This window comes from Micromys minutus (assembly GCF_963924665.1).
Source record: "Micromys minutus genome assembly, chromosome: 2".
Classification (NCBI taxonomy): domain Eukaryota; kingdom Metazoa; phylum Chordata; class Mammalia; order Rodentia; family Muridae; genus Micromys; species Micromys minutus.
In genome coordinates this window covers 56803214-56874361 of record NC_137971.1, presented here as the reverse complement: position 1 = coordinate 56874361, position 71148 = coordinate 56803214, and the positions used below count along the sequence as shown (strand labels likewise).

The 71148-nt window shown below is 41.7% G+C and overlaps 7 protein-coding genes across 7 annotated transcripts in view; all 7 read right to left on the bottom strand.

Annotated features, from left to right (window-relative positions):
• Positions 1–3228: 3228 nt before the first annotated feature.
• Positions 3229–4005, bottom strand: LOC308417891 (THO complex subunit 4-like; the record flags this gene model as incomplete). The annotated part of the gene is made up of 1 exon (XM_080913197.1): positions 3229–4005. One exon carries the CDS (start codon positions 4003–4005, stop codon positions 3229–3231), a length of 777 nt encoding a protein of 258 aa, XP_080769323.1.
• A 6538-nt stretch (positions 4006–10543) lies between these two features.
• On the bottom strand, positions 10544–11320 carry LOC308416513 (THO complex subunit 4-like; the record flags this gene model as incomplete). Its single annotated transcript, XM_080911531.1, has 1 exon — positions 10544–11320. One exon carries the CDS (start codon positions 11318–11320, stop codon positions 10544–10546), a length of 777 nt encoding a protein of 258 aa, XP_080767657.1.
• Positions 11321–22550: 11230 nt separating this feature from the next.
• Positions 22551–23327, bottom strand: LOC308416798 (THO complex subunit 4-like; the record flags this gene model as incomplete). The annotated part of the gene is made up of 1 exon (XM_080911878.1): positions 22551–23327. One exon carries the CDS (start codon positions 23325–23327, stop codon positions 22551–22553), a length of 777 nt encoding a protein of 258 aa, XP_080768004.1.
• An 11188-nt stretch (positions 23328–34515) lies between these two features.
• Positions 34516–35292, bottom strand: LOC308417982 (THO complex subunit 4-like; the record flags this gene model as incomplete). The annotated part of the gene is made up of 1 exon (XM_080913323.1): positions 34516–35292. One exon carries the CDS (start codon positions 35290–35292, stop codon positions 34516–34518), a length of 777 nt encoding a protein of 258 aa, XP_080769449.1.
• Positions 35293–46511: 11219 nt separating this feature from the next.
• On the bottom strand, positions 46512–47288 carry LOC308417088 (THO complex subunit 4-like; the record flags this gene model as incomplete). The annotated part of the gene is made up of 1 exon (XM_080912196.1): positions 46512–47288. One exon carries the CDS (start codon positions 47286–47288, stop codon positions 46512–46514), a length of 777 nt encoding a protein of 258 aa, XP_080768322.1.
• Positions 47289–58474: 11186 nt separating this feature from the next.
• LOC308416620 (THO complex subunit 4-like) lies at positions 58475–59251 on the bottom strand (the record flags this gene model as incomplete). Its single annotated transcript, XM_080911665.1, has 1 exon — positions 58475–59251. One exon carries the CDS (start codon positions 59249–59251, stop codon positions 58475–58477), a length of 777 nt encoding a protein of 258 aa, XP_080767791.1.
• An 11228-nt stretch (positions 59252–70479) lies between these two features.
• The window catches only part of LOC308417301 (THO complex subunit 4-like), a gene marked incomplete at both ends in the record, with an annotated part of 777 nt that continues 108 nt past the window's right edge, over positions 70480–71148 (bottom strand). The window contains one exon of the mRNA XM_080912506.1: positions 70480–71148. This exon is cut by the window's right edge and continues 108 nt beyond it. Within this exon, the coding sequence (XP_080768632.1) occupies positions 70480–71148 (669 nt within the window).

The following is a 71148-nucleotide window of genomic DNA, read 5'->3' as shown; positions in this document are numbered from 1 at the left end:
CATTTTCATTAAGTTCTGGAAGATCCTTAATTTTTTTTTATTATTTCTTCTTTGACCATGCTATGGATGAGTAGAGCACTGTTCAGCTTCCATGTGTCTATGGGCTTACTGTTGTCTTTGTTGTTATTAAAGTCCACTCTTAGTCCATGGTGATCTGATAGGATGTATGGGAGTAATTCCGTCTTCTTATATCTATTGAGGCTTGTTTTGTGACCGACTGTATGGTCAGTTTTTGAGAAGGTTCCGTGAGTTGCTGAGAAGGTGTATTCTTTTGTATTAGGGAGAGATGTTCTGTAGATGTCTATTAATTCCAATTGGTTCATAACCTCTGCTAGTTTTACTGTGTCCTTGTTCAGTTTCTGCCTCCAAGATCGGCCCATTGATGAGAGTGAGGTGTTGAAGTGTCCCACTATTGTTGTGTGTGGTGCCATTTATGTTTTGAGCTTTAGTAGGGCTTCTTTCAGAATATGGGTGCTCTTGTATTTGGAACGTATATGTGAAGCATTGAGAATTCATCCTGATAAATTTTCCCAGTAATGAGTTAAAAGTGGTTTTCCTTCTCTTTTTGATAACTTTTGGTTGAAAATCTACTTTATTCAATGTTTGAATGGCTACCCCAGCTTGTTTTTTGGGGCCATTTGTTTGGATGTTGATTTTCCCAGGCTTTTACTCTGAGATGAGTTTCCTGTATCCAGCAAAATTCTGGATTCTGTTTCTCTATCCAGTCTGATAGGAGTCTATGTCTCTTTATTGGGCAATTGAGTCCATGTATGTTAACAGATATTACAGAATAGTGGTTGCTGTTTCCTGCTTTAAGGGGTAGAATTATGTCTGTGTCTCTTTCTTCTTTTGGTTTTCTTGCTTAGTTCTTTTCTCACTTGTTCTAGGATGTAGATTCTGTCCTTGTGTAGGGCTTTCCATCTATTCTTCTTTGTAGGGTTGGATTTGTGGTCAGATATGGTGCAAATTTAGATTTTTCCTGGAATATCTTTGTCTCTCCATCTATGATCATGGAGAGTTTGACGGGGTATAGTAGCCTGCACTGACATTTGTGTTCTCACAGGGTCTGTAGGATGCCTGTCCAGGATCTTCTAGCTTTCATAGTCTCTGTTGAGAAGTCAGATGTAATTCTGATTGGTCTGCCTTTACATGTTACATGATATTTCTCCCTCACTGCTTTTAGTATTCCTTATTTGTATTGAACACTTGGCATTTTGACTATTATGTGTCGGTAAGAATTTCATTTCTGGTCCAATCTATTTGGAGTTCTATAGGCTTCTTTTATGCTCATGGTCATCTCATACTTAAGGGTAGGGAAGCTTTCTTCTAGGATTTTGTTGAAGATATTTACTGTGCTTCTTAGATTACATTCTTCACCCTCTTTTATTCGTATTATTCTTAAGTTTGGTCTTCTCATTGTGTCCTGGATCTCCTGGATCTCCCAGATCTTGAGGACATTATGGGTTAGGAATTTTTGCATGTCCTCTGAATGTTTTGTCTATAATTTCAATGTTGTCTTCAGCCCCTGAGATTCTGTCTTCCATCCCTTGTAGTCTGTTGGGGATTCTGATTTCTTTTATAGGTTTTCTAACTCCAGAGTTGTCTCTTTTTGAGATCTCCTTATGGTTTCTATTTCCACTTTCAATTCCTTCGTCTCTTTGGTTTTGTTTTCTTGTAGTTCTTTGATTGATTTTCATGTTTCCTCTTTAAAATCTTCTATTTGTTTATGTGTGTCCTCCTGTGCTTGTTTAAGGGAGTTATTCACGAACTTCTGGAAGATCTCCATCATCATCTTGAGGTATGTTTTCAAGTCAGAGTATTTTTTTTTTCCGGGGTGTTTGGCAATCCACTGTTTGCTGTAGTGGGAGAGCTGGGTTCTGATAGGCCAGGTTGTTTTTGTTCCATTGCTTTTGTTATCCTCTTGCCATCTTGTTTCTGTGATTATACCTGGTATTATTGTCAGTGACTGGCTCCTGTCTCTCCTGTGGATCGGGGGGGGCCCATAGGCTCAGGAAGAAAAATTACTTCTGGGTGTTCAGCTTTTAGTGGGCAAGCAGTGAGTTCTGTTTGCAGTGATTCACCTCTGTCATTGTGGGATCAGGTATGGGAGCTCTTGTGAGACTGTTCTGGGAGCTCAGCCCTGTACCCACAGGTCCTGAGTACTACTGGCAGGGACCTAGCTTTTTCCCTAGACCAAAGAGCACACTTTTGCAGATGGCACAGTACTTTCTGCTCTCAGAGATCCTAGTGTGCTCTCCCTGGACCTATGAGCCAGGTTACCATCTGGTCCAGGTGGAAGAGGATCTGTAGAATTGAACATTAAGCACTGCCTTTCAATGGCAGACCTGGGTTCCCACTGACTAGGGCCTGTGCCAAACTGTGGGCCTGTGAGTTTAGTCAGGAGCCCAAGCTTTCAAGGCAGATTCCCAGTCCCTCTACCAGAGTCTGGCCCTACTGTCGGTAGCACATTTTCCCCAGTGCTCCAACTACCCCTCTCTGTGCTTTGGTTACTCACAGCACAATCTCACCTGACCTGTGCTCCCGGATCTCTGCTGTTGCAGGTGGCAAAGCCCCTGAGCATTGGATCAAACACATGGGCTTTCCGGGCGGATCCCCCAAAGCTAGTTTAAAATGATGCAGTGCAAAGCCTAAGGTAAGGTATTTGAGTAACACACAAATATGCTTTTATTTATTGTGGCTAAAGGGGATCAAACATACATGGTCTACAGCTCTAAAGCCTGAGCCAGGATCTCACAGAAACAAACACAGGCAAGTTTTTCTGAGAATGAAAATAGGAGGGAACATGCTATTGTTAATCTTAGCCCTGAAAGGGCTGCTGGGTCAGCGGAATCTTGATTTCCATACTACCTAGAGAAACGCAGCCGTTTCTAGAAGAGGTATACAACATAGGAAGACCTTTCTATTTTTTTAACACACATTTTTATGTTATTATGGCAAAGTTGAAAGTACCACTTTCTTTACAACAGCGACCAGTAAAATGTATCTCCAATACAATTCAGTACAAAACAATCTGTTTCAGAATTTAAGGGTAAAAGAAAAGAAACCCTTTACATGAGTCCTTAGATCCTATTTTAAAACAGGAAAAAAGTAAAAGAAAAGAAAAACAAATCCACCACTGTCTGCACTGTCCGGGTTCAAGCCTCCCTCCTCTGGACCTCAGACAGGAGGCTCCTGGGTCCTGTTGCTCCTGCGGATATGCTCGGTTGTTTAGCTGGTGTCCATCATTTCATTATAAGCATCAAGCTGGGCATCCAACTCCTCTGCAGAAAGCTGCTGCTTTGAGTCTCTGCCTGTGCCTCTACCTCTTCCCCTGGTGCCTCCACGAGTCCCTCTCCTGGTGCCTCCACCACCAAAACCCCCGGAGCCACCATTTCTTGTCATGCCACCTCTGTTTATGCTTTGTGCAGGTCTTCGCCTTGTATCGATCTGTGATGTGACCAGTTGGATGTTCATAGGGCGGCCATCCAAAGGGACACCATTGTACTGCTTCATAGCCTTCAGGGCATTGGCTTTCCATTCAAAGTGCACAAGTGCTGTCCCAACACTTTGTCCAGAGCGATCATAGCACACAGCGGCTTTGTTCAAGGTTCCAAATTCGGCAAAGAGTTCCTGTATATCAGCGTCTGACACTCCGAAGTCCAGGTTTGACACCAGCAGCTTCCCACAGGTCTCCACACCGGCTCCACCCCGGAAGCCGCGGTCCAATAGGTCATGCTGCCTCCACTTGTCCTGAAGGCGTTTAGGTCTGCTGTATGCTGCTGGCCGGTTCCTGCTGGCTCTGCCACCTGCGAAGCCTCGGAAGATGGCGGGCCGGTTCCACCTAGGCCTGCTGCCTCCATTCATCTGCACAGGTGCCTGCTCTGCACTACCTTGGTCAACCTTGGACCCAGTCCTGCCGCGACCCCGGTCAACACCGCGGCCTCCTGGCTGGCTTCGGTTCAGCTGAATGATGTCCTCCAAAGACATGTCCATTTTGTCTTCCATGGTGGGCACAGATTCGGGCCTCGTATCCATAGAACGACCTTTTAACAAAATCAAGCATAAAAATGATATCAAAAGGCTAACATTGATGTGAAGCTAAAATCTCACTTGGAATTACATCTAAGGTCTTCAATCGGTTCCTCTAAGGAGGCAGAAATGACAATTTTGGTCCTATTCTGGAGTCTAAATTTGTCTATGTCAAACTACCTGACCCAAGGAAATCCAATTACTTACCAGTTCTGAGCACTGCAGATAGGTCTCTGAGTCCCAACAAAACCAGGCAGCTGTCAAGGCTCCACGTCTGAGTGTGATCTCTGGCTCCAATGAAGGTTTTATATACCTCTCTGCTCGCCCCGCCCTATTGTAGCCACACCCTCAACCTCAACCTGGAAGTGGATTGGTTGGTTACATTCAACATTACTTTAATCTCTATGTAACATTCATCCACTTCATTCATTGAATCAGAGTTCTCTGTGAGAATATCTCCACACCACACCATCTCTCAAGTATTTCCCTTGTTAATTAAAAAAAAAAAATCACTGAAACTGAGGATTATTTTTCTTCCATTGCTTAATTGTTAAGTGCTTTTGAGTGTGGTATAGGAAGTGTTCTTGCTGTGAAGCAAGGGTAGTTTCAGAAATCTAAGTTCTAGCAATCCTCTTGCAAGATCCTACCCACCTAAGTTTAGATCCGGGCATGGTGATATGCACTTTAATCCCAGGAGATAAAGTCAAGCAGATTTCTGAGTTAAAGATCAGCCTGAGACAGGAAACCTCTGGGTGAAGAGAAGCTTAAATCCAGGATGGTGGTACACACCTTTAATCCTTAGAGATAAGCCTGCAGGTTTCTGAGTTCAAGGTCATTTGACAGAGCAAGATCCAGTACAGCTGAGCTTAATCAATGAAGGACCTGGAAAAGAGGAAGCAAGGGATAATATAACAGAACTAGAGGGCCATTTTCCAGCTTCTGCAAGCAGAAGGACTTGACAACTTTGGCTATGTGTTTGTGGCTTTATAGTAAAGGGTAGATAGAGGCTATTAGATAATTGATGAGGGCGATCTTGAACTGAAACTTTAGAGGGGATGAAGAACAGACTGAGGTTGTATCTTCTGGGAAGTGTTTCCTGAGAGCAGGTAGAAGTGTGTTTCAGAGAAAGCCAGGGTTGTACCTCATGCTGCAGCTGTACTTGGTGATATTTAAGAGTCACCCATGTGCCACTGGTCTTGAAGGTGTCATGAAAGACAGCTGAGGCTTGGCACTGTGAGAGTCCATGGAAGGCCACTGATGAAAGGATAAGGTTGATAGGAGCCAGCCCCAGCATGGGGGCTCATTGTTCTTGTGACAGCCAAGGAAGAGCTTAGCTGGAGGGTGAGATTTGGTCTTATGAGATTCAAGAAAAAGGTCAAGTCTTTCGAGATATTGAGGGTTGCTGTATAATAAATTTTACTATCTAAGTCTAAGTTACTCTGCTATTGTGCTTGACCTGCCTTCTTGGTCTCTTGAAACCAGAGACTGCAGTCTCTGTCACTTAGCACCTCTTCCTAAAACAGCAAGGGATTAAGTAAATAGACTTTGTACTAGCTCAGCTGAAACTGCAGACCTATAACTTTTAGTCAGCTAGTGGGTAGTCACAGGAAGAAAAAGGGACACTTAGAAAAGTGATTGTAATTTTAATTACTAAGTAGTAAATAAGTCCTATGAAAACACTCCAAAGGGAAAGGGTGGGGGTGGGGAGATAGAATGAATAACTTCTCCTTGTCCTCCATACCCATACATCTTTCAGAATACATGATCACATGTTACAAAGTTCATCACAAGTTCACACCAAAAGTCAAATCATGAATTGAAAATAAAGTCTACAACAGAGAATTTCACAAGCATATCTATTAGGATATGCTAAACTTGCATCACGTGTCTTAGCTCCACAGGTTCACTGAAGGCTTAAAACCAGAACTAAGCTTTCAGTGAAGCTTTGTATAGATAGATAAATACCGTCAATATTTTATTCTCTGTACTAGCACCTATAATAAATCATGGGTTCCCTTTTTATGACCTTTGGTTAATTGTTTTACAACCTCTTAGAATATGCTCTGAGTAGGAGAAGTCTGGTGAAAATCTAAGAGTAATTAACAGGTGTCAACTTAGGAGACTGGCAAAGTTCTCATTGCAGTTTTGGCTCTCAGATCTGACCTAATGGCAGTCTCACTATAAAAGAGCTTAATAATCAGTTATAGTTTAGGGATCTTATGGCTCATCCTTATGACTTAAGTCATTTTAAGTCTATTTATCATCACTACACGAAAGTACATCTTCAGAGATTTGCCGAGATCTGCTCTAAAGGGTTGTGCTAGAACTTAATGATTGTTATATATGTTTAATAATAATGGGAAAAGCATATTAATAGCCGAGATTTTTCCTAAATTGAATCCCTTACACATTTCCTCAAAGAGGGTGAGCCAGTACCAGACTATATAATAACCTAAGGCTGGCCATCTCAGGATGATCACCTGCTAGTTATTAGCTTGTCCTGTATGGCTAAGGACAAGTTATAGTGGAAAATCCAGGAAGGAAGAAGACATGCAAAAGATTTGAGTCTTGGCACCTTGAAGGAAACCCGGGAGAGGCTATTGGTGAGGCTACTTGCAGTGGAAGACCCCAGGGTATTGGAGATGCCAGTACTATCTATGGATGATCACCAAAACCAACAAAAAAAGTATAGTGGATCAACCTGATCTTAATGTACTACAGAGGGCAGAGCTTGAAAAATGATGTCAGCCCTTTGAAGCAATCCAAAGATCATGTGTGGTTCCCAGATATTGAAACCAGAAGCTGCATCACTGAAGCTGCCTTAGAGACTGAAAGATGTTGAAGACCTGTCTCAGGATATCAGCCAAGGAAAGCTGTGAAGGAGAAGTGGAACCAGCTCAGGAGAAAGAAATTTGTTGCAGTCAACAAAGATGAAAAAGGAGTTGGAGATCTGAAGACTGCTTTGATATCAGACATGGAGATGGCAGGGTTTGAAGTTTCCCCAGCTGCTTTCCTGTCTTGCTCTGAATTCAAGTTAAATGATTGGATGGATCTTAGAAGAGACTTTGAACTTTGCATTTCTAACATTGTTGATACTGCTTGAGATTATGGGGACTTTGGAAGGTGAGCTAAATGTACTTTTTCATTCTGGTATGTTTAGGTGTGGCCCCCCATAGGCTCATGTGTTTGAACAAGCCTATGTGGACCAGGGAGTGGAATGTGGTGGTTGGCATATACTTGGCCCAGAGGGTGGAATTATTACAAACTGTGGCCTTGCTGGAGCAAGTGTGTCACAGTGGGGGTGGGCTAGCAGACCCTCTTCCAAGCTGCCTGAGGTTATCCAGTCTGTACCTGGCTTTCTTTGGATAAGAATGTAGAACTCTCATCTCCTCCTGCACAATGCCTGCCTGATTGCTGCCATGCTCCTACTTGGATAATAATGGACTGAACCTCTGAATGTTAAAGCTGGCCACAATTAAATAGTGTTATTGATGAGACTTGCCTTGGTCATGGTTTCTGTTCATAGCAGTAAACCCTACAAAGACATCATCTAATCCTACAGCTTTGCTCTATGTCCAGTAACCACTGAGAATCTCTACATGCCCAGTGATCCTATCTTTCTGAAATGCCCTCCAACATTCTAAAACCCAGGGTTTCCATGTCCCTCTATAACATACTTTTTAAATTGTTTTGAGAACATCTTAATTCAGTGCTAGCTTGCCTCACACCTTCTATAAAGCCAAAATGTCATTGGATTTCTCAGCCTTTACACAGACTTAAATGTTCTAGGAATACAGGTGTTCCTCCATTTGTCTCGATTATGCAGTGATAAGCAAATTTTTGTTTTGTGGATGCCAAACAAGGAGTAAACTGCATGAGTTACAGGGTTTTTTCAGTGAAATGTCAATGATCACCGCCCCCCAAAACACACACACATACAAAAACCAACGTGTTGTGGATCAATATTGAATTCCCACTATGTAGAATGATGAAATTGGGTTCCTACAGTTTTCAACCTTTTCCCAGCCCCAAAACAGACCCTATCCAAAACCAAAGCTATTTTTTATACAACTTTATTTTAAAAAGAGAGATCCATGTACAAATTTTTTAAAAGCGTTTTATCATAAAACTATGTGAATATATTTTTGTCAGCACTTAATTCTTTTAGAGGTTTCACAGTATGCATTGAAATCTTACTAGTTACCATAAAGATAAAGTATATGTAGAACAACACATACCTTGTAAACAGTCAGAGTTTTCTTGCTGACTTAGTCAGGGTTTCTATCCCTGCACAAACATCATGACCAAGGAGCAAGTTGCGGAGAAAGAGGTTTATTCAGCTTATGCTTCCATATTGCTGTTCATCATTAGAGGAAGTCAGAACAGGAACTGAAGCAGGTCAGGAAGCAGGAGCTGATGAAGCGGCCATGGAGAGATGGCACTTACAGGCTTGCTTCCTCTGGCTTGCTCAGCTTGCTTTCTTAGATAACCAGGTCTACCAGCACAGGGATGGCACCACACACAATGGCTCGGCCCTCTCCCCTTGATCACTAGTTGAGAAAATGCCTTACAGCTTGATCTCATGGAGGCATTTCCTCAACTGAGGCTCCTTTCTCTGTGATAACTCCAGCATGTGTCAAGTTGACGAAAATCTAGCCAGTACAATTTGTGTGTATAGATTAAACATGATAATTTTTGAATACCAAAACTTGAAAGAAGACTATATTCTTAGCTCTTGAATTATTAATGATTTGAGGTCCAGGTATACCATACTCTGAGAGGGTACTTTACACTTATTTTTTCTCCGAAGAAGGACTGACTCTTTCCCTTTTGGCCTTTAGATTTTCTTCTTGTTTTTGTTGTTGTTGTTGTTTGGAGCTTCATATGGCCTGTGAGTAGTTTCTGGGGTAATCAGAGCTTTCTGTGGCAAGTATCCAATTATCAGTGACTGCATATTATGTCTGTTCTTTTGTGGCTGGGTTACCTCACTCAGGATTATATTCTCTAGATGCATCCATTTTCCTAGGAATTTCATAAAGTCATTGTTTCTAATAGCTGAATACTAGTCCACTCTAAATATACCACAATTTTTGTATCCATTCATCTGAATGTGGGTTCTTTCCAGCTTCTGGCTATTATAAATAGGGCTGGTATGAACACGGTGGTGGATGTGTCCTTATTATGTGTTGGAGCATCTCTTGGGTATATGACCAGAAGTGGAATTACTTGGTCTTCAGTTAGGACTATGTCCAATGTTCTCAGGAACCGCCAGACCGATTTCCAGAGTTGTTGTACCCGCTGACAACCCCAACAACACTGGAGGAGTATTCATTCAAGAAGTGAGTTCTGTTTCCGCTGATTCAGCTCTGTCATTGTGGGCTCAAGTGTGGGAGCTCTTGTGAGACTGTTCTTGGAGCTCAGCCCTGTACCCACAGGTCCTGAGTACTACTGGCAGGGACCTGGCTTTTTCTCTAGGCCAAAGAGCACACTTTTGCAGATAGCACAGTACTTTCTGCTCTCTGAGAGCTCCCAGTGTGCTCTCCCTGGACCTATGAGCCAGGTTACCATCTGGTCTAGGTGGAAGAGGATCTGTAGAGTTGAACATTAAGCACTGCCTTTCCACGCAGACCTGGGTTCCCACTGACTAGGGCCTGTGCCTAACTGTGGGCCGGTGAGTTTAGTCAGCGAGCCCAAGCTTTCAAGGAAGATTCCCAGTCCCTCTGCCAGTATCTGGCCCTACTGTGGCAGGCACCTTTTCCCGAGTGCTCCAACTACCCCTCTCTGTGCTTTGGTTACTCACAGCACAATCTCACCTGACCTGTGCTCTTGGATCTCTGCTGTTCCAGATGGCAAAGCCCCTGAGCATTGGACCAAGCACATGGGCTTTCCGGGCGGATCCCCCAAAGCTATTTTAAAATGATGCAGTGCAAAGCCTAAGGTAAGGTATTTGAGTAACACACAAATATGCTTTTATTTATTGTAGCTAAAGAGGATCAAACATACATGGTCTACAGCTCTACAGCCTGAGCCAGGATCTCACAGAAACAAACACAGGCAAGTTTTTCTGAGAATGAAAATAGGAGGGAACATGCTATTGTTAATCTTAGCCCTGAAGAGGCTGCTGCGTCAGCGGAATCTTGATTTCCAGCCTACCTAGAGAAACGCAGCCGTTTCTAGAAGAGATATTCAACATAGGAAGACCTTTCTATTTTTTTAACACACATTTTTATTTTATTATGGCAATGTTGAAAGTACCACCTTCTTTACAACAGCGACCAGTAAAATGTATCTCTAATACAATTCACTACAAAACAATCTGTTTCAGAATTAAAGGGAAAAAGAAAAGAAACCCTTTACATGAGTCCTTAGGTCCCATTTCAAAACAGGAAAACAGGAAAAAAAAAAGAAAAACAAATCCACCATTGTCCGCACAGTCCGGGTTCAAGCCTCCCTCATCTACACGTCAGAAACGAGGCTCCTGGGTCCTGTTGCTCGTGCGGATTTGCTTGGTTGTTTAGCTGGTGTCCATCATTTCATTATAAGCATCAAGCTGGGCATCCAACTCCTCTGCAGAAAGCTGCTGCTTTGAGTCTCTGCCTGTGCCTCTACCTCTTCCCCTGGTGCCTCCACGAGTCCCTCTCCTGGTGCCACCAACACCAAAACCCCCGGAGCCACCATTTCTTGTCATGCCACCTCTGTTTATGCTTTGTGCGGGTCTTCGCCTTGTATCGATCTGTGATGTGACGAGCTGGATGTTCATAGGGCGGCCATCCAAAGGGACACCATTGTACTGCTTCATAGCCTTCAGGGCATCGGCTTTCCATTCAAAGTACACAAGTGCTGTCCCTACACTTCGTCCAGAGCGATCATAGCACACAGCGGCTTTGTTCAAGGTTCCAAATTCGGCAAAGAGTTTCTGTATATCAGCGTCTGACACTCCGAAGTCCAGGTTTGACACCAGCAGCTTCCCACAGGTCTCCACACCGGCTCCACCCCGGAAGCCGCGGTCCAATAGGTCATGCTGCCTCCACTTGTCCTGAAGGCGTTTAGGTCTGCTGTATGCTGCTGGCCGGTTCCTGCCACCTCTGCCACCTGCGAAGCCTCGGAAGATGGCGGGCCGGTTCCACCTAGGCCTGCTGCCTCCTTTCACCTGCACAGGTGCCTGCTCTGCGCTGCCTTGGTCGCCCTTGGACCCGAACCTGCCGCGACCCCGGCCCCCACCGCGGCCTCCTGGCTGGCTCCTGTTCAGCTGAATGATGTCTTCCAAAGACATATCCATTTTGTCTTCCATGGTGGGCACAGATTCGGGCCTCGTATCCATAGAACGACCTTTTAACAAAATCAAGCATAATAATGATATCAACAGGCTAACATTGATGTGAAGCTAAAATCTCACTTGGAATTACATCTAAGGTCTTCAATGGGTTCCTCTAAGGAGGCAGAAATGACCATTTTGGTCCTATTCTGGAGTCTGAATTTGTCTATGTCAAACTACCTGACCCAAGGAAATCCAATAACTTACCAGTTCTGAGCACTGCAGATAGGTCTCTGAGTCCCAACCAAACTAGGCAGCTGTCAAGGCTCCACGTCTGAGTGTGATCTCTGGCTCCTTGAAGGTTTTATATACATCTCTGCTCGCCCCGCCCTGTTGTAGCCACACCCTAAACCTCAACTTGGAAGTGGATTAGTTGGTTACATTCCACATTACTTTAATCTCTATGTAACATTCATCCACTTCATTCATTGAATCAGAGTTCACTGTGAGAATATCTCCACACCACACCATCTCTCAAGTATTTCTCTTGTTAATTAAAAAAAAATCACTGAAACTGAGGATTATTTTTCTTCCCTTGCTTAATTGTTATGTGCTTTTGAGTGTGGTACAGGACGTGTTCTTGCTGTGAAGCAAGGGTTGTTTCAGAACTCTAAGTTCTAGAATCCTCTTGCAAGAACCTACCCACCTAAGTTTAGATCCAGGCATGGTGATACACACTTTAATCCCAGGAGATAAAGTCAAGCAGATTTCTGAGTTAAAGGCCAGCCTGATACAGGGAAAGGTCTAGGTGAGGAGGAGCTTAAATCCAGGATGGTGGTACACACCTTTAATCCTTAGAGATAAGCCTGCAGGTTTCTGAGTTCAAGGTCAATCGACAGAGCAAGATGCACTACAGCTGAGCTTAATCAATGAAGGACCTGGAAAAGAGGAAGCAAGGGACAATGTAACAAAACAAGAGGGCCATTTTCCAGCTTTTGCAATAGAAGGACTTGACAACTTTGGCTATGTGTTTCTGGCTTTATAGTTAAGAGTAGAAGAGCCCTTTAGATAATTGAAGCCTGCCATCTGGAACTGATCGATTAGAGGGGATGAAGAACAGACTGTGGTCGAATCTTCTGGGAAGTGTTTTCTGACAGCACAAATAAGTTTGGTTTCAAGATAGCCAGGGTTGTACTTCATACTGCAAATGTACTTGGTAATATTTAAGAGTCACCCATGTGCCACTGGTTTTGATGGTGTCAGGAAAGACAACTGAGGCTTGGCTCTGTGAGAGACCATGGAATCCCACTGATGAAAGTACATTGTTGCTAGGATCCAGCCCCAACATGGGGGCTCTTTTTCTTCTTGAGACCAGAGAGGAGGAAGAGCTTGGGTGGTGGTTAAAATTTGGATGAGGTATTGAGGGTTGCTGTAAAATAAATTTTACTATCTAAGTCTAAGTTACTATGCTTTTGTGCCTGACCTACCTTCTGTGGTCTCTTGAGGCCAGAGAGTGCAGTCTCTGTCACTTAGCACCTCTTCTTAAAACAGCAAGGGATTAAGTAAATAGACTTTGTACTAGCTCAGCTGAAACTGCTGACCTCTAACTTTTAGTCTGCTAGAAGGTAGTCACAGGAAAAAAAGGGACACTTAGAAAAGTGATTATAATGTTAATTGCTAAGTAGTAAAAGTGTCCTATGAAAATCCTCCAAAGGGAAAGGGTGGGGGTGGTGGGGGGATAGAATGAATAACTTCTCCTTGTCCTCCATACCCATACATCTTTCAGAATACATGATCACATGTTACAAAGCTTATCACAAGTTCACACCAAAAGTCAAATCATAAATTGAAATAGAAGTCTACAACAGAGAATTTTACAAGCATATCCATTAGGAGCGATTATCTGGCTAAACTTGCATCACGTGTCTCAGCTCCACACGTTCACTGAAGGCTTAAAACTAGAACTAAGTTATCACTGAAGCTTTGTATAGATAGATAAACAGTCAATATTTTATACTCTGCACTAGCACCTATAATAAATTGTAGGTTCCCTTTTTATGACCTTTGGTTAATAATAATACATTCTCTTGGAATGTGCTCTGAGTAGGAGAAAGTCTGGTGACAATCTAAGAGTAATTAACAGGTGTCACTTAGGAGACTGGCAAAGTTCTCATTGCAGTTTTGGCTCTCAGATCTGACCTAATGGCAGTCTCACTATAAAAGAGCTTAATAATCAGTTATAAGTTTAGGAATCTTATGGCTCATCCTTATGACTTAAGTCATTTTAAGTCTATTTATCATCACTACAAGAAAGTACATCTTCAGAGATCTGCAGAGATCTGCTCTAAAGGGGTGTGCTAGAACTTAATGATTGTTATGTATGTTTAATAATAATGGGGAAAGCAGATTAATACCCGGGATCTTTCCTAAATTGAATTTCTTACACATTTCCTCAAAGAGGGTGAGCCAGTACCAGACTATATAATAACCTAAGGCTGGCCATCTCAGGATGATCACCTGCTAGTTATTAGCTTGTCCTGTATGGCTAAGGACAAGTTATAGTGGAAAATCCAGGAAGGAATAAGACATGCAAAAGATTTGAATCTTGGCACCTTGAAGGGAACCCGGGAGAGGCTATTGGTGAGGCTACTTGCAGTGGAAGACCCCAGGGTATTGGAGATGCCAGTACTATCTGTGAATGATCACCAAAACAAAAACAAAAAAAAAAAAAAAAAAAAAAAAAAAAAAAAAAAAAAAAATTGTGGATCAACCTGACCTTAAAGTGCTACAGAGGGCAGAGCTTGAGAAATGATGCCAGCCCTTTGAAAAATCCAGAAGATCATGTGTGGTTCCCCCATATTGAAACCAGAAGCTGCATCATTGAAGCTGCCTTGGAGACTGAAAGATGTTGAAGACCTGTCTCAGGATAGCAGCCAAGGAAAGCTGTGAAGGAGAAGTGGAACCAGCTCAGGAGAAAGAAATTTGTTGCAGTCAACAAAGATGAAAAAGGAGTTGGAGATCTGAAGACTGCTTTGATATCAGACATGGAGATGGCAGGGTTTGGAGTTTCCCCAGCTGCTTTCCTGTCTTGCTCTGAATTCAAGTTAAATGATTGGATGGATCTTAGAAGAGACTGAACTTTGCACTTCTAACATTGTTGAGACTGCTGCAGATTATGGGGACTTTGGAAGATGAGCTAAATGTACTTTTTCATTCTGCTATGTTTAGGTGTGGCACCCCATAGGCTCATGTGTTTGAACAAGCCTATGTGGGCCAGGGAGTGGAATGTGGTGGTTGGCATATGCTTGGCCCAGAGGGTGGAATTATTACAAACTGGGGCCTTGCTGGAGCAAGTGTGTCACAGTGGGGGTGGGCTAGCAGAACCTCCTCCAAGCTGCCTGAGGTTATCCAGTCTGTACCTGGCTTCCTTTGGATGAAAATATAGACCTCTCCTCTCCTCCTGCACAATGCCTGCCTGTTTCTGCCATGCTCCTACTTGGATAATAATGGATTGAAACTCTGAACATTCAAGCTGGCCACAATTAAACATTGTTATTGATGAGACTTGCCTTGGTCATGGTGTCTGTTCAGAACAGTAAATCCTAACAAAGACATGATCTACTCCTACAGCTTTGCTCTATGCCCAGTAACCACTGAGAATCTCTACATGCCCAGTGATCCTATTTTTCTGAAATGCCCTCGAACATTCTAAAACCCAGGGTTTCCATGTCCCTCCATAACATACTTTTTAAATTGTTTGATAACATCTTAATTCAGTGCTAGCTTGCCTCACACCTTCTATTAAAGCAAAAAATGACATTGGATTTCTGAGCCTTCACACAGACTTACATTTCTAGGAATACATGCATGCCTCCATCTGTCTCAATTATGCAATGATATGTAAATTTTGGTTTTGTGAATACCAAGCAAAAAGTTCACAGCAAGTGTTACAGGGTTTATCCAGGGAAATGTCAGTGAACACCCCCTAAACACTCACACATACAAAAACCCACGATTTGTGGATCAATATTGAATTCCCACTATGTAGAATGATGAAAGTGGGTTCCTACAGTTTTCAAACTTTTCCCAGCCCCAACACAGACCCTATCCAAAACCAAAGCTATTTTTTCTACAACTTCATTTTAAAAAGAGAGATCCATGTACAGATTTTTAAAAAGCATTTTGTCATAAAACTATATGAATATATTTTGTCAGTACTTAATTCTTTTAGAGGTTTCATAGTATGCATTGAAATCTTACTAGTTACCATAAAGATAAAGTATATGTAGAACCACACATAACTTGTGAACAGTCAGAGTTTTCTTGGTGAATTAGTCAGGGTTTCTATCCCTGCACAAGCATCATGACCAAGGAGCAAGTTGGGGAGGAAGAAGTTTATTTAGCTTATGCTTCCACATTGCTGTTCATCATTAGAGGAAGTCAGAACAGGAACTGAAGCAGGTCAATAAGCAGGAGGTAATGCAGAGGCTATGGAGGGATGTTACTTACTATCTTGCTTTCTCTAGCTTGCTCAGTCTGCTTTCTTATAGAACCCAGGTCTATCAGCCCAGGGATGGAACCACCCACAATGGCAGGGCCCTCCCCCACTTGATCACTAGTTGAGAAAATGCCTTACAGCTGGATCTCATGGAGGCATTTCCTCAACTGAGGCTCCTTTCTCTATGATAACCCTAGCATATGTCAAGTTGATGAAAAACTAGCCAGTACAATTAGTGTGTATAGATTTAACATGATAATTTTAGAATACGAAAACATGCCACAAGACTATATTCTTAGCTCTTGAATTATTAATGATTTGAGGTCCAGGTATACCATACACTGAGAGAATACTATACACTTATTTTTTTTCTCCTAAGAAAAACTGACCCTTTTTCTTTTTGGCCTTTAGTTTTTCTTCCTGTTTTTGTTGTTGTTGTTGTTTTGAGTTTCATATGGCCTGTGAGTAGTTTCTGGGGTATTCAGAGATTTCTGTGGCTAGTATCCAATAATAAGTGACTCCACATTATGACTGTTTTGTTTTTTTTTTTTTTTTTTTTTTTTTGGCTAGTTTACCTCACTCAGGATGATATTCTCTAGATGCATCCATTTTCCTAGTTATTTCATAAAGTCATTGTTTCTAATAGCTGAATACTAGTCCACTCTGTAAATATACCACAATTTTTGTATCCATTCATCTACTGAAGGGCATGTGGGTTCTTTCCAGCTTCTGGCTAATATAAATAGAGCTGGTATAAACACGGTGGTGCATGTGTCCTTATTATATGTTGGAGCATCTTTTGGGTATATGGCCGGAAGTAGAATTACTTGGTCTTCAGTTAGGACCATGTCCAATTATCTGAGGAACCACCAACCGATTTCCAGATTGGTTGTACCAGCTGACAACCCCAACAACACTGGAGGAGTATTCCTCTTTCTCTGCCTCCTCGACGGAATCTGCTGTCTTCTGAGTTTTGATCTTAGCCATTCTGACTGGTGTGGTGTGGAATATCAGGGTTGTTTGATTTGCATTTCCCTGATGACTAGGGATGTTGAGCACTTCCATAGATGCTTCTCAGTCACTTGATATTCCTCAACAGAGAATTTTTTGACTAGCTCTGACTGCCATTTTCTCACAGGATTGTTTGATGATCTGGCCTCTGTCTTCTTGAGTTCTTTATATCAATTGAATATCAGACCTCTTTCAGATGTGGGGTTGGTAAAGATCTTTTCCCAATCTGTTGGCTGCCATTTTGTTTTCTTGACAGTGTCCTTAGCCTTACTTCAACTTTGCAACCTCATTAAGTCCCATTTCTTGATTTTTGGCCATAGAGCAAAAGCCATTGGTGTTCTGTTCAGGAAAATTTCCCCTGTACCTATGTGTTCTAAGGTTTTCCCTACATTCTCTTCTAATAGTTTCAGTGTGCCTGGTTTAATGTGGAGATCTTTGATCCACTTGCACTTGAGCTTTGTACAAGGAAGGAGATAAGAAAGGATCTATATTCATTCTCTGGCATGCTAAGTGCCAGTTGAGCCAACACCAATTGTTGAAGAGGCTGTCCTTTTTCCAGTGAATGTTCTCAGCGACTATGTCCAAAATCAAGTGCCCACATGTGTGAGGGTTAGTTTCTGGATGTTCTATTCTCTTCCGTTGATCAACCTGCCTATCTCTGTACCAGTACCATGTGGGTTTTAACTCAATTACCTTGCAATTTGCTTGAGGTCAGGGATGGTGATTCCCTCAGATGTATTCTTGTTGTTTAGTATGGATTTTGATATTCTAGGTTTTATTGTTATTTCAGAAGAATTTGCAAATTGCTCTTTCCAACTGTATGAAGAATTGAGTTGGAATTTTGATGGGCATTGCATTGAATCTGTAGATTACTTTTGGTCCAGTGGCCATTTTTAAAATGTTGATCCTACCAACCCATGAGCATGGGATTTTTCCATCTTCTGAGATCTCCTTCAATTCCCTTCTTCAGATATTTGAAGTTCTTCTCATACAGGTCCTTCACTTGCTTAGTTGGAGTCACAACAAGGAATTCCCTATTGTGTGTGACCATGGTGCAGGGTATCTTTTCCCTAATTTCTTTCTCAGTGTGTTTATCTTTGGTTGAGGAAAGCTCCTGATATGTTTGAGTTAATTTTATATCCAGCCAATTTGCTGAAGTTGATTATCAGCTGTAAAAGTTCTCTGGTAGAATTTTAGAGGTCAATTAAATATACTATCATGTCATTTGCAAATAGTGATACTTTTACTTTTTCCTTTCAGATTTGTATCCTTTTGATTTTCTTTTGCTGTCTAATTGCTGTGGACAGGATTCCCAGGACTATGTTGAATAGGTAGGGATAGAGTGGGAAGCCTTGTCGAGTGCCTGATTTTATTGGGATTTCGTCAAGTTTCCCACTATTAAATTTGATGTTGGCTATAGGTTTACTCTATATTGCTTTCACTGTGTTTAGTTATGGGCCTTAGATTCCTGATCTTTTCTAAACATTTAACATGAAGGGGCATTGAATGTTGTCTAGTGCTTTCTCAGCATCTAGTGAGATGATCATGTGTTTTTTTTTTGTTTTTGGTTTTTTTTTTTTTTTTGAGTTTGTTTATATGGTGGATTTCGTTGATGGATTTCGATATATTAAACTGTCCGCGCATCCCAGGGATGAAGCCTAGTTGATCTTTGTGAATGGTCGTTTTAACGTGTTCTTGGATTAAGTTTGCAAGAATTTTCTAGAGTATTTATGCGTCAATGTTCATGAAGGAGACTGGTCTGAAGTTCTCGTTCCGAGTAGGACTTTGTGTGCTTTACGAATAAGGATTACATGGCTTCAAAGAAGGAGTTCGGAAGTGTTTCAACTGAGTCTCTTTTGTGAAATACTTTGGAGAGTATTGGTATTAGTACATCAATAAATGTCTGATAAAATTCTGCACTGAACACATCTGGCCCTGGGCCTTATGTTGTGGGGAGGGTTTTAATGACTCCTTCTATTTCTTTAGGTGTTGTGTGATGGTTTAGGTGGTTTGCCTGGTCCTGGTGTAACTTCGGTATCTGGTATCTGTGTAGGAATTCATCCATGACCTCCAGATTTTCCACTTTGGTTGAGTATAGGCTTTTGTAGGAGGATCTGATGATTTGTTGAATTTCCTCAGTTTCAGTTGTTACGTGTCCACTTTTTTTATGATTCTCTTAATTTGGATACTCTCTCTTTGCTGTCCCTTTAGTATGTCTAAGGGTTTACAAGTCTTGTTAATTTTCTCAAAGAACCAACTCCTGGTTTTGTTGATTCTTTCAATGGTACTTTTTTTTTTCAATTTGGACTATTTCTGCTCTGAGTTTGATTATTTCATGCCATCTACTCCTCTTGGGTGTAGCTGCCTCTTTTTGTTCTAGTGCTTTCAACTGTGCTGTCAAGTTGCTAGTGTATGCTCTCTCCAGTTTCTCTGTGGAGGCACTAGGGCTATGAGTTTTCCTCTCAGTGCTGCTTTCATTGATTCCCATAGTCGTGAGTACTTTGTGCTTTCATTTTCATTAAGTTCTGGAAGATCCTTAATTTTTTTTTTTATTATTTCTTCTTTGACCATGCTATGGATGAGTAGAGCACTGTTCAGCTTCCATGTGTCTATGGGCTTACTGTTGTCTTTGTTGTTATTAAAGTCCAGTCTTAGTCCATGGTGATCTGATAGGATGTATGGGAGTAATTCCGTCTTCTTATATCTATTGAGGCTTGTTTTGTGACCGACTGTATGGTCAGTTTTTGAGAAGGTTACGTGAGTTGCTGAGAAGGTGTATTCTTTTGTATTAGGGAGAGATGTTCTGTAGATGTCTATTAATTCCAATTGGTTCATAACCTCTGCTAGTTTTACTATGTCCTTGTTCAGTTTCTGCTTCCATGATCTGCCCATTTATGAGAGTGAGGTGTTGAAGTGTCCCACTATTGTTGTGTGTGGTGCCATTTATGTTTTCAGCTTTAGTAGGATTTCTTTCATGAATGTGGGAGCTCTTGTATTTGGAACATATATGTGAAGCATTGAGAATTCATCCTGATAAATTTTCCCTGTAATGAGTAAAAAGTGGTTTTCTTTCTCTTTTTGATAACTTTTGGTTGAAAATCTACTTTATTCAATGTTTGTATGGCTACCCCAGCTTGTTTTTTGGGGCCGATTGCTTGGATGTTGATTTTCCCAGGCTTTTACTCTGAGATGAGTTTCCTGTATCCAGCAAAATTCTGGATTCTGTTTCTCTATCCGGTCTGATAGGAGTCTATGTCTCTTTATTGGGCAATTGAGTCCATGTATGTTAACAGATATTACAGAATAGTGGTTGCTGTTTCCTGCTATTTTTGCTTTAAGGGGTAGAATTATGTCTGTGTCTCTTTCTTCTTTTGGTTTTCTTGCTTAGTTCTTTTCTCACTTGTTCTAGGATGTAGATTCTCTCCTTGTATAGGGCTTTCCATTTATTCTTCTTTGTAGGGTTGGATTTGTGGTCAGATATTGTGTAAATTTAGATTTGTCCTGGAATATCTTGGTCTCTCCATCTATGATGATGGAGAGTTTGACGGGGTATAGTAGCCTGCGCTGACATTTGTGTTCTCACAGGGTCTGTAGGATGCCTGTCCAGGATCTTCTAGCTTTCATAGTCTCTGTTGAGAAGTCAGATGTAATTCTGATTGGTCTGCCTTTACATGTTACATGATATTTCTCCCTCACTGCTTTTAGTATTCCTTCTTTGTATTGAACACTTGGCATTTTGACTATTATGTGTCGGTAAGAATTTCATTTCTGGTCCAATCTATTTGGAGTTGTATAGGCTTCTTTTATGCTCATGGTCATCTCATACTTAAGGGTAGGGAAGCTTTCTTCTAGGATTTTGTTGAAGATATTTACTGTGCTTCTTAGATTACATTCTTCACCCTCTTCTATTCGTATTATTCTTAGGTTTGGTCTTCTCATTGTGTCCTGGATCTCCTGGATCTCCCAGATCTTGAGGACATTATGGGTTAGGAGCTTATAAGTTTTTGCATGTTCTCTGAATGTTTTGTCTATAATTTCAATGTTGTCTTCAGCCCCTGAGATTCTCTCTTCCATCCCTTGTAGTCTGTTGGGGATTCTGATTTCTTTTATAGGTTTTCTAACTCCAGAGTTGTCTCTTTTTGAGATCTCCTTATGGTTTCTATTTCCACTTTCAATTTCTTCGTCTCTTTGGTTTTGTTTTCTTGTAGTTCTTTAATTGATTTTCATGTTTCCTCTTTAAAATCTTCTATTTGTTTATGTGTGTCCTCCTGTGCTTGTTTAAGGGAGTTATTCACGAACTTCTGGAAGATCTCCATCATCATCTTGAGGTATGTTTTCAAGTCAGAGTATTTTTTTTTTCCGGGGTGTTTGGCAATCCACTGTTTGCTGTAGTGGGAGAGCTGGGTTCTGATAGGCCAGGTTGTTTTTGTTCCATTGCTTTTGTTATCCTCTTTCCATCTTGTTTCTGTGATTATACCTGGTATTGTTGTCAGTGACTGGCTCCTGTCTCTCCTGTGGATCTGGGGGGCCCATAGGCTCAGGAAGAAAAATTACTTCTTGGTGTTCAGCTTTTAGTGGGCAAGCAGTGAGTTCTGTTTGCAGTGATTCACCTCTGTCATTGTGGGATCAGGTGTGGGAGCTCTTGTGAGACTGTTCTGGGAGCTCAGCCCTGTACCCACAGGTCCTGAGTGCTACTGGCAGGGACCTAGCTTTTTCCCTAGACCAAAGAGCACACTTTTGCAGATGGCACAGTACTTTCTGCTCTCAGAGATCCTAGTGTGCTCTCCCTGGACCTATGAGCCAGGTTACCATCTGGTCCAGGTGGAAGAGGATCTGTAGAGTTGAAGATTAAGCACTGCCTTTCCACGGCAGACCTAGGTTCCCACTGACTAGGGCCTCTGCCAAACTGTGGGCCTGTGAGTTTAGTCAGGAGCCCAAGCTTTCAAGGCAGATTCCCAGTCCCTCTACCAGAGTCTGGCCCTACTGTGGGTAGCACATTTTCCCCAGTGCTCCAACTACCCCTCTCTGTGCTTTGGTTACTCACAGCACAATCTCACCTGACCTGTGCTTCCGGATCTCTGCTGTTGCAGGTGGCAAACCCCCTGAGCATTGGATCAAACATATGGGCTTTACGGGCGGATCCCCCAAAGCTATTTTAAAATGATGCAGTGCAAAGCCTAAGGTAAGGTATTTGAGTAACACACAAATATGCTTTTATTTATTGTGGCTAAAGGGGATCAAACATACATGGTCTACAGCGCTACACCCTGAGCCAGGATCTCACAGAAACAAACACAGGCAAGTTTTTCTGAGAATGAAAATAGGAGGGAACATGCTATTGTTAATCTTAGCCCTGAAAGGGCTGCTGGGTCAGCAGAAACTTGATTTCCATCCTACCTAGAGAAACACAGCAGTTTCTAGAAGAGGTATACAACATAGGAAGACCTTTCTATTTTTTTAACACACATTTTTATTTTATTATGGCAAAGTTGAAAGTACCACCTTCTTTACAACAGCGACCAGTAAAATGTATCTCCAATACAATTCAGTACAAAACAATCTGTTTCAGAATTTAAGGGTAAAAGAAAAGAATCCCTTTACATGAGTCCTTAGATCCTATTTTAAAACAGGAAAAAAGTAAAAGAAAAGAAGAACAAATCAACCACTGTCTGCACAGTCCGGGTTCAAGCCTCCCTCCTCTGGACCTCAGACAGGAGGCTCCTGGGTCCTGTTGCTCCTGCGGATTTGCTCGGTTGTTTAGCTGGTGTCCATCATTTCATTATAAGCATCAAGCTGGGCATCCAACTCCTCTGCAGAAAGCTGCTGCTTTGAGTCTCTGCCTGTGCCTCTACCTCTTCCCCTGGTGCCTCCACATGTCCCTCTCCTGGTGCCTCCACCACCAAAGCCCCCGGAGCCACCATTTCTTGTCATGCCACCTCTGTTTATGCTTTGTGCGGGTCTTCGCCTTGTATCGATCTGTGATGTGACGAGCTGGATGTTCATAGGGCGGCCATCCAAAGGGACACCATTGTACTGCTTCATAGCCTTCAGGGCATCGGCTTTCCATTCAAAGTACACAAGTGCTGTCCCTACACTTCGTCCAGAGCGATCATAGCACACAGCGGCTTTGTTCAAGGTTCCAAATTCGGCAAAGAGTTTCTGTATATCAGCGTCTGACACTCCGAAGTCCAGGCTTGACACCAGCAGCTTCCCACAGGTCTCCACACCGGCTCCACCCCGGAAGCCGCGGTCCAATAGGTCATGCTGCCTCCACTTGTCCTGAAGGCATTTAGGTCTGCTGTATGCTGCTGGCCGGTTCCTGCCACCTCTGCCACCCTCGAAGCCTCGGAAGATGGCGGGCCGGTTCCACCTAGGCCTGCTGCCTCCTTTCACCTGCACAGGTGCCTGCACTGCACTACCTTGGTCGCCCTTGGACCCAGTCCTGCCCCGACCCCGGTCAACACCGCGGCCTCCTGGCTGGCTCCGGTTCAGCTGAATGATGTCCTCCAAAGACATGTCCATTTTCTCTTCCATGGTGGGCACAGATTCGGGCCTCGTATCCATAGAACGACCTTTTAACAAAATCAAGCATAATAATGATATCAACAGGCTAGCATTGATGTGAAGCTAAAATCTCACTTGGAATTACATCTAAGGTCTTCTATCGGTTCCTCTAAGGAGGCAGAAATGACCATTTTGGTCCTATTCTGGAGTCTAAATTTGTCTATGTCAAACTACCTGACCCAAGGAAATCCAATTACTTACCAGTTCTGAGCACTGCAGATAGGTCTCTGAGTCCCAAGCAAACCAGGCAGCCGTCAAGGCTCCACGTCTGAGTGTGATCTCTGGCTCCAATGAAGGTTTTATATACCTCTCTGCTCGCCCCGCCCTATTGTAGCCACACCCTAAACCTCAACCTGGAAATGGATTGGTTGGTTACATTCCACATTACTTTAATCTCTATGTAACATTCATCCTCTTCAGTCATTGAATCAGAGCTCTCTGTGAAAATATCTCCACACCACACCATCTCTCAAGTATTTCCCTTGTTAATTAAAAAAAAAAAATCACTGAAACTGAGGATTATTTTTCTTCCGTTGCTTAATTGTCACGTGCTTTTGAGTGTGGTACAGGAAGTGGTCTTGCTGTGAAGCAAGGGTTGTTTCAGAAATCTAAGTTCTAGCAATCCTTTTGCAAGATCCTACCCACCTAAGTTTAGATCCGGGCATGGTCATACACACTTTAATCCCAGGAGATAAAGTTAAGCAGATTTCTGAGTTAAAGATCAGCCTGAGACAGGATACCTCTGGGTGAAGAGAAGCTTAAATCCAGGATGGTGGTACACACCTTTAATCCTTAGAGATAAGTCTGCAGGTTTCTGAGTTCAAGGTCAATCGACAGAGCAAGATCCAGTACAGCTGAGCTTAATCAATGAAGGACCTAGAAAAGAGGAAGCAAGGGACAATGTAACAGAACTAGAGGGCCATTTTCCAGCTTCTGCAAGCAGAAGGACTTGACAACTTTGGCTATGTGTTTCTGGCTTTATAGTTAAGAGTAGAAGAGCCCTTTAGATAATTGAAGCCTGCCATCTGGAACTGATTGATTAGAGGGGATGAAGAACCGACTGTGGTCGAATCTTCTGGGAATTGTTTTCTGAGACCACAAATATGTTGTGTTTCAGAGATAGCCAGGGTATCTGTACCTCATACTGCAACTGTACTTGGTGATATTTAAGAGTCACCCATGGGCCACTGGTTTTGATGGTGTCACAAAAGACAGCTGAGGCTTGGCTTTGTGAGAGACCATGGAATCCCATTGATGAAAGTACAATGTTGCGAGGATCCAGCCCCAGCATGGGGGCTCTTTTTTCTTCTTGAGACCAGAGAGGAGGAAGAGCTTGGTTGGTGGTTAAAATTTAGATGAGATATTGAGGGTTGCTGTATAATAAATTTTACTATCTAAGTCTAAGTTACTATGCTATTGTGTCTGTCCTGCCTTCTGTGGTCTCTTAAGCCAGAGAGTGCAGTCTCTGTCACTTAGCACCTCTTCCTAAAACAGCAAGAAATTAAGTAAATAGACTTTGTACTAACTCAGCTGAAACTGCTGACCTCTAACTTTTAGTCGGCTAGAAGGTAGTCACAGGAAGAAAAAGGGACACTTAGAAAAGTGATTATAATGTTAATTGCTAAGTAGTAAAAGTGTCCTATGAAAATCCTCCAAAGGGAATGTGTGGGGGTAGTGGGGGGATAGAATGAATAACTTCTCCTTGTCCTCCATACCCATACATCTTTCAGAATACATGATCACATGTTACAAAGCTTATCACAAGTTCACACCAAAAGTCAAATCATAAATTGAAATAGAAGTCTACAACAGAGAATTTTACAAGCATATCCATTAGGAGCGATTATCTGGCTAAACTTGCATCACGTGTCTCAGCTCCACGGGTTCACTGAAGGCTTAATACTAGAACTAAGTTTTCACTGAAGCTTTGTATAGATAGATAAACAGTCAATATTTTATACTCTGCACTAGCACCTATAATAAATTGTAGGTTCCCTTTTTATGACCTTTGGTTAATAATAATACATCCTCTTGGAATGTGCTCTGAGTAGGAGAAAGTCTGGTGACAATCTAAGAGTAATTAACAGCTGTCACTTAGGAGACTGGCAACGTTCTCATTACAGTTTTGGCTCTCAGTTCTGACCTAATGGCAGTCTCACTATAAAAGAGCTTAATAATCAGTTATAAGTTCAGGAATCTTATGGCTCATCCTTATGACTTAAGTCATTTCTAAGTCTATTTATCATCACTACAAGAAAGTACATCTTCAGAGATCGGCAGAAATCTGCTCTAAAGGAGTGTGCTAGAACTTAATGATTGTTATATATGTTTAAAATAATGGGAAAGGCATATTAATAGCAGGGATCTTTCCTAAAATGAATTCCTAACATTCTTGTTCAAAGAGGACGAACCAGTTGCAGACTATATAATAACCTGAGGCTGGCCATCTCAGGATGATCACCTGCTAGTTATTAGCTTGTTCTGTTATGGCTCCCGACAAGTTGTAGTTGAAAATCCAGGAATGAAGGGGACATGCAAAAGATTTGAGGCTTGGCACCTTGAAGGGAACCCGTGAGAGGCTATTGGTGAGGCTACTTGCATTAAAAGACCTCAGGGTATTGGAGATACCTGTACCATCGATGATCACCAAAACCAACAAAAACAGTATAGTGCATCATCCTGAGCTTAAAGTGACACAGAGGGCAGAGCTTGAGAAATGATGCCAGCCCTTTGAAGCAATCCAGAAGATCATGTGTGGTTCCCAGATATTGAAACCAGAAGCTGCATCATTGAAGCTGCCTTGGACACTGAAAGATGTTGAAGACCTGTCTCAGGATAGCTGCCAAGGAAAGCTGTGAACGAGAAGTGGAACCAGCTCAGGAGAAAGAAATTTGTTGCAGTCAACAAAGATGAAAAAGGAGTTGGAGATCTGAAGACTGCTTTGATATCAGACATGGAGATGGCAGGGTTTGGAGTTTCCCCAGCTGCTTTCCTGTCTTGCTCTGAATTCAAGTTAAATGATTGGATGGATCTTAGAAGAGACTTTGAACTTTGCATTTCTAACATTGTTGAGACTGCTGCAGACTATGGGGACTTTGAAAGATGAGCTAAATGTACTTTTTCATTCTGCTATGTTTAGGTGTGGCCCCCCATAGGCTCATGTGTTTATACAAGCCTATGTGGGCCAGGGAGTGTAATGTGGTGTTTGGCATATGCTTGGCCCAGAGGGTGGAACTATTACAAACTGTGGCCTTGCTGGAGCAAGTGTGTCACAGTGGGGGTAGGTTAGCAGACCCTGCTCCAAGCTGCCTGAGGTTATCCAGTCTGTACTTGGCTTCCTTTGGATGAAAATGTAGAACTCTCATTTCCTCCTGCACAATGCCTGCCTGTTGCTGCCATGCTCCTGCCTTGATGATAATGGACTGAACCTCTGAACTTTCAAGAAGGCCACAATTAAATATTGTTATTGATGAGACTTGCCTTGGTCATGGTGTCTGTTCATAGCAGTAAACCCTAACAAAGACATCATCTAATCCTAAGAATCTCTACAATCCCAGTGATCCTATCTTTCTGAAATGCCCTCCAACATTCTAAAACCCAAGTTTTGCATGTCCCTTCATAACATACTTTCTAAACTGTTTTGAGAACATCTTAATTCAGTGCTAGCTTGCCTCACACTTTCTATTGAAGCAAAAGATGACATTGGATTTCTCAGCCTTTACACAGACTTACACGTTCCAGGAATACAGGTGGGCCTACATCTGTCTCAATTATGCAGTGATATGTAAATTTTGGTTTTGTGGATGCCAAGCAAGGAGTTCACTGCATGAGTTACAGGGTTTTTCCAGGGAAATGTCAGTGATCACCCCCCCCCCCAAACACACACACATACACAAACCCACGTGTTGTGGATCAATATTGAATTCCCACTATGTAGAATGATGAAAGTGGGTTCCTACAGTTTTCAACCTTTTCCCAGCCCCAAAATAGACCCTATCCAAAACCAAAGCTGTTTTTTATACAACTTCATTTTAAAAGAAGAGATCCATGTACAGATTTTTTAAAGCATTTTGTCATAAAACTATATGAATATATTTTTGTCAGCACTTAATTCTTTTAGAGGTTTCATAGTATGCATTGAAATCTTACTAGTTACCATAAAGATAAAGTATATGTAGAACAACACATACCTTGTAAACAGTCAGAGTTTTCTTGCTGACTTAGTCAGGGTTTCTATCCCTGCACAAATATCATGACCAAGGAGCAAGTTGCGGAGGAAGAGGTTTATTCAGCTTATGCTTCCATATTGCTGTTCATCATTAGAGGAAGTCAGAACAGGAACTGAAGCAGGTCAGGAAGCAGGAGCTGATGCAGCGTCCATGGAGAGATGTTACTTACTAGCTTGCTTCCTCTGGCTTGCTCAACTTGCACAGCTTGCTTTCTTAGATAACCAGGTCTACCAGCCCAGGGATGGCACCACACACAATGGCTCGGCCCTCGCCCCTTGATCACTAGTTGAGAAAAATGCCTTACAGCTGATCTCATGGAGGCATATCCTCAACTGAGGCTCCTTTCTCTGTGATAACTCCAGCATGTGTCAAGTTGACGAAAATCTAGCTAGTACAATTAGTGTGTATAGATTAAACATGATAATTTTTGAATACCAAAACTTGAAAGAAGACTATATTCTTAGCTCTTGAATTATTAATGATTTGAGGTCCAGGTATACCATACTCTGAGAGGGTACTTTACACTTATTTTTTCTCCTAAGAATGACTGACTCCCTTTTTGGGCTTTAGATTTTCTTCTTGTTTTTGTTGTTGTTGTTGTTATTTGGAGCTTCATATGGCCTGTGAGTAGTTTCTGGGGTATTCAGAGCTTTCTGTGGCTAGTATCCAATTATCAGTGACTGCATATTATGTCTGTTCTATTGTAGCTGGGTTACCTCACTCAGGATGATATTCTTCAGATGCATTCATTTTCCTAGGAATTTCATAAAATCATTGTTTCTAATAGCTGAATACTAGTCCACTCTGTAAATATACCACAATTTTTGTATCCATTCATCTACTGAAGGACATGTGGGTTCTTTCCAGCTTCTGGCTATTATAAATAGGGCTGGTATGAACATGGTGGTACATGTGTCCTTATTTTATGTTGGAGCATCTCTTGGGTATATGTCCAGAAGTAGAATTACTTGGTCTTCAGTTAGGACTATGTCCAATTTTCTGAGGAACCGCTAGACCGATTTCCAGAGTGGTTGTACCAGCTGACAACCCCAACAACACTGGAGGAGTATTCATTCCTCTTTCTCTGCTTCCTCGCCAGAAACTGCTGTCATCTGAGTTTTTGATCTTAGCCATTCTGACTGGTTTGGGGTGGAATCTCAGGATTGTTTGATTTGCATTTCCCTGATGACTAGGGATGTTGAGCACTTCCATAGATGCTTCTCGGTCATTTGATATTCCTCAATTGAGAATTTTTTGACCAGCTCTGTACCCCATTGTCTCACAGGGTTGTTTGATCATCTGGCATCTAACTTCTTCAGTTCTTTGTATCAATTGGATATCAGACCTCTTTCAGATGTGGGGTTGGTAAAGATATTTTCCCAATCTGTTGGCTGCCGTTTTGTTTTCTTGACAGTGTCCTTAGCCTTACAGCAACTTTGCAATCTCATTAAGTCCCATTTCTTGATTTTTGGCCTTAGAGCAAAAGCCATTGGTGTTCTGTTCAGGAAAATTTCCCCTGTACCTATGTGTTCTAAGGTTTTCCCTTTCTCTTCTAATAGTTTCAGTGTGCCTGGTTTAATATGCAGATCTTTGATCCACTTGCACTTGAGCTTTGTACAAGGAAGGAGATAAGAAAGGGTCTAGTTTCATTCTCTTGCATGCTGAGGGCCAGTTGAGCCAACACCAATTGTTGAAGAGGCTGTCCTTTTTCCAGTGAATGTTCCCAGCTGCTTTGTCCAAAATCAAGTAACCATATGTTTGAGGGTTCGTTTCTGGATGTTCTATTCTCTTCTGTTGATCAACCTGCCTATCTCTGTACCAGTACCATGTGGGTTTTAACTCAACTGCCTTACAGTATAGCTTGAGGTCAGGGATGGTGATTCCCTCAGATGTTTTCTTGTTGTTTAGTATGGATTTTGATATTCTAGGTTTTTTGTTATTTCAGAAGAATTTGCAAGTTGCTCTTTCCAACTCTATGAAGAATTGAGTTGGAATTTTGATGGGCATTGCATTGAATCAGTATATTACTTTTGGTCCAGTGGCCATTTTTAAAATGTTGATCCTACCAACCCATGAGCATGGGATTTTTCCATCTTCTGAGATCTCCTTCAATTCCATTCTTCAGATATTTGAAGTTCTTCTCATACAGGTCCTTCACTTGCTTAGTTGGAGTCACACCAAGGTATTTCCTATTGTATGTGACCATGGTGAAGGGTATCTTTTCCCTAATTTCTCTCTCAGTGTGTTTATCCTTTGAGTAGAGGAAAGCTCCTGATATGTTTGAGTTAATTTTATATCCAGCCAATTTGCTGAAGTTGATTATCAGCTTTAAAGTTCTCTGGTGGAATTTTGGAGGTCAATTAAATATACTATCATGTCATTTGCAAATAGTGATACTTTTACTCCTTCCTTTCAGATTTGTATCCTTTTGATTTCCTTTTGCTGTCTAATTGCTGTGGACAGGACTCCCAGGACTATGTTGAATAGGTAGGGATAGAGTGGGAAGCCTTGTCGAGTGCCTGATTTTATTGGGATTTCGTCAAGTTTCCCACTATTAAATTTGATGTTGGCTATAGGTTTACTCTATATTGCTTTCACTGTGTTTAGTTATGGGCCTTAGATTCCTGATCTTTTCTAAACATTTAACATGAAGGGGCATTGAATGCTGTCTAGTGCTTTCTCAGCATCTAGTGAGATGATCATGTGTGTGTGTGTGTGTGTGTGTGTGTGTGTGTTTTTTTTTTTTTTTTTTTTTTTGAGTTTGTTTATATGGTGGATTTCGTTGATGGATTTCCATATATTAAACTGTCCCCGCATCCCAGGGATGAAGCCTAGTTGATCTTTGTGAATGGTCGTTTAACGTGTTCTTGAATTCGGTTTGCAAGAATTTTCTTGAGTATTTATGCATCAATGTTCATGAAGGGGACTGGTCTGAAGTTCTCGTTCCGAGTAAGACTTTGTGTGCTTTACGAATAAGGATTACATGGCTTCAAAGAAGGAGTTGGGAAGTGTTTCAACTGAATCTCTTTTGTGGAATACTTTGGAGAGTATTGGTATTAGTTCATCAATAAATGTCTGATAAAATTCTGCACTGAACACATCTGGCCCTGGGCCTTATGTGGTGGGGAGGCTTTTGATGACTCCTTCTATTTCTTTAGGTGTTGTGGGATTGTTTAGGTGGTTTGCCTGGTCCTGGTGTAACTTCGGTATCTGGTATCTGTGTAGGAATTCATCCATGACCTCCAGATTTTCCACTTTGGTTGAGTATAGGCTTTTGTAGGAGAATCTGATGATTTGTTGAATTTCCTCAGTTTCAGTTGTTATGTGTCCACTTTTTTTATGATTCTCTTAATTTGGATACTCTCTCTTTGCTGTCTCTTTAGTATGTCTAAGGGTTTACAAGTCTTGTAAATTTTCTCAAAGAACCAACTCCTGGTTTTGTTGATTCTTTCAATGGTACTTTTTTTTCTATTTGGACTATTTCTACTCTGAGTTTGATTATTTCATGCCATCTACTCCTCTTGGGTGTAGCTGCCTCTTTTTGTTCTAGTGCTTTCAACTGTGCTGTCAAGTTGCTAGTGTATGCTCTCTCCAGTTTCTCTCTGAAGGCACTAGGGCTATGAGTTTTCCTCTCAGTGCTGCTTTCATTGATTCCCATAGTCGTGAGTACTTTGTGCTTTCATTTTCATTAAGCTCTGGAAGATCCTTAATTTTTTTTTATTATTTCTTCTTTGACCATGCTATGGATGAGTAGAGCACTGTTCAGCTTCCATGTGTCTATGGGCTTTCTGTTGTCTTTGTTGTTATTAAAGTCCAGTCTTAGTCCATGGTGATTTGATAGGATGTATGGGAGTAATTTCATCTTTTTATATCTATTGAGGCTTGTTTTGTGACCGACTGTATGGTCAGTTTTGAGAAGGTTCCGTGAGGTGCTGGGAAGGTGTATTCTTTTGCTTTAGGGAGAAATGTTCTGTAGATGTCTATTCATTCCAATTGGTTCATAACCTCTGCTAGTTTTACTATGTCCTTGTTCACTTTCTGCCTCCATGATCTGCCCATTGATGAGAGTGAGGTGTTGAAGTGTCCCACTATTGTTGTGTGTGGTGCCATTTATGTTTTGAGCTTTAGTAGGGTTTCTTTCAGAATATGGGTGCTCTTGTATTTGGAACGTATATGTGAAGCACTGAGAATTCATCCTGATAAATTTTCCCTGTAATGAGTAAAAAGTGGTTTTCCTTCTCTTTTTGATAACTTTTGGTTGAAAATCTACTTTATTCAATGTTTGAATGGCTACCCCAGCTTGATTTTTGGGGCCGTTTGCTTGGATGTTGATTTTCCCAGGCTTTTACTCTGAGATGAGTTTCCTGTATCTAGCAAAAGTCTGGATTCTGTTTCTCTATCCAGTCTGACAGGAGTCTATGTCTCTTTATTGGGGAATTGAGTCCATGTATGTTAACAGATATTACAGAATAGTGGTTGCTGTTTCCTCCTATTTTTGCTTTAAGGGGGAGAATTATGTCTGTGTCTCTTTCTTCTTTTGGTTTTCTTGCTTAGTTCTTTTCTCACTAGTTCTAGGATGTGTTTCTCTCCTTGTGCTGGGTTTTCCATCTATTCTTCTTTGTAGGGTTGGATTTGTGGTCAGATATGGTGTAAATTTAGATTTTTCCTGGAATATCTTGGTCTCTCCATCTATGATGATGGAGAGTTTGACGGGGTATAGTAGCCTGCGCTGACATTTGTGTTCTCACAGGGTCTGTAGGATGCCTGTCCAGGATCTTCTAGCTTTCATAGTCTCTGTTGAGAAGTCAGATGTAATTCTGATTGGTCTGCCTTTACATGTTACATGATATTTCTCCCTCACTGCTTTTAGTATTCCTTCTTTGTATTGAACACTTGGCATTTTGACTATTATGTGTCGGTAAGAATTTCATTTCTGGTCCAATCTATTTGAAGTTCTGTAGGCTTCTTTTATGCTCATGGTCATCTCATACTTAAGGGTAGGGAAGCTTTCTTCTAGGATTTTGTTGAAGATATTTACTGTGCCTCTTAGTTTATATTCTTCACCCTCTTCTATTTGTATTATTCTTAGGTTTGGTCTTCTCATTGTGTCCTGGATCTCCTGGATCTCCCAGATTTTGAGGACATTATGGGTTAGGAGCTTATAAGTTTTTGCATGTTCTCTGAATGTTTTGTCTATAATTTCAATGTTGTCTTCAGCCCCTGAGATTCTCTCTTCCATCCCTTGTAGTCTGTTGGGGATTCTGATTTCTTTTATAGGTTTTCTATCTCCAGAGTTGTCTCTTTTTGAGATCTCCTTATGGTTTCTATTTCCACTTTCAATACCTTCATCTCTTTGGTTGTGTTTTCTTGTAGTTCTTTGATTGATTTTCATGTTTCCTCTTTCAAATCTTCTATTTGTTTATGTGTGTCCTTTTGTGCTTGTTTAAGGGAGTTATTCATGAACTTCTGGAAGATCTCAATCATCATCTTGAGGTATGTTTTCTAGTCATAGTCTTTTTTTTTTTTTTCCGGGGTGTTTGGCAATCTACTGTTTGCTGTAGTGGGAGAGCTGGGTTCTGATAGGCCAGGTTGTCTTTGTTCCATTGCTTTTGTTATCCTCTTGCCATCTTGTTTCTGTGATTATACCTGGTCTTGTTGTCAGTGACTGGCTCCTGTCTCTCCTGTGGATCTGGCGGGACCATAGGCTCAGGAAGAAAAATTACTTCTGGGTGTTCAGCCTTTAGTGGGCAAGCAGTGAGTTCTGTTTGCAGTGATTCAGCTCTGTCATTGTGGGATCAGGTTGGGAGCTCTTGTGAGACTCCTCTGGGAGCTCAGCCCTGTACCCACAGGTCCTGAGTACTACTGGCAGGGACCTGGCTTTTTCCCTAGGCCAAAGAGCACACTTTTGCAGATAGCACAGTACTTTCTGCTCTCTGAGAGCTCCCAGTGTGCTCTCCCTGGACCTATGAGCCAGGTTACCATGTGGTCCAGGTGGAAGAGGATCTGTAGAGTTGAACATTAAGCACTGCCTTTCCAGGGCAGACCTGGGTAGCGACTCAATAGGTCCTGTGCCTAACTGTGGGCCTGTGAGTTTAGTCAGCGAGCCCAAGCTTTCAAGGAAGATTCCCAGTCCCTCTGCCAGTATCTGGACCTACTGTGGCAGGCACCTTTTCCCGAGTGCTCCAACTACCCCTCTCTGTGCTTTGGTTACTCACAGCACAATCTCACCTGACCTGTGCTCTTGGATCTCTGCTGTTCCAGATGGCAAAGCCCCTGAGCATTGGACCAAGCACATGGGCTTTCCGGGCGGATCCCCCAAAGCTATTTTAAAATGATGCAGTGCAAAGCCTAAGGTAAGGTATTTGAGTAACACACAAATATGCTTTTATTTATTGTAGCTAAAGAGGATCAAACATACATGGTCTACAGCTCTACAGCCTGAGCCAGGATCTCACAGAAACAAACACAGGCAAGTTTTTCTGAGAATGAAAATAGGAGGGAACATGCTATTGTTAATCTTAGCCCTGAAGAGGCTGCTGCGTCAGCGGAATCTTGATTTCCAGCCTACCTAGAGAAACGCAGCCGTTTCTAGAAGAGATATTCAACATAGGAAGACCTTTCTATTTTTTTAACACACATTTTTATTTTATTATGGCAATGTTGAAAGTACCACCTTCTTTACAACAGCGACCAGTAAAATGTATCTCTAATACAATTCACTACAAAACAATCTGTTTCAGAATTAAAGGGAAAAAGAAAAGAAACCCTTTACATGAGTCCTTAGGTCCCATTTCAAAACAGGAAAACAGGAAAAAAAAAAGAAAAACAAATCCACCATTGTCCGCACAGTCCGGGTTCAAGCCTCCCTCATCTACACGTCAGAAACGAGGCTCCTGGGTCCTGTTGCTCGTGCGGATTTGCTTGGTTGTTTAGCTGGTGTCCATCATTTCATTATAAGCATCAAGCTGGGCATCCAACTCCTCTGCAGAAAGCTGCTGCTTTGAGTCTCTGCCTGTGCCTCTACCTCTTCCCCTGGTGCCTCCACGAGTCCCTCTCCTGGTGCCACCAACACCAAAACCCCCGGAGCCACCATTTCTTGTCATGCCACCTCTGTTTATGCTTTGTGCGGGTCTTCGCCTTGTATCGATCTGTGATGTGACGAGCTGGATGTTCATAGGGCGGCCATCCAAAGGGACACCATTGTACTGCTTCATAGCCTTCAGGGCATCGGCTTTCCATTCAAAGTACACAAGTGCTGTCCCTACACTTCGTCCAGAGCGATCATAGCACACAGCGGCTTTGTTCAAGGTTCCAAATTCGGCAAAGAGTTTCTGTATATCAGCGTCTGACACTCCGAAGTCCAGGTTTGACACCAGCAGCTTCCCACAGGTCTCCACACCGGCTCCACCCCGGAAGCCGCGGTCCAATAGGTCATGCTGCCTCCACTTGTCCTGAAGGCGTTTAGGTCTGCTGTATGCTGCTGGCCGGTTCCTGCCACCTCTGCCACCTGCGAAGCCTCGGAAGATGGCGGGCCGGTTCCACCTAGGCCTGCTGCCTCCTTTCACCTGCACAGGTGCCTGCTCTGCGCTGCCTTGGTCGCCCTTGGACCCGAACCTGCCGCGACCCCGGCCCCCACCGCGGCCTCCTGGCTGGCTCCTGTTCAGCTGAATGATGTCTTCCAAAGACATATCCATTTTGTCTTCCATGGTGGGCATAGATTCGGGCCTCGGATCCATAGAACGACCTTTTAACAAAATCAAGCATAATAATGATATCAACAGGCTAACATTGATGTGAAGCTAAAATCTCACTTGGAATTACATCTAAGGTCTTCAATGGGTTCCTCTAAGGAGGCAGAAATGACCATTTTGGTCCTATTCTGGAGTCTGAATTTGTCTATGTCAAACTACCTGACCCAAGGAAATCCAATAACTTACCAGTTCTGAGCACTGCAGATAGGTCTCTGAGTCCCAACCAAACTAGGCAGCTGTCAAGGCTCCACGTCTGAGTGTGATCTCTGGCTCCTTGAAGGTTTTATATACATCTCTGCTCGCCCCGCCCTGTTGTAGCCACACCCTAAACCTCAACTTGGAAGTGGATTAGTTGGTTACATTCCACATTACTTTAATCTCTATGTAACATTCATCCACTTCATTCATTGAATCAGAGTTCACTGTGAGAATATCTCCACACCACACCATCTCTCAAGTATTTCTCTTGTTAATTAAAAAAAAATCACTGAAACTGAGGATTATTTTTCTTCCCTTGCTTAATTGTTATGTGCTTTTGAGTGTGGTACAGGACGTGTTCTTGCTGTGAAGCAAGGGTTGTTTCAGAACTCTAAGTTCTAGAATCCTCTTGCAAGAACCTACCCACCTAAGTTTAGATCCAGGCATGGTGATACACACTTTAATCCCAGGAGATAAAGTCAAGCAGATTTCTGAGTTAAAGGCCAGCCTGATACAGGGAAAGGTCTAGGTGAGGAGGAGCTTAAATCCAGGATGGTGGTACACACCTTTAATCCTTAGAGATAAGCCTGCAGGTTTCTGAGTTCAAGGTCAATCGACAGAGCAAGATGCACTACAGCTGAGCTTAATCAATGAAGGACCTGGAAAAGAGGAAGCAAGGGACAATGTAACAAAACAAGAGGGCCATTTTCCAGCTTTTGCAATAGAAGGACTTGACAACTTTGGCTATGTGTTTCTGGCTTTATAGTTAAGAGTAGAAGAGCCCTTTAGATAATTGAAGCCTGCCATCTGGAACTGATCGATTAGAGGGGATGAAGAACAGACTGTGGTCGAATCTTCTGGGAAGTGTTTTCTGACAGCACAAATAAGTTTGGTTTCAAGATAGCCAGGGTTGTACTTCATACTGCAAATGTACTTGGTAATATTTAAGAGTCACCCATGTGCCACTGGTTTTGATGGTGTCAGGAAAGACAACTGAGGCTTGGCTCTGTGAGAGACCATGGAATCCCACTGATGAAAGTACATTGTTGCTAGGATCCAGCCCCAACATGGGGGCTCTTTTTCTTCTTGAGACCAGAGAGGAGGAAGAGCTTGGGTGGTGGTTAAAATTTGGATGAGGTATTGAGGGTTGCTGTAAAATAAATTTTACTATCTAAGTCTAAGTTACTATGCTTTTGTGCCTGACCTACCTTCTGTGGTCTCTTGAGGCCAGAGAGTGCAGTCTCTGTCACTTAGCACCTCTTCTTAAAACAGCAAGGGATTAAGTAAATAGACTTTGTACTAGCTCAGCTGAAACTGCTGACCTCTAACTTTTAGTCTGCTAGAAGGTAGTCACAGGAAAAAAAGGGACACTTAGAAAAGTGATTATAATGTTAATTGCTAAGTAGTAAAAGTGTCCTATGAAAATCCTCCAAAGGGAAAGGGTGGGGGTGGTGGGGGGATAGAATGAATAACTTCTCCTTGTCCTCCATACCCATACATCTTTCAGAATACATGATCACATGTTACAAAGCTTATCACAAGTTCACACCAAAAGTCAAATCATAAATTGAAATAGAAGTCTACAACAGAGAATTTTACAAGCATATCCATTAGGAGCGATTATCTGGCTAAACTTGCATCACGTGTCTCAGCTCCACACGTTCACTGAAGGCTTAAAACTAGAACTAAGTTATCACTGAAGCTTTGTATAGATAGATAAACAGTCAATATTTTATACTCTGCACTAGCACCTATAATAAATTGTAGGTTCCCTTTTTATGACCTTTGGTTAATAATAATACATTCTCTTGGAATGTGCTCTGAGTAGGAGAAAGTCTGGTGACAATCTAAGAGTAATTAACAGGTGTCACTTAGGAGACTGGCAAAGTTCTCATTGCAGTTTTGGCTCTCAGATCTGACCTAATGGCAGTCTCACTATAAAAGAGCTTAATAATCAGTTATAAGTTTAGGAATCTTATGGCTCATCCTTATGACTTAAGTCATTTTAAGTCTATTTATCATCACTACAAGAAAGTACATCTTCAGAGATCTGCAGAGATCTGCTCTAAAGGGGTGTGCTAGAACTTAATGATTGTTATGTATGTTTAATAATAATGGGGAAAGCAGATTAATACCCGGGATCTTTCCTAAATTGAATTTCTTACACATTTCCTCAAAGAGGGTGAGCCAGTACCAGACTATATAATAACCTAAGGCTGGCCATCTCAGGATGATCACCTGCTAGTTATTAGCTTGTCCTGTATGGCTAAGGACAAGTTATAGTGGAAAATCCAGGAAGGAATAAGACATGCAAAAGATTTGAATCTTGGCACCTTGAAGGGAACCCGGGAGAGGCTATTGGTGAGGCTACTTGCAGTGGAAGACCCCAGGGTATTGGAGATGCCAGTACTATCTGTGAATGATCACCAAAACAAAAACAAAAAAAAAAAAAAAAAAAAAAAAAAAAAATTGTGGATCAACCTGACCTTAAAGTGCTACAGAGGGCAGAGCTTGAGAAATGATGCCAGCCCTTTGAAAAATCCAGAAGATCATGTGTGGTTCCCCCATATTGAAACCAGAAGCTGCATCATTGAAGCTGCCTTGGAGACTGAAAGATGTTGAAGACCTGTCTCAGGATAGCAGCCAAGGAAAGCTGTGAAGGAGAAGTGGAACCAGCTCAGGAGAAAGAAATTTGTTGCAGTCAACAAAGATGAAAAAGGAGTTGGAGATCTGAAGACTGCTTTGATATCAGACATGGAGATGGCAGGGTTTGGAGTTTCCCCAGCTGCTTTCCTGTCTTGCTCTGAATTCAAGTTAAATGATTGGATGGATCTTAGAAGAGACTGAACTTTGCACTTCTAACATTGTTGAGACTGCTGCAGATTATGGGGACTTTGGAAGATGAGCTAAATGTACTTTTTCATTCTGCTATGTTTAGGTGTGGCACCCCATAGGCTCATGTGTTTGAACAAGCCTATGTGGGCCAGGGAGTGGAATGTGGTGGTTGGCATATGCTTGGCCCAGAGGGTGGAATTATTACAAACTGGGGCCTTGCTGGAGCAAGTGTGTCACAGTGGGGGTGGGCTAGCAGAACCTCCTCCAAGCTGCCTGAGGTTATCCAGTCTGTACCTGGCTTCCTTTGGATGAAAATATAGACCTCTCCTCTCCTCCTGCACAATGCCTGCCTGTTTCTGCCATGCTCCTACTTGGATAATAATGGATTGAAACTCTGAACATTCAAGCTGGCCACAATTAAACATTGTTATTGATGAGACTTGCCTTGGTCATGGTGTCTGTTCAGAACAGTAAATCCTAACAAAGACATGATCTACTCCTACAGCTTTGCTCTATGCCCAGTAACCACTGAGAATCTCTACATGCCCAGTGATCCTATTTTTCTGAAATGCCCTCGAACATTCTAAAACCCAGGGTTTCCATGTCCCTCCATAACATACTTTTTAAATTGTTTGATAACATCTTAATTCAGTGCTAGCTTGCCTCACACCTTCTATTAAAGCAAAAAATGACATTGGATTTCTGAGCCTTCACACAGACTTACATTTCTAGGAATACATGCATGCCTCCCTCTGTCTCAATTATGCAATGATATGTAAATTTTGGTTTTGTGAATACCAAGCAAAAAGTTCACAGCAAGTGTTACAGGGTTTATCCAGGGAAATGTCAGTGAACACCCCCTAAACACTCACACATACAAAAACCCACGATTTGTGGATCAATATTGAATTCCCACTATGTAGAATGATGAAAGTGGGTTCCTACAGTTTTCAAACTTTTCCCAGCCCCAACACAGACCCTATCCAAAACCAAAGCTATTTTTTCTACAACTTCATTTTAAAAAGAGAGATCCATGTACAGATTTTTAAAAAGCATTTTGTCATAAAACTATATGAATATATTTTGTCAGTACTTAATTCTTTTAGAGGTTTCATAGTATGCATTGAAATCTTACTAGTTACCATAAAGATAAAGTATATGTAGAACCACACATAACTTGTGAACAGTCAGAGTTTTCTTGGTGAATTAGTCAGGGTTTCTATCCCTGCACAAGCATCATGACCAAGGAGCAAGTTGGGGAGGAAGAAGTTTATTTAGCTTATGCTTCCACATTGCTGTTCATCATTAGAGGAAGTCAGAACAGGAACTGAAGCAGGTCAATAAGCAGGAGGTAATGCAGAGGCTATGGAGGGATGTTACTTACTATCTTGCTTTCTCTAGCTTGCTCAGTCTGCTTTCTTATAGAACCCAGGTCTATCAGCCCAGGGATGGAACCACCCACAATGGCAGGGCCCTCCCCCACTTGATCACTAGTTGAGAAAATGCCTTACAGCTGGATCTCATGGAGGCATTTCCTCAACTGAGGCTCCTTTCTCTATGATAACCCTAGCATATGTCAAGTTGATGAAAAACTAGCCAGTACAATTAGTGTGTATAGATTTAACATGATAATTTTAGAATACGAAAACATGCCACAAGACTATATTCTTAGCTCTTGAATTATTAATGATTTGAGGTCCAGGTATACCATACACTGAGAGAATACTATACACTTATTTTTTTTCTCCTAAGAAAAACTGACCCTTTTTCTTTTTGGCCTTTAGTTTTTCTTCCTGTTTTTGTTGTTGTTGTTGTTTTGAGTTTCATATGGCCTGTGAGTAGTTTCTGGGGTATTCAGAGATTTCTGTGGATAGTATCCAATAATAAGTGACTCCACATTATGACTGTTTTGTTTTTTTTTTTTTTTTTTTTTTTTTGGCTAGTTTACCTCACTCAGGATGATATTCTCTAGATGCATCCATTTTCCTAGTTATTTCATAAAGTCATTGTTTCTAATAGCTGAATACTAGTCCACTCTGTAAATATACCACAATTTTTGTATCCATTCATCTACTGAAGGGCATGTGGGTTCTTTCCAGCTTCTGGCTAATATAAATAGAGCTGGTATAAACACGGTGGTGCATGTGTCCTTATTATATGTTGGAGCATCTTTTGGGTATATGGCCGGAAGTAGAATTACTTGGTCTTCAGTTAGGACCATGTCCAATTATCTGAGGAACCACCAACCGATTTCCAGATTGGTTGTACCAGCTGACAACCCCAACAACACTGGAGGAGTATTCCTCTTTCTCTGCCTCCTCGACGGAATCTGCTGTCTTCTGAGTTTTGATCTTAGCCATTCTGACTGGTGTGGTGTGGAATATCAGGGTTGTTTGATTTGCATTTCCCTGATGACTAGGGATGTTGAGCACTTCCATAGATGCTTCTCAGTCACTTGATATTCCTCAACAGAGAATTTTTTGACTAGCTCTGACTGCCATTTTCTCACAGGATTGTTTGATGATCTGGCCTCTGTCTTCTTGAGTTCTTTATATCAATTGAATATCAGACCTCTTTCAGATGTGGGGTTGGTAAAGATCTTTTCCCAATCTGTTGGCTGCCATTTTGTTTTCTTGACAGTGTCCTTAGCCTTACTTCAACTTTGCAACCTCATTAAGTCCCATTTCTTGATTTTTGGCCATAGAGCAAAAGCCATTGGTGTTCTGTTCAGGAAAATTTCCCCTGTACCTATGTGTTCTAAGGTTTTCCCTACATTCTCTTCTAATAGTTTCAGTGTGCCTGGTTTAATGTGGAGATCTTTGATCCACTTGCACTTGAGCTTTGTACAAGGAAGGAGATAAGAAAGGATCTATATTCATTCTCTGGCATGCTAAGTGCCAGTTGAGCCAACACCAATTGTTGAAGAGGCTGTCCTTTTTCCAGTGAATGTTCTCAGCGACTATGTCCAAAATCAAGTGCCCACATGTGTGAGGGTTAGTTTCTGGATGTTCTATTCTCTTCCGTTGATCAACCTGCCTATCTCTGTACCAGTACCATGTGGGTTTTAACTCAATTACCTTGCAATTTGCTTGAGGTCAGGGATGGTGATTCCCTCAGATGTATTCTTGTTGTTTAGTATGGATTTTGATATTCTAGGTTTTATTGTTATTTCAGAAGAATTTGCAAATTGCTCTTTCCAACTGTATGAAGAATTGAGTTGGAATTTTGATGGGCATTGCATTGAATCTGTAGATTACTTTTGGTCCAGTGGCCATTTTTAAAATGTTGATCCTACCAACCCATGAGCATGGGATTTTTCCATCTTCTGAGATCTCCTTCAATTCCCTTCTTCAGATATTTGAAGTTCTTCTCATACAGGTCCTTCACTTGCTTAGTTGGAGTCACAACAAGGAATTCCCTATTGTGTGTGACCATGGTGCAGGGTATCTTTTCCCTAATTTCTTTCTCAGTGTGTTTATCTTTGGTTGAGGAAAGCTCCTGATATGTTTGAGTTAATTTTATATCCAGCCAATTTGCTGAAGTTGATTATCAGCTGTAAAAGTTCTCTGGTAGAATTTTAGAGGTCAATTAAATATACTATCATGTCATTTGCAAATAGTGATACTTTTACTTTTTCCTTTCAGATTTGTATCCTTTTGATTTTCTTTTGCTGTCTAATTGCTGTGGACAGGATTCCCAGGACTATGTTGAATAGGTAGGGATAGAGTGGGAAGCCTTGTCGAGTGCCTGATTTTATTGGGATTTCGTCAAGTTTCCCACTATTAAATTTGATGTTGGCTATAGGTTTACTCTATATTGCTTTCACTGTGTTTAGTTATGGGCCTTAGATTCCTGATCTTTTCTAAACATTTAACATGAAGGGGCATTGAATGTTGTCTAGTGCTTTCTCAGCATCTAGTGAGATGATCATGTGTTTTTTTTTTGTTTTTGGTTTTTTTTTTTTTTTTGAGTTTGTTTATATGGTGGATTTCGTTGATGGATTTCGATATATTAAACTGTCCGCGCATCCCAGGGATGAAGCCTAGTTGATCTTTGTGAATGGTCGTTTTAACGTGTTCTTGGATTAAGTTTGCAAGAATTTTCTAGAGTATTTATGCGTCAATGTTCATGAAGGAGACTGGTCTGAAGTTCTCGTTCCGAGTAGGACTTTGTGTGCTTTACGAATAAGGATTACATGGCTTCAAAGAAGGAGTTCGGAAGTGTTTCAACTGAGTCTCTTTTGTGAAATACTTTGGAGAGTATTGGTATTAGTACATCAATAAATGTCTGATAAAATTCTGCACTGAACACATCTGGCCCTGGGCCTTATGTTGTGGGGAGGGTTTTAATGACTCCTTCTATTTCTTTAGGTGTTGTGTGATGGTTTAGGTGGTTTGCCTGGTCCTGGTGTAACTTCGGTATCTGGTATCTGTGTAGGAATTCATCCATGACCTCCAGATTTTCCACTTTGGTTGAGTATAGGCTTTTGTAGGAGGATCTGATGATTTGTTGAATTTCCTCAGTTTCAGTTGTTACGTGTCCACTTTTTTTATGATTCTCTTAATTTGGATACTCTCTCTTTGCTGTCCCTTTAGTATGTCTAAGGGTTTACAAGTCTTGTTAATTTTCTCAAAGAACCAACTCCTGGTTTTGTTGATTCTTTCAATGGTACTTTTTTTTTTCAATTTGGACTATTTCTGCTCTGAGTTTGATTATTTCATGCCATCTACTCCTCTTGGGTGTAGCTGCCTCTTTTTGTTCTAGTGCTTTCAACTGTGCTGTCAAGTTGCTAGTGTATGCTCTCTCCAGTTTCTCTGTGGAGGCACTAGGGCTATGAGTTTTCCTCTCAGTGCTGCTTTCATTGATTCCCATAGTCGTGAGTACTTTGTGCTTTCATTTTCATTAAGTTCTGGAAGATCCTTAATTTTTTTTTTTATTATTTCTTCTTTGACCATGCTATGGATGAGTAGAGCACTGTTCAGCTTCCATGTGTCTATGGGCTTACTGTTGTCTTTGTTGTTATTAAAGTCCAGTCTTAGTCCATGGTGATCTGATAGGATGTATGGGAGTAATTCCGTCTTCTTATATCTATTGAGGCTTGTTTTGTGACCGACTGTATGGTCAGTTTTTGAGAAGGTTACGTGAGTTGCTGAGAAGGTGTATTCTTTTGTATTAGGGAGAGATGTTCTGTAGATGTCTATTAATTCCAATTGGTTCATAACCTCTGCTAGTTTTACTATGTCCTTGTTCAGTTTCTGCTTCCATGATCTGCCCATTTATGAGAGTGAGGTGTTGAAGTGTCCCACTATTGTTGTGTGTGGTGCCATTTATGTTTTCAGCTTTAGTAGGATTTCTTTCATGAATGTGGGAGCTCTTGTATTTGGAACATATATGTGAAGCATTGAGAATTCATCCTGATAAATTTTCCCTGTAATGAGTAAAAAGTGGTTTTCTTTCTCTTTTTGATAACTTTTGGTTGAAAATCTACTTTATTCAATGTTTGTATGGCTACCCCAGCTTGTTTTTTGGGGCCGATTGCTTGGATGTTGATTTTCCCAGGCTTTTACTCTGAGATGAGTTTCCTGTATCCAGCAAAATTCTGGATTCTGTTTCTCTATCCGGTCTGATAGGAGTCTATGTCTCTTTATTGGGCAATTGAGTCCATGTATGTTAACAGATATTACAGAATAGTGGTTGCTGTTTCCTGCTATTTTTGCTTTAAGGGGTAGAATTATGTCTGTGTCTCTTTCTTCTTTTGGTTTTCTTGCTTAGTTCTTTTCTCACTTGTTCTAGGATGTAGATTCTCTCCTTGTATAGGGCTTTCCATTTATTCTTCTTTGTAGGGTTGGATTTGTGGTCAGATATTGTGTAAATTTAGATTTGTCCTGGAATATCTTGGTCTCTCCATCTATGATGATGGAGAGTTTGACGGGGTATAGTAGCCTGCGCTGACATTTGTGTTCTCACAGGGTCTGTAGGATGCCTGTCCAGGATCTTCTAGCTTTCATAGTCTCTGTTGAGAAGTCAGATGTAATTCTGATTGGTCTGCCTTTACATGTTACATGATATTTCTCCCTCACTGCTTTTAGTATTCCTTCTTTGTATTGAACACTTGGCATTTTGACTATTATGTGTCGGTAAGAATTTCATTTCTGGTCCAATCTATTTGGAGTTGTATAGGCTTCTTTTATGCTCATGGTCATCTCATACTTAAGGGTAGGGAAGCTTTCTTCTAGGATTTTGTTGAAGATATTTACTGTGCTTCTTAGATTACATTCTTCACCCTCTTCTATTCGTATTATTCTTAGGTTTGGTCTTCTCATTGTGTCCTGGATCTCCTGGATCTCCCAGATCTTGAGGACATTATGGGTTAGGAGCTTATAAGTTTTTGCATGTTCTCTGAATGTTTTGTCTATAATTTCAATGTTGTCTTCAGCCCCTGAGATTCTCTCTTCCATCCCTTGTAGTCTGTTGGGGATTCTGATTTCTTTTATAGGTTTTCTAACTCCAGAGTTGTCTCTTTTTGAGATCTCCTTATGGTTTCTATTTCCACTTTCAATTTCTTCGTCTCTTTGGTTTTGTTTTCTTGTAGTTCTTTAATTGATTTTCATGTTTCCTCTTTAAAATCTTCTATTTGTTTATGTGTGTCCTCCTGTGCTTGTTTAAGGGAGTTATTCACGAACTTCTGGAAGATCTCCATCATCATCTTGAGGTATGTTTTCAAGTCAGAGTATTTTTTTTTTCCGGGGTGTTTGGCAATCCACTGTTTGCTGTAGTGGGAGAGCTGGGTTCTGATAGGCCAGGTTGTTTTTGTTCCATTGCTTTTGTTATCCTCTTTCCATCTTGTTTCTGTGATTATACCTGGTATTGTTGTCAGTGACTGGCTCCTGTCTCTCCTGTGGATCTGGGGGGCCCATAGGCTCAGGAAGAAAAATTACTTCTTGGTGTTCAGCTTTTAGTGGGCAAGCAGTGAGTTCTGTTTGCAGTGATTCACCTCTGTCATTGTGGGATCAGGTGTGGGAGCTCTTGTGAGACTGTTCTGGGAGCTCAGCCCTGTACCCACAGGTCCTGAGTGCTACTGGCAGGGACCTAGCTTTTTCCCTAGACCAAAGAGCACACTTTTGCAGATGGCACAGTACTTTCTGCTCTCAGAGATCCTAGTGTGCTCTCCCTGGACCTATGAGCCAGGTTACCATCTGGTCCAGGTGGAAGAGGATCTGTAGAGTTGAAGATTAAGCACTGCCTTTCCACGGCAGACCTAGGTTCCCACTGACTAGGGCCTCTGCCAAACTGTGGGCCTGTGAGTTTAGTCAGGAGCCCAAGCTTTCAAGGCAGATTCCCAGTCCCTCTACCAGAGTCTGGCCCTACTGTGGGTAGCACATTTTCCCCAGTGCTCCAACTACCCCTCTCTGTGCTTTGGTTACTCACAGCACAATCTCACCTGACCTGTGCTTCCGGATCTCTGCTGTTGCAGGTGGCAAACCCCCTGAGCATTGGATCAAACATATGGGCTTTACGGGCGGATCCCCCAAAGCTATTTTAAAATGATGCAGTGCAAAGCCTAAGGTAAGGTATTTGAGTAACACACAAATATGCTTTTATTTATTGTGGCTAAAGGGGATCAAACATACATGGTCTACAGCGCTACACCCTGAGCCAGGATCTCACAGAAACAAACACAGGCAAGTTTTTCTGAGAATGAAAATAGGAGGGAACATGCTATTGTTAATCTTAGCCCTGAAAGGGCTGCTGGGTCAGCAGAAACTTGATTTCCATCCTACCTAGAGAAACACAGCAGTTTCTAGAAGAGGTATACAACATAGGAAGACCTTTCTATTTTTTTAACACACATTTTTATTTTATTATGGCAAAGTTGAAAGTACCACCTTCTTTACAACAGCGACCAGTAAAATGTATCTCCAATACAATTCAGTACAAAACAATCTGTTTCAGAATTTAAGGGTAAAAGAAAAGAATCCCTTTACATGAGTCCTTAGATCCTATTTTAAAACAGGAAAAAAGTAAAAGAAAAGAAGAACAAATCAACCACTGTCTGCACAGTCCGGGTTCAAGCCTCCCTCCTCTGGACCTCAGACAGGAGGCTCCTGGGTCCTGTTGCTCCTGCGGATTTGCTCGGTTGTTTAGCTGGTGTCCATCATTTCATTATAAGCATCAAGCTGGGCATCCAACTCCTCTGCAGAAAGCTGCTGCTTTGAGTCTCTGCCTGTGCCTCTACCTCTTCCCCTGGTGCCTCCACATGTCCCTCTCCTGGTGCCTCCACCACCAAAGCCCCCGGAGCCACCATTTCTTGTCATGCCACCTCTGTTTATGCTTTGTGCGGGTCTTCGCCTTGTATCGATCTGTGATGTGACGAGCTGGATGTTCATAGGGCGGCCATCCAAAGGGACACCATTGTACTGCTTCATAGCCTTCAGGGCATCGGCTTTCCATTCAAAGTACACAAGTGCTGTCCCTACACTTCGTCCAGAGCGATCATAGCACACAGCGGCTTTGTTCAAGGTTCCAAATTCGGCAAAGAGTTTCTGTATATCAGCGTCTGACACTCCGAAGTCCAGGCTTGACACCAGCAGCTTCCCACAGGTCTCCACACCGGCTCCACCCCGGAAGCCGCGGTCCAATAGGTCATGCTGCCTCCACTTGTCCTGAAGGCATTTAGGTCTGCTGTATGCTGCTGGCCGGTTCCTGCCACCTCTGCCACCCTCGAAGCCTCGGAAGATGGCGGGCCGGTTCCACCTAGGCCTGCTGCCTCCTTTCACCTGCACAGGTGCCTGCACTGCACTACCTTGGTCGCCCTTGGACCCAGTCCTGCCCCGACCCCGGTCAACACCGCGGCCTCCTGGCTGGCTCCGGTTCAGCTGAATGATGTCCTCCAAAGACATGTCCATTTTCTCTTCCATGGTGGGCACAGATTCGGGCCTCGTATCCATAGAACGACCTTTTAACAAAATCAAGCATAATAATGATATCAACAGGCTAGCATTGATGTGAAGCTAAAATCTCACTTGGAATTACATCTAAGGTCTTCTATCGGTTCCTCTAAGGAGGCAGAAATGACCATTTTGGTCCTATTCTGGAGTCTAAATTTGTCTATGTCAAACTACCTGACCCAAGGAAATCCAATTACTTACCAGTTCTGAGCACTGCAGATAGGTCTCTGAGTCCCAAGCAAACCAGGCAGCCGTCAAGGCTCCACGTCTGAGTGTGATCTCTGGCTCCAATGAAGGTTTTATATACCTCTCTGCTCGCCCCGCCCTATTGTAGCCACACCCTAAACCTCAACCTGGAAATGGATTGGTTGGTTACATTCCACATTACTTTAATCTCTATGTAACATTCATCCTCTTCAGTCATTGAATCAGAGCTCTCTGTGAAAATATCTCCACACCACACCATCTCTCAAGTATTTCCCTTGTTAATTAAAAAAAAAAAATCACTGAAACTGAGGATTATTTTTCTTCCGTTGCTTAATTGTCACGTGCTTTTGAGTGTGGTACAGGAAGTGGTCTTGCTGTGAAGCAAGGGTTGTTTCAGAAATCTAAGTTCTAGCAATCCTTTTGCAAGATCCTACCCACCTAAGTTTAGATCCGGGCATGGTCATACACACTTTAATCCCAGGAGATAAAGTTAAGCAGATTTCTGAGTTAAAGATCAGCCTGAGACAGGATACCTCTGGGTGAAGAGAAGCTTAAATCCAGGATGGTGGTACACACCTTTAATCCTTAGAGATAAGTCTGCAGGTTTCTGAGTTCAAGGTCAATCGACAGAGCAAGATCCAGTACAGCTGAGCTTAATCAATGAAGGACCTAGAAAAGAGGAAGCAAGGGACAATGTAACAGAACTAGAGGGCCATTTTCCAGCTTCTGCAAGCAGAAGGACTTGACAACTTTGGCTATGTGTTTCTGGCTTTATAGTTAAGAGTAGAAGAGCCCTTTAGATAATTGAAGCCTGCCATCTGGAACTGATTGATTAGAGGGGATGAAGAACCGACTGTGGTCGAATCTTCTGGGAATTGTTTTCTGAGACCACAAATATGTTGTGTTTCAGAGATAGCCAGGGTATCTGTACCTCATACTGCAACTGTACTTGGTGATATTTAAGAGTCACCCATGGGCCACTGGTTTTGATGGTGTCACAAAAGACAGCTGAGGCTTGGCTTTGTGAGAGACCATGGAATCCCATTGATGAAAGTACAATGTTGCGAGGATCCAGCCCCAGCATGGGGGCTCTTTTTTCTTCTTGAGACCAGAGAGGAGGAAGAGCTTGGTTGGTGGTTAAAATTTAGATGAGATATTGAGGGTTGCTGTATAATAAATTTTACTATCTAAGTCTAAGTTACTATGCTATTGTGTCTGTCCTGCCTTCTGTGGTCTCTTAAGCCAGAGAGTGCAGTCTCTGTCACTTAGCACCTCTTCCTAAAACAGCAAGAAATTAAGTAAATAGACTTTGTACTAACTCAGCTGAAACTGCTGACCTCTAACTTTTAGTCGGCTAGAAGGTAGTCACAGGAAGAAAAAGGGACACTTAGAAAAGTGATTATAATGTTAATTGCTAAGTAGTAAAAGTGTCCTATGAAAATCCTCCAAAGGGAATGTGTGGGGGTAGTGGGGGGATAGAATGAATAACTTCTCCTTGTCCTCCATACCCATACATCTTTCAGAATACATGATCACATGTTACAAAGCTTATCACAAGTTCACACCAAAAGTCAAATCATAAATTGAAATAGAAGTCTACAACAGAGAATTTTACAAGCATATCCATTAGGAGCGATTATCTGGCTAAACTTGCATCACGTGTCTCAGCTCCACGGGTTCACTGAAGGCTTAATACTAGAACTAAGTTTTCACTGAAGCTTTGTATAGATAGATAAACAGTCAATATTTTATACTCTGCACTAGCACCTATAATAAATTGTAGGTTCCCTTTTTATGACCTTTGGTTAATAATAATACATCCTCTTGGAATGTGCTCTGAGTAGGAGAAAGTCTGGTGACAATCTAAGAGTAATTAACAGCTGTCACTTAGGAGACTGGCAAAGTTCTCATTACAGTTTTGGCTCTCAGTTCTGACCTAATGGCAGTCTCACTATAAAAGAGCTTAATAATCAGTTATAAGTTCAGGAATCTTATGGCTCATCCTTATGACTTAAGTCATTTCTAAGTCTATTTATCATCACTACAAGAAAGTACATCTTCAGAGATCGGCAGAAATCTGCTCTAAAGGAGTGTGCTAGAACTTAATGATTGTTATATATGTTTAAAATAATGGGAAAGGCATATTAATAGCAGGGATCTTTCCTAAAATGAATTCCTAACATTCTTGTTCAAAGAGGACGAACCAGTTGCAGACTATATAATAACCTGAGGCTGGCCATCTCAGGATGATCACCTGCTAGTTATTAGCTTGTTCTGTTATGGCTCCCGACAAGTTGTAGTTGAAAATCCAGGAATGAAGGGGACATGCAAAAGATTTGAGGCTTGGCACCTTGAAGGGAACCCGTGAGAGGCTATTGGTGAGGCTACTTGCATTAAAAGACCTCAGGGTATTGGAGATACCTGTACCATCGATGATCACCAAAACCAACAAAAACAGTATAGTGCATCATCCTGAGCTTAAAGTGACACAGAGGGCAGAGCTTGAGAAATGATGCCAGCCCTTTGAAGCAATCCAGAAGATCATGTGTGGTTCCCAGATATTGAAACCAGAAGCTGCATCATTGAAGCTGCCTTGGACACTGAAAGATGTTGAAGACCTGTCTCAGGATAGCTGCCAAGGAAAGCTGTGAACGAGAAGTGGAACCAGCTCAGGAGAAAGAAATTTGTTGCAGTCAACAAAGATGAAAAAGGAGTTGGAGATCTGAAGACTGCTTTGATATCAGACATGGAGATGGCAGGGTTTGGAGTTTCCCCAGCTGCTTTCCTGTCTTGCTCTGAATTCAAGTTAAATGATTGGATGGATCTTAGAAGAGACTTTGAACTTTGCATTTCTAACATTGTTGAGACTGCTGCAGACTATGGGGACTTTGAAAGATGAGCTAAATGTACTTTTTCATTCTGCTATGTTTAGGTGTGGCCCCCCATAGGCTCATGTGTTTATACAAGCCTATGTGGGCCAGGGAGTGTAATGTGGTGTTTGGCATATGCTTGGCCCAGAGGGTGGAACTATTACAAACTGTGGCCTTGCTGGAGCAAGTGTGTCACAGTGGGGGTAGGTTAGCAGACCCTGCTCCAAGCTGCCTGAGGTTATCCAGTCTGTACTTGGCTTCCTTTGGATGAAAATGTAGAACTCTCATTTCCTCCTGCACAATGCCTGCCTGTTGCTGCCATGCTCCTGCCTTGATGATAATGGACTGAACCTCTGAACTTTCAAGAAGGCCACAATTAAATATTGTTATTGATGAGACTTGCCTTGGTCATGGTGTCTGTTCATAGCAGTAAACCCTAACAAAGACATCATCTAATCCTAAGAATCTCTACAATCCCAGTGATCCTATCTTTCTGAAATGCCCTCCAACATTCTAAAACCCAAGTTTTGCATGTCCCTTCATAACATACTTTCTAAACTGTTTTGAGAACATCTTAATTCAGTGCTAGCTTGCCTCACACTTTCTATTGAAGCAAAAGATGACATTGGATTTCTCAGCCTTTACACAGACTTACACGTTCCAGGAATACAGGTGGGCCTACATCTGTCTCAATTATGCAGTGATATGTAAATTTTGGTTTTGTGGATGCCAAGCAAGGAGTTCACTGCATGAGTTACAGGGTTTTTCCAGGGAAATGTCAGTGATCACCCCCCCCCCCAAACACACACACATACACAAACCCACGTGTTGTGGATCAATATTGAATTCCCACTATGTAGAATGATGAAAGTGGGTTCCTACAGTTTTCAACCTTTTCCCAGCCCCAAAATAGACCCTATCCAAAACCAAAGCTGTTTTTTATACAACTTCATTTTAAAAGAAGAGATCCATGTACAGATTTTTTAAAGCATTTTGTCATAAAACTATATGAATATATTTTTGTCAGCACTTAATTCTTTTAGAGGTTTCATAGTATGCATTGAAATCTTACTAGTTACCATAAAGATAAAGTATATGTAGAACAACACATACCTTGTAAACAGTCAGAGTTTTCTTGCTGACTTAGTCAGGGTTTCTATCCCTGCACAAATATCATGACCAAGGAGCAAGTTGCGGAGGAAGAGGTTTATTCAGCTTATGCTTCCATATTGCTGTTCATCATTAGAGGAAGTCAGAACAGGAACTGAAGCAGGTCAGGAAGCAGGAGCTGATGCAGCGTCCATGGAGAGATGTTACTTACTAGCTTGCTTCCTCTGGCTTGCTCAACTTGCACAGCTTGCTTTCTTAGATAACCAGGTCTACCAGCCCAGGGATGGCACCACACACAATGGCTCGGCCCTCGCCCCTTGATCACTAGTTGAGAAAAATGCCTTACAGCTGATCTCATGGAGGCATATCCTCAACTGAGGCTCCTTTCTCTGTGATAACTCCAGCATGTGTCAAGTTGACGAAAATCTAGCTAGTACAATTAGTGTGTATAGATTAAACATGATAATTTTTGAATACCAAAACTTGAAAGAAGACTATATTCTTAGCTCTTGAATTATTAATGATTTGAGGTCCAGGTATACCATACTCTGAGAGGGTACTTTACACTTATTTTTTCTCCTAAGAATGACTGACTCCCTTTTTGGGCTTTAGATTTTCTTCTTGTTTTTGTTGTTGTTGTTGTTATTTGGAGCTTCATATGGCCTGTGAGTAGTTTCTGGGGTATTCAGAGCTTTCTGTGGCTAGTATCCAATTATCAGTGACTGCATATTATGTCTGTTCTATTGTAGCTGGGTTACCTCACTCAGGATGATATTCTTCAGATGCATTCATTTTCCTAGGAATTTCATAAAATCATTGTTTCTAATAGCTGAATACTAGTCCACTCTGTAAATATACCACAATTTTTGTATCCATTCATCTACTGAAGGACATGTGGGTTCTTTCCAGCTTCTGGCTATTATAAATAGGGCTGGTATGAACATGGTGGTACATGTGTCCTTATTTTATGTTGGAGCATCTCTTGGGTATATGTCCAGAAGTAGAATTACTTGGTCTTCAGTTAGGACTATGTCCAATTTTCTGAGGAACCGCTAGACCGATTTCCAGAGTGGTTGTACCAGCTGACAACCCCAACAACACTGGAGGAGTATTCATTCCTCTTTCTCTGCTTCCTCGCCAGAAACTGCTGTCATCTGAGTTTTTGATCTTAGCCATTCTGACTGGTTTGGGGTGGAATCTCAGGATTGTTTGATTTGCATTTCCCTGATGACTAGGGATGTTGAGCACTTCCATAGATGCTTCTCGGTCATTTGATATTCCTCAATTGAGAATTTTTTGACCAGCTCTGTACCCCATTGTCTCACAGGGTTGTTTGATCATCTGGCATCTAACTTCTTCAGTTCTTTGTATCAATTGGATATCAGACCTCTTTCAGATGTGGGGTTGGTAAAGATATTTTCCCAATCTGTTGGCTGCCGTTTTGTTTTCTTGACAGTGTCCTTAGCCTTACAGCAACTTTGCAATCTCATTAAGTCCCATTTCTTGATTTTTGGCCTTAGAGCAAAAGCCATTGGTGTTCTGTTCAGGAAAATTTCCCCTGTACCTATGTGTTCTAAGGTTTTCCCTTTCTCTTCTAATAGTTTCAGTGTGCCTGGTTTAATATGCAGATCTTTGATCCACTTGCACTTGAGCTTTGTACAAGGAAGGAGATAAGAAAGGGTCTAGTTTCATTCTCTTGCATGCTGAGGGCCACTTGAGCCAACACCAATTGTTGAAGAGGCTGTCCTTTTTCCAGTGAATGTTCCCAGCTGCTTTGTCCAAAATCAAGTAACCATATGTTTGAGGGTTCGTTTCTGGATGTTCTATTCTCTTCTGTTGATCAACCTGCCTATCTCTGTACCAGTACCATGTGGGTTTTAACTCAACTGCCTTACAGTATAGCTTGAGGTCAGGGATGGTGATTCCCTCAGATGTTTTCTTGTTGTTTAGTATGGATTTTGATATTCTAGGTTTTTTGTTATTTCAGAAGAATTTGCAAGTTGCTCTTTCCAACTCTATGAAGAATTGAGTTGGAATTTTGATGGGCATTGCATTGAATCAGTATATTACTTTTGGTCCAGTGGCCATTTTTAAAATGTTGATCCTACCAACCCATGAGCATGGGATTTTTCCATCTTCTGAGATCTCCTTCAATTCCATTCTTCAGATATTTGAAGTTCTTCTCATACAGGTCCTTCACTTGCTTAGTTGGAGTCACACCAAGGTATTTCCTATTGTATGTGACCATGGTGAAGGGTATCTTTTCCCTAATTTCTCTCTCAGTGTGTTTATCCTTTGAGTAGAGGAAAGCTCCTGATATGTTTGAGTTAATTTTATATCCAGCCAATTTGCTGAAGTTGATTATCAGCTTTAAAGTTCTCTGGTGGAATTTTGGAGGTCAATTAAATATACTATCATGTCATTTGCAAATAGTGATACTTTTACTCCTTCCTTTCAGATTTGTATCCTTTTGATTTCCTTTTGCTGTCTAATTGCTGTGGACAGGACTCCCAGGACTATGTTGAATAGGTAGGGATAGAGTGGGAAGCCTTGTCGAGTGCCTGATTTTATTGGGATTTCGTCAAGTTTCCCACTATTAAATTTGATGTTGGCTATAGGTTTACTCTATATTGCTTTCACTGTGTTTAGTTATGGGCCTTAGATTCCTGATCTTTTCTAAACATTTAACATGAAGGGGCATTGAATGCTGTCTAGTGCTTTCTCAGCATCTAGTGAGATGATCATGTGTGTGTGTGTGTGTGTGTGTGTGTGTGTTTTTTTTTTTTTTTTTTTTTTTGAGTTTGTTTATATGGTGGATTTCGTTGATGGATTTCCATATATTAAACTGTCCCCGCATCCCAGGGATGAAGCCTAGTTGATCTTTGTGAATGGTCGTTTAACGTGTTCTTGAATTCGGTTTGCAAGAATTTTCTTGAGTATTTATGCATCAATGTTCATGAAGGGGACTGGTCTGAAGTTCTCGTTCCGAGTAAGACTTTGTGTGCTTTACGAATAAGGATTACATGGCTTCAAAGAAGGAGTTGGGAAGTGTTTCAACTGAATCTCTTTTGTGGAATACTTTGGAGAGTATTGGTATTAGTTCATCAATAAATGTCTGATAAAATTCTGCACTGAACACATCTGGCCCTGGGCCTTATGTGGTGGGGAGGCTTTTGATGACTCCTTCTATTTCTTTAGGTGTTGTGGGATTGTTTAGGTGGTTTGCCTGGTCCTGGTGTAACTTCGGTATCTGGTATCTGTGTAGGAATTCATCCATGACCTCCAGATTTTCCACTTTGGTTGAGTATAGGCTTTTGTAGGAGAATCTGATGATTTGTTGAATTTCCTCAGTTTCAGTTGTTATGTGTCCACTTTTTTTATGATTCTCTTAATTTGGATACTCTCTCTTTGCTGTCTCTTTAGTATGTCTAAGGGTTTACAAGTCTTGTAAATTTTCTCAAAGAACCAACTCCTGGTTTTGTTGATTCTTTCAATGGTACTTTTTTTTCTATTTGGACTATTTCTACTCTGAGTTTGATTATTTCATGCCATCTACTCCTCTTGGGTGTAGCTGCCTCTTTTTGTTCTAGTGCTTTCAACTGTGCTGTCAAGTTGCTAGTGTATGCTCTCTCCAGTTTCTCTCTGAAGGCACTAGGGCTATGAGTTTTCCTCTCAGTGCTGCTTTCATTGATTCCCATAGTCGTGAGTACTTTGTGCTTTCATTTTCATTAAGCTCTGGAAGATCCTTAATTTTTTTTTATTATTTCTTCTTTGACCATGCTATGGATGAGTAGAGCACTGTTCAGCTTCCATGTGTCTATGGGCTTTCTGTTGTCTTTGTTGTTATTAAAGTCCAGTCTTAGTCCATGGTGATTTGATAGGATGTATGGGAGTAATTTCATCTTTTTATATCTATTGAGGCTTGTTTTGTGACCGACTGTATGGTCAGTTTTGAGAAGGTTCCGTGAGGTGCTGGGAAGGTGTATTCTTTTGCTTTAGGGAGAAATGTTCTGTAGATGTCTATTCATTCCAATTGGTTCATAACCTCTGCTAGTTTTACTATGTCCTTGTTCACTTTCTGCCTCCATGATCTGCCCATTGATGAGAGTGAGGTGTTGAAGTGTCCCACTATTGTTGTGTGTGGTGCCATTTATGTTTTGAGCTTTAGTAGGGTTTCTTTCAGAATATGGGTGCTCTTGTATTTGGAACGTATATGTGAAGCACTGAGAATTCATCCTGATAAATTTTCCCTGTAATGAGTAAAAAGTGGTTTTCCTTCTCTTTTTGATAACTTTTGGTTGAAAATCTACTTTATTCAATGTTTGAATGGCTACCCCAGCTTGATTTTTGGGGCCGTTTGCTTGGATGTTGATTTTCCCAGGCTTTTACTCTGAGATGAGTTTCCTGTATCTAGCAAAAGTCTGGATTCTGTTTCTCTATCCAGTCTGACAGGAGTCTATGTCTCTTTATTGGGGAATTGAGTCCATGTATGTTAACAGATATTACAGAATAGTGGTTGCTGTTTCCTCCTATTTTTGCTTTAAGGGGGAGAATTATGTCTGTGTCTCTTTCTTCTTTTGGTTTTCTTGCTTAGTTCTTTTCTCACTAGTTCTAGGATGTGTTTCTCTCCTTGTGCTGGGTTTTCCATCTATTCTTCTTTGTAGGGTTGGATTTGTGGTCAGATATGGTGTAAATTTAGATTTTTCCTGGAATATCTTGGTCTCTCCATCTATGATGATGGAGAGTTTGACGGGGTATAGTAGCCTGCGCTGACATTTGTGTTCTCACAGGGTCTGTAGGATGCCTGTCCAGGATCTTCTAGCTTTCATAGTCTCTGTTGAGAAGTCAGATGTAATTCTGATTGGTCTGCCTTTACATGTTACATGATATTTCTCCCTCACTGCTTTTAGTATTCCTTCTTTGTATTGAACACTTGGCATTTTGACTATTATGTGTCGGTAAGAATTTCATTTCTGGTCCAATCTATTTGAAGTTCTGTAGGCTTCTTTTATGCTCATGGTCATCTCATACTTAAGGGTAGGGAAGCTTTCTTCTAGGATTTTGTTGAAGATATTTACTGTGCCTCTTAGTTTATATTCTTCACCCTCTTCTATTTGTATTATTCTTAGGTTTGGTCTTCTCATTGTGTCCTGGATCTCCTGGATCTCCCAGATTTTGAGGACATTATGGGTTAGGAGCTTATAAGTTTTTGCATGTTCTCTGAATGTTTTGTCTATAATTTCAATGTTGTCTTCAGCCCCTGAGATTCTCTCTTCCATCCCTTGTAGTCTGTTGGGGATTCTGATTTCTTTTATAGGTTTTCTATCTCCAGAGTTGTCTCTTTTTGAGATCTCCTTATGGTTTCTATTTCCACTTTCAATACCTTCATCTCTTTGGTTGTGTTTTCTTGTAGTTCTTTGATTGATTTTCATGTTTCCTCTTTCAAATCTTCTATTTGTTTATGTGTGTCCTTTTGTGCTTGTTTAAGGGAGTTATTCATGAACTTCTGGAAGATCTCAATCATCATCTTGAGGTATGTTTTCTAGTCAGAGTATTTTTTTTTTTTTTCCGGGGTGTTTGGCAATCTACTGTTTGCTGTAGTGGGAGAGCTGGGTTCTGATAGGCCAGGTTGTCTTTGTTCCATTGCTTTTGTTATCCTCTTGCCATCTTGTTTCTGTGATTATACCTGGTCTTGTTGTCAGTGACTGGCTCCTGTCTCTCCTGTGGATCTGGCGGGACCATAGGCTCAGGAAGAAAAATTACTTCTGGGTGTTCAGCCTTTAGTGGGCAAGCAGTGAGTTCTGTTTGCAGTGATTCAGCTCTGTCATTGTGGGATCAGGTTGGGAGCTCTTGTGAGACTCCTCTGGGAGCTCAGCCCTGTACCCACAGGTCCTGAGTACTACTGGCAGGGACCTGGCTTTTTCCCTAGGCCAAAGAGCACACTTTTGCAGATAGCACAGTACTTTCTGCTCTCTGAGAGCTCCCAGTGTGCTCTCCCTGGACCTATGAGCCAGGTTACCATGTGGTCCAGGTGGAAGAGGATCTGTAGAGTTGAACATTAAGCACTGCCTTTCCAGGGCAGACCTGGGTAGCGACTCAATAGGTCCTGTGCCTAACTGTGGGCCTGTGAGTTTAGTCAGCGAGCCCAAGCTTTCAAGGAAGATTCCCAGTCCCTCTGCCAGTATCTGGCCCTACTGTGGCAGGCACCTTTTCCCGAGTGCTCCAACTACCCCTCTCTGTGCTTTGGTTACTCACAGCACAATCTCACCTGACCTGTGCTCTTGGATCTCTGCTGTTCCAGATGGCAAAGCCCCTGAGCATTGGACCAAGCACATGGGCTTTCCGGGCGGATCCCCCAAAGCTATTTTAAAATGATGCAGTGCAAAGCCTAAGGTAAGGTATTTGAGTAACACACAAATATGCTTTTATTTATTGTAGCTAAAGAGGATCAAACATACATGGTCTACAGCTCTACAGCCTGAGCCAGGATCTCACAGAAACAAACAAAGGCAAGTTTTTCTGAGAATGAAAATAGGAGGGAACATGCTATTGTTAATCTTAGCCCTGAAGAGGCTGCTGCGTCAGCGGAATCTTGATTTCCAGCCTACCTAGAGAAACGCAGCCGTTTCTAGAAGAGATATTCAACATAGGAAGACCTTTCTATTTTTTTAACACACATTTTTATTTTATTATGGCAATGTTGAAAGTACCACCTTCTTTACAACAGCGACCAGTAAAATGTATCTCTAATACAATTCACTACAAAACAATCTGTTTCAGAATTAAAGGGAAAAAGAAAAGAAACCCTTTACATGAGTCCTTAGGTCCCATTTCAAAACAGGAAAACAGGAAAAAAAAAAGAAAAACAAATCCACCATTGTCCGCACAGTCCGGGTTCAAGCCTCCCTCATCTACACGTCAGAAACGAGGCTCCTGGGTCCTGTTGCTCGTGCGGATTTGCTTGGTTGTTTAGCTGGTGTCCATCATTTCATTATAAGCATCAAGCTGGGCATCCAACTCCTCTGCAGAAAGCTGCTGCTTTGAGTCTCTGCCTGTGCCTCTACCTCTTCCCCTGGTGCCTCCACGAGTCCCTCTCCTGGTGCCACCAACACCAAAACCCCCGGAGCCACCATTTCTTGTCATGCCACCTCTGTTTATGCTTTGTGCGGGTCTTCGCCTTGTATCGATCTGTGATGTGACGAGCTGGATGTTCATAGGGCGGCCATCCAAAGGGACACCATTGTACTGCTTCATAGCCTTCAGGGCATCGGCTTTCCATTCAAAGTACACAAGTGCTGTCCCTACACTTCGTCCAGAGCGATCATAGCACACAGCGGCTTTGTTCAAGGTTCCAAATTCGGCAAAGAGTTTCTGTATATCAGCGTCTGACACTCCGAAGTCCAGGTTTGACACCAGCAGCTTCCCACAGGTCTCCACACCGGCTCCACCCCGGAAGCCGCGGTCCAATAGGTCATGCTGCCTCCACTTGTCCTGAAGGCGTTTAGGTCTGCTGTATGCTGCTGGCCGGTTCCTGCCACCTCTGCCACCTGCGAAGCCTCGGAAGATGGCGGGCCGGTTCCACCTAGGCCTGCTGCCTCCTTTCACCTGCACAGGTGCCTGCTCTGCGCTGCCTTGGTCGCCCTTGGACCCGAACCTGCCGCGACCCCGGCCCCCACCGCGGCCTCCTGGCTGGCTCCTGTTCAGCTGAATGATGTCTTCCAAAGACATATCCATTTTGTCTTCCATGGTGGGCACAGATTCGGGCCTCGGATCCATAGAACGACCTTTTAACAAAATCAAGCATAATAATGATATCAACAGGCTAACATTGATGTGAAGCTAAAATCTCACTTGGAATTACATCTAAGGTCTTCAATGGGTTCCTCTAAGGAGGCAGAAATGACCATTTTGGTCCTATTCTGGAGTCTGAATTTGTCTATGTCAAACTACCTGACCCAAGGAAATCCAATAACTTACCAGTTCTGAGCACTGCAGATAGGTCTCTGAGTCCCAACCAAACTAGGCAGCTGTCAAGGCTCCACGTCTGAGTGTGATCTCTGGCTCCTTGAAGGTTTTATATACATCTCTGCTCGCCCCGCCCTGTTGTAGCCACACCCTAAACCTCAACTTGGAAGTGGATTAGTTGGTTACATTCCACATTACTTTAATCTCTATGTAACATTCATCCACTTCATTCATTGAATCAGAGTTCACTGTGAGAATATCTCCACACCACACCATCTCTCAAGTATTTCTCTTGTTAATTAAAAAAAAATCACTGAAACTGAGGATTATTTTTCTTCCCTTGCTTAATTGTTATGTGCTTTTGAGTGTGGTACAGGACGTGTTCTTGCTGTGAAGCAAGGGTTGTTTCAGAACTCTAAGTTCTAGAATCCTCTTGCAAGAACCTACCCACCTAAGTTTAGATCCAGGCATGGTGATACACACTTTAATCCCAGGAGATAAAGTCAAGCAGATTTCTGAGTTAAAGGCCAGCCTGATACAGGGAAAGGTCTAGGTGAGGAGGAGCTTAAATCCAGGATGGTGGTACACACCTTTAATCCTTAGAGATAAGCCTGCAGGTTTCTGAGTTCAAGGTCAATCGACAGAGCAAGATGCACTACAGCTGAGCTTAATCAATGAAGGACCTGGAAAAGAGGAAGCAAGGGACAATGTAACAAAACAAGAGGGCCATTTTCCAGCTTTTGCAATAGAAGGACTTGACAACTTTGGCTATGTGTTTCTGGCTTTATAGTTAAGAGTAGAAGAGCCCTTTAGATAATTGAAGCCTGCCATCTGGAACTGATCGATTAGAGGGGATGAAGAACAGACTGTGGTCGAATCTTCTGGGAAGTGTTTTCTGACAGCACAAATAAGTTTGGTTTCAAGATAGCCAGGGTTGTACTTCATACTGCAAATGTACTTGGTAATATTTAAGAGTCACCCATGTGCCACTGGTTTTGATGGTGTCAGGAAAGACAACTGAGGCTTGGCTCTGTGAGAGACCATGGAATCCCACTGATGAAAGTACATTGTTGCTAGGATCCAGCCCCAACATGGGGGCTCTTTTTCTTCTTGAGACCAGAGAGGAGGAAGAGCTTGGGTGGTGGTTAAAATTTGGATGAGGTATTGAGGGTTGCTGTAAAATAAATTTTACTATCTAAGTCTAAGTTACTATGCTTTTGTGCCTGACCTACCTTCTGTGGTCTCTTGAGGCCAGAGAGTGCAGTCTCTGTCACTTAGCACCTCTTCTTAAAACAGCAAGGGATTAAGTAAATAGACTTTGTACTAGCTCAGCTGAAACTGCTGACCTCTAACTTTTAGTCTGCTAGAAGGTAGTCACAGGAAAAAAAGGGACACTTAGAAAAGTGATTATAATGTTAATTGCTAAGTAGTAAAAGTGTCCTATGAAAATCCTCCAAAGGGAAAGGGTGGGGGTGGTGGGGGGATAGAATGAATAACTTCTCCTTGTCCTCCATACCCATACATCTTTCAGAATACATGATCACATGTTACAAAGCTTATCACAAGTTCACACCAAAAGTCAAATCATAAATTGAAATAGAAGTCTACAACAGAGAATTTTACAAGCATATCCATTAGGAGCGATTATCTGGCTAAACTTGCATCACGTGTCTCAGCTCCACACGTTCACTGAAGGCTTAAAACTAGAACTAAGTTATCACTGAAGCTTTGTATAGATAGATAAACAGTCAATATTTTATACTCTGCACTAGCACCTATAATAAATTGTAGGTTCCCTTTTTATGACCTTTGGTTAATAATAATACATTCTCTTGGAATGTGCTCTGAGTAGGAGAAAGTCTGGTGACAATCTAAGAGTAATTAACAGGTGTCACTTAGGAGACTGGCAAAGTTCTCATTGCAGTTTTGGCTCTCAGATCTGACCTAATGGCAGTCTCACTATAAAAGAGCTTAATAATCAGTTATAAGTTTAGGAATCTTATGGCTCATCCTTATGACTTAAGTCATTTTAAGTCTATTTATCATCACTACAAGAAAGTACATCTTCAGAGATCTGCAGAGATCTGCTCTAAAGGGGTGTGCTAGAACTTAATGATTGTTATGTATGTTTAATAATAATGGGGAAAGCAGATTAATACCCGGGATCTTTCCTAAATTGAATTTCTTACACATTTCCTCAAAGAGGGTGAGCCAGTACCAGACTATATAATAACCTAAGGCTGGCCATCTCAGGATGATCACCTGCTAGTTATTAGCTTGTCCTGTATGGCTAAGGACAAGTTATAGTGGAAAATCCAGGAAGGAATAAGACATGCAAAAGATTTGAATCTTGGCACCTTGAAGGGAACCCGGGAGAGGCTATTGGTGAGGCTACTTGCAGTGGAAGACCCCAGGGTATTGGAGATGCCAGTACTATCTGTGAATGATCACCAAAACAAAAACAAAAAAAAAAAAAAAAAAAAAAAAAAAAAAAAAAAAAAAAATTGTGGATCAACCTGACCTTAAAGTGCTACAGAGGGCAGAGCTTGAGAAATGATGCCAGCCCTTTGAAAAATCCAGAAGATCATGTGTGGTTCCCCCATATTGAAACCAGAAGCTGCATCATTGAAGCTGCCTTGGAGACTGAAAGATGTTGAAGACCTGTCTCAGGATAGCAGCCAAGGAAAGCTGTGAAGGAGAAGTGGAACCAGCTCAGGAGAAAGAAATTTGTTGCAGTCAACAAAGATGAAAAAGGAGTTGGAGATCTGAAGACTGCTTTGATATCAGACATGGAGATGGCAGGGTTTGGAGTTTCCCCAGCTGCTTTCCTGTCTTGCTCTGAATTCAAGTTAAATGATTGGATGGATCTTAGAAGAGACTGAACTTTGCACTTCTAACATTGTTGAGACTGCTGCAGATTATGGGGACTTTGGAAGATGAGCTAAATGTACTTTTTCATTCTGCTATGTTTAGGTGTGGCACCCCATAGGCTCATGTGTTTGAACAAGCCTATGTGGGCCAGGGAGTGGAATGTGGTGGTTGGCATATGCTTGGCCCAGAGGGTGGAATTATTACAAACTGGGGCCTTGCTGGAGCAAGTGTGTCACAGTGGGGGTGGGCTAGCAGAACCTCCTCCAAGCTGCCTGAGGTTATCCAGTCTGTACCTGGCTTCCTTTGGATGAAAATATAGACCTCTCCTCTCCTCCTGCACAATGCCTGCCTGTTTCTGCCATGCTCCTACTTGGATAATAATGGATTGAAACTCTGAACATTCAAGCTGGCCACAATTAAACATTGTTATTGATGAGACTTGCCTTGGTCATGGTGTCTGTTCAGAACAGTAAATCCTAACAAAGACATGATCTACTCCTACAGCTTTGCTCTATGCCCAGTAACCACTGAGAATCTCTACATGCCCAGTGATCCTATTTTTCTGAAATGCCCTCGAACATTCTAAAACCCAGGGTTTCCATGTCCCTCCATAACATACTTTTTAAATTGTTTGATAACATCTTAATTCAGTGCTAGCTTGCCTCACACCTTCTATTAAAGCAAAAAATGACATTGGATTTCTGAGCCTTCACACAGACTTACATTTCTAGGAATACATGCATGCCTCCCTCTGTCTCAATTATGCAATGATATGTAAATTTTGGTTTTGTGAATACCAAGCAAAAAGTTCACAGCAAGTGTTACAGGGTTTATCCAGGGAAATGTCAGTGAACACCCCCTAAACACTCACACATACAAAAACCCACGATTTGTGGATCAATATTGAATTCCCACTATGTAGAATGATGAAAGTGGGTTCCTACAGTTTTCAAACTTTTCCCAGCCCCAACACAGACCCTATCCAAAACCAAAGCTATTTTTTCTACAACTTCATTTTAAAAAGAGAGATCCATGTACAGATTTTTAAAAAGCATTTTGTCATAAAACTATATGAATATATTTTGTCAGTACTTAATTCTTTTAGAGGTTTCATAGTATGCATTGAAATCTTACTAGTTACCATAAAGATAAAGTATATGTAGAACCACACATAACTTGTGAACAGTCAGAGTTTTCTTGGTGAATTAGTCAGGGTTTCTATCCCTGCACAAGCATCATGACCAAGGAGCAAGTTGGGGAGGAAGAAGTTTATTTAGCTTATGCTTCCACATTGCTGTTCATCATTAGAGGAAGTCAGAACAGGAACTGAAGCAGGTCAATAAGCAGGAGGTAATGCAGAGGCTATGGAGGGATGTTACTTACTATCTTGCTTTCTCTAGCTTGCTCAGTCTGCTTTCTTATAGAACCCAGGTCTATCAGCCCAGGGATGGAACCACCCACAATGGCAGGGCCCTCCCCCACTTGATCACTAGTTGAGAAAATGCCTTACAGCTGGATCTCATGGAGGCATTTCCTCAACTGAGGCTCCTTTCTCTATGATAACCCTAGCATATGTCAAGTTGATGAAAAACTAGCCAGTACAATTAGTGTGTATAGATTTAACATGATAATTTTAGAATACGAAAACATGCCACAAGACTATATTCTTAGCTCTTGAATTATTAATGATTTGAGGTCCAGGTATACCATACACTGAGAGAATACTATACACTTATTTTTTTTCTCCTAAGAAAAACTGACCCTTTTTCTTTTTGGCCTTTAGTTTTTCTTCCTGTTTTTGTTGTTGTTGTTGTTTTGAGTTTCATATGGCCTGTGAGTAGTTTCTGGGGTATTCAGAGATTTCTGTGGCTAGTATCCAATAATAAGTGACTCCACATTATGACTGTTTTGTTTTTTTTTTTTTTTTTTTTTTTGGCTAGTTTACCTCACTCAGGATGATATTCTCTAGATGCATCCATTTTCCTAGTTATTTCATAAAGTCATTGTTTCTAATAGCTGAATACTAGTCCACTCTGTAAATATACCACAATTTTTGTATCCATTCATCTACTGAAGGGCATGTGGGTTCTTTCCAGCTTCTGGCTAATATAAATAGAGCTGGTATAAACACGGTGGTGCATGTGTCCTTATTATATGTTGGAGCATCTTTTGGGTATATGGCCGGAAGTAGAATTACTTGGTCTTCAGTTAGGACCATGTCCAATTATCTGAGGAACCACCAACCGATTTCCAGATTGGTTGTACCAGCTGACAACCCCAACAACACTGGAGGAGTATTCCTCTTTCTCTGCCTCCTCGACGGAATCTGCTGTCTTCTGAGTTTTGATCTTAGCCATTCTGACTGGTGTGGTGTGGAATATCAGGGTTGTTTGATTTGCATTTCCCTGATGACTAGGGATGTTGAGCACTTCCATAGATGCTTCTCAGTCACTTGATATTCCTCAACAGAGAATTTTTTGACTAGCTCTGACTGCCATTTTCTCACAGGATTGTTTGATGATCTGGCCTCTGTCTTCTTGAGTTCTTTATATCAATTGAATATCAGACCTCTTTCAGATGTGGGGTTGGTAAAGATCTTTTCCCAATCTGTTGGCTGCCATTTTGTTTTCTTGACAGTGTCCTTAGCCTTACTTCAACTTTGCAACCTCATTAAGTCCCATTTCTTGATTTTTGGCCATAGAGCAAAAGCCATTGGTGTTCTGTTCAGGAAAATTTCCCCTGTACCTATGTGTTCTAAGGTTTTCCCTACATTCTCTTCTAATAGTTTCAGTGTGCCTGGTTTAATGTGGAGATCTTTGATCCACTTGCACTTGAGCTTTGTACAAGGAAGGAGATAAGAAAGGATCTATATTCATTCTCTGGCATGCTAAGTGCCAGTTGAGCCAACACCAATTGTTGAAGAGGCTGTCCTTTTTCCAGTGAATGTTCTCAGCGACTATGTCCAAAATCAAGTGCCCACATGTGTGAGGGTTAGTTTCTGGATGTTCTATTCTCTTCCGTTGATCAACCTGCCTATCTCTGTACCAGTACCATGTGGGTTTTAACTCAATTACCTTGCAATTTGCTTGAGGTCAGGGATGGTGATTCCCTCAGATGTATTCTTGTTGTTTAGTATGGATTTTGATATTCTAGGTTTTATTGTTATTTCAGAAGAATTTGCAAATTGCTCTTTCCAACTGTATGAAGAATTGAGTTGGAATTTTGATGGGCATTGCATTGAATCTGTAGATTACTTTTGGTCCAGTGGCCATTTTTAAAATGTTGATCCTACCAACCCATGAGCATGGGATTTTTCCATCTTCTGAGATCTCCTTCAATTCCCTTCTTCAGATATTTGAAGTTCTTCTCATACAGGTCCTTCACTTGCTTAGTTGGAGTCACAACAAGGAATTCCCTATTGTGTGTGACCATGGTGCAGGGTATCTTTTCCCTAATTTCTTTCTCAGTGTGTTTATCTTTGGTTGAGGAAAGCTCCTGATATGTTTGAGTTAATTTTATATCCAGCCAATTTGCTGAAGTTGATTATCAGCTGTAAAAGTTCTCTGGTAGAATTTTAGAGGTCAATTAAATATACTATCATGTCATTTGCAAATAGTGATACTTTTACTTTTTCCTTTCAGATTTGTATCCTTTTGATTTTCTTTTGCTGTCTAATTGCTGTGGACAGGATTCCCAGGACTATGTTGAATAGGTAGGGATAGAGTGGGAAGCCTTGTCGAGTGCCTGATTTTATTGGGATTTCGTCAAGTTTCCCACTATTAAATTTGATGTTGGCTATAGGTTTACTCTATATTGCTTTCACTGTGTTTAGTTATGGGCCTTAGATTCCTGATCTTTTCTAAACATTTAACATGAAGGGGCATTGAATGTTGTCTAGTGCTTTCTCAGCATCTAGTGAGATGATCATGTGTTTTTTTTTTGTTTTTGGTTTTTTTTTTTTTTTTGAGTTTGTTTATATGGTGGATTTCGTTGATGGATTTCGATATATTAAACTGTCCGCGCATCCCAGGGATGAAGCCTAGTTGATCTTTGTGAATGGTCGTTTTAACGTGTTCTTGGATTAAGTTTGCAAGAATTTTCTAGAGTATTTATGCGTCAATGTTCATGAAGGAGACTGGTCTGAAGTTCTCGTTCCGAGTAGGACTTTGTGTGCTTTACGAATAAGGATTACATGGCTTCAAAGAAGGAGTTCGGAAGTGTTTCAACTGAGTCTCTTTTGTGAAATACTTTGGAGAGTATTGGTATTAGTACATCAATAAATGTCTGATAAAATTCTGCACTGAACACATCTGGCCCTGGGCCTTATGTTGTGGGGAGGGTTTTAATGACTCCTTCTATTTCTTTAGGTGTTGTGTGATGGTTTAGGTGGTTTGCCTGGTCCTGGTGTAACTTCGGTATCTGGTATCTGTGTAGGAATTCATCCATGACCTCCAGATTTTCCACTTTGGTTGAGTATAGGCTTTTGTAGGAGGATCTGATGATTTGTTGAATTTCCTCAGTTTCAGTTGTTACGTGTCCACTTTTTTTATGATTCTCTTAATTTGGATACTCTCTCTTTGCTGTCCCTTTAGTATGTCTAAGGGTTTACAAGTCTTGTTAATTTTCTCAAAGAACCAACTCCTGGTTTTGTTGATTCTTTCAATGGTACTTTTTTTTTTCAATTTGGACTATTTCTGCTCTGAGTTTGATTATTTCATGCCATCTACTCCTCTTGGGTGTAGCTGCCTCTTTTTGTTCTAGTGCTTTCAACTGTGCTGTCAAGTTGCTAGTGTATGCTCTCTCCAGTTTCTCTGTGGAGGCACTAGGGCTATGAGTTTTCCTCTCAGTGCTGCTTTCATTGATTCCCATAGTCGTGAGTACTTTGTGCTTTCATTTTCATTAAGTTCTGGAAGATCCTTAATTTTTTTTTTTATTATTTCTTCTTTGACCATGCTATGGATGAGTAGAGCACTGTTCAGCTTCCATGTGTCTATGGGCTTACTGTTGTCTTTGTTGTTATTAAAGTCCAGTCTTAGTCCATGGTGATCTGATAGGATGTATGGGAGTAATTCCGTCTTCTTATATCTATTGAGGCTTGTTTTGTGACCGACTGTATGGTCAGTTTTTGAGAAGGTTACGTGAGTTGCTGAGAAGGTGTATTCTTTTGTATTAGGGAGAGATGTTCTGTAGATGTCTATTAATTCCAATTGGTTCATAACCTCTGCTAGTTTTACTATGTCCTTGTTCAGTTTCTGCTTCCATGATCTGCCCATTTATGAGAGTGAGGTGTTGAAGTGTCCCACTATTGTTGTGTGTGGTGCCATTTATGTTTTCAGCTTTAGTAGGATTTCTTTCATGAATGTGGGAGCTCTTGTATTTGGAACATATATGTGAAGCATTGAGAATTCATCCTGATAAATTTTCCCTGTAATGAGTAAAAAGTGGTTTTCTTTCTCTTTTTGATAACTTTTGGTTGAAAATCTACTTTATTCAATGTTTGTATGGCTACCCCAGCTTGTTTTTTGGGGCCGATTGCTTGGATGTTGATTTTCCCAGGCTTTTACTCTGAGATGAGTTTCCTGTATCCAGCAAAATTCTGGATTCTGTTTCTCTATCCGGTCTGATAGGAGTCTATGTCTCTTTATTGGGCAATTGAGTCCATGTATGTTAACAGATATTACAGAATAGTGGTTGCTGTTTCCTGCTATTTTTGCTTTAAGGGGTAGAATTATGTCTGTGTCTCTTTCTTCTTTTGGTTTTCTTGCTTAGTTCTTTTCTCACTTGTTCTAGGATGTAGATTCTCTCCTTGTATAGGGCTTTCCATTTATTCTTCTTTGTAGGGTTGGATTTGTGGTCAGATATTGTGTAAATTTAGATTTGTCCTGGAATATCTTGGTCTCTCCATCTATGATGATGGAGAGTTTGACGGGGTATAGTAGCCTGCGCTGACATTTGTGTTCTCACAGGGTCTGTAGGATGCCTGTCCAGGATCTTCTAGCTTTCATAGTCTCTGTTGAGAAGTCAGATGTAATTCTGATTGGTCTGCCTTTACATGTTACATGATATTTCTCCCTCACTGCTTTTAGTATTCCTTCTTTGTATTGAACACTTGGCATTTTGACTATTATGTGTCGGTAAGAATTTCATTTCTGGTCCAATCTATTTGGAGTTGTATAGGCTTCTTTTATGCTCATGGTCATCTCATACTTAAGGGTAGGGAAGCTTTCTTCTAGGATTTTGTTGAAGATATTTACTGTGCTTCTTAGATTACATTCTTCACCCTCTTCTATTCGTATTATTCTTAGGTTTGGTCTTCTCATTGTGTCCTGGATCTCCTGGATCTCCCAGATCTTGAGGACATTATGGGTTAGGAGCTTATAAGTTTTTGCATGTTCTCTGAATGTTTTGTCTATAATTTCAATGTTGTCTTCAGCCCCTGAGATTCTCTCTTCCATCCCTTGTAGTCTGTTGGGGATTCTGATTTCTTTTATAGGTTTTCTAACTCCAGAGTTGTCTCTTTTTGAGATCTCCTTATGGTTTCTATTTCCACTTTCAATTTCTTCGTCTCTTTGGTTTTGTTTTCTTGTAGTTCTTTAATTGATTTTCATGTTTCCTCTTTAAAATCTTCTATTTGTTTATGTGTGTCCTCCTGTGCTTGTTTAAGGGAGTTATTCACGAACTTCTGGAAGATCTCCATCATCATCTTGAGGTATGTTTTCAAGTCAGAGTATTTTTTTTTTCCGGGGTGTTTGGCAATCCACTGTTTGCTGTAGTGGGAGAGCTGGGTTCTGATAGGCCAGGTTGTTTTTGTTCCATTGCTTTTGTTATCCTCTTTCCATCTTGTTTCTGTGATTATACCTGGTATTGTTGTCAGTGACTGGCTCCTGTCTCTCCTGTGGATCTGGGGGGCCCATAGGCTCAGGAAGAAAAATTACTTCTTGGTGTTCAGCTTTTAGTGGGCAAGCAGTGAGTTCTGTTTGCAGTGATTCACCTCTGTCATTGTGGGATCAGGTGTGGGAGCTCTTGTGAGACTGTTCTGGGAGCTCAGCCCTGTACCCACAGGTCCTGAGTGCTACTGGCAGGGACCTAGCTTTTTCCCTAGACCAAAGAGCACACTTTTGCAGATGGCACAGTACTTTCTGCTCTCAGAGATCCTAGTGTGCTCTCCCTGGACCTATGAGCCAGGTTACCATCTGGTCCAGGTGGAAGAGGATCTGTAGAGTTGAAGATTAAGCACTGCCTTTCCACGGCAGACCTAGGTTCCCACTGACTAGGGCCTCTGCCAAACTGTGGGCCTGTGAGTTTAGTCAGGAGCCCAAGCTTTCAAGGCAGATTCCCAGTCCCTCTACCAGAGTCTGGCCCTACTGTGGGTAGCACATTTTCCCCAGTGCTCCAACTACCCCTCTCTGTGCTTTGGTTACTCACAGCACAATCTCACCTGACCTGTGCTTCCGGATCTCTGCTGTTGCAGGTGGCAAACCCCCTGAGCATTGGATCAAACATATGGGCTTTACGGGCGGATCCCCCAAAGCTATTTTAAAATGATGCAGTGCAAAGCCTAAGGTAAGGTATTTGAGTAACACACAAATATGCTTTTATTTATTGTGGCTAAAGGGGATCAAACATACATGGTCTACAGCGCTACACCCTGAGCCAGGATCTCACAGAAACAAACACAGGCAAGTTTTTCTGAGAATGAAAATAGGAGGGAACATGCTATTGTTAATCTTAGCCCTGAAAGGGCTGCTGGGTCAGCAGAAACTTGATTTCCATCCTACCTAGAGAAACACAGCAGTTTCTAGAAGAGGTATACAACATAGGAAGACCTTTCTATTTTTTTAACACACATTTTTATTTTATTATGGCAAAGTTGAAAGTACCACCTTCTTTACAACAGCGACCAGTAAAATGTATCTCCAATACAATTCAGTACAAAACAATCTGTTTCAGAATTTAAGGGTAAAAGAAAAGAATCCCTTTACATGAGTCCTTAGATCCTATTTTAAAACAGGAAAAAAGTAAAAGAAAAGAAGAACAAATCAACCACTGTCTGCACAGTCCGGGTTCAAGCCTCCCTCCTCTGGACCTCAGACAGGAGGCTCCTGGGTCCTGTTGCTCCTGCGGATTTGCTCGGTTGTTTAGCTGGTGTCCATCATTTCATTATAAGCATCAAGCTGGGCATCCAACTCCTCTGCAGAAAGCTGCTGCTTTGAGTCTCTGCCTGTGCCTCTACCTCTTCCCCTGGTGCCTCCACATGTCCCTCTCCTGGTGCCTCCACCACCAAAGCCCCCGGAGCCACCATTTCTTGTCATGCCACCTCTGTTTATGCTTTGTGCGGGTCTTCGCCTTGTATCGATCTGTGATGTGACGAGCTGGATGTTCATAGGGCGGCCATCCAAAGGGACACCATTGTACTGCTTCATAGCCTTCAGGGCATCGGCTTTCCATTCAAAGTACACAAGTGCTGTCCCTACACTTCGTCCAGAGCGATCATAGCACACAGCGGCTTTGTTCAAGGTTCCAAATTCGGCAAAGAGTTTCTGTATATCAGCGTCTGACACTCCGAAGTCCAGGCTTGACACCAGCAGCTTCCCACAGGTCTCCACACCGGCTCCACCCCGGAAGCCGCGGTCCAATAGGTCATGCTGCCTCCACTTGTCCTGAAGGCATTTAGGTCTGCTGTATGCTGCTGGCCGGTTCCTGCCACCTCTGCCACCCTCGAAGCCTCGGAAGATGGCGGGCCGGTTCCACCTAGGCCTGCTGCCTCCTTTCACCTGCACAGGTGCCTGCACTGCACTACCTTGGTC